This window comes from Narcine bancroftii, chromosome 3, assembly GCF_036971445.1.
Source record: "Narcine bancroftii isolate sNarBan1 chromosome 3, sNarBan1.hap1, whole genome shotgun sequence".
Lineage (NCBI taxonomy): Eukaryota > Metazoa > Chordata > Chondrichthyes > Torpediniformes > Narcinidae > Narcine > Narcine bancroftii.
The window spans coordinates 84005491-84077579 of record NC_091471.1 but is presented as its reverse complement, the minus strand read 5'-3'; the positions used below and the strand labels follow the sequence as shown (position 1 = coordinate 84077579).

Genomic DNA, 72089 nt, shown 5'->3' with positions numbered 1-72089 from the left:
ACTTATGATGAAAGATTAAATCATCTAGGATTGTATTCGCTCAAGTTCAGAAGAATGAGAGGAGATCTTATAGAAACATATAGGATTATGAAGGGTATGGATAGGATAGATGTTGGAAGGTTTTTTGAGCTGGCCGGGGAAACTAAAACGAGAGGACACAGTCTCAAGATTCGGGGGAGTAGATTTAGGACAGAGATGAGGAAAAATAGTTTTTCCCAGAGAGTAGTGAATGTTTGGAATTCTCTAACCAGGGAAGTGGTTGAGGCTGCCTCATTAACCATATTTAAAATTCGGTTAGATAAATTTTTACATGATAGAGGAATTAGGGGATATGGGGAGAAGGCAGGTAGGTGGAGTTAGGTCATAAATTAGATCAGCCATGATCGTATTGAATGGCGGAGCAGGCACGATGGGCCATTTTTGGCCTACTCCTGTTCCTACTTCCTATGTTCCTATGTGGTGCTCTGAGAGAAAATGTAAACAGAGAAGGCAAAAGAAAGAAAATTCAGAAAAGCGATTCCTATATAAAACATACACTCAATTTATTTTTGTTCCACAGCACTTCTGTCATTTTGGGAGCCGGTTCACTTGCTGGTAAGTGAGTCACCACATGATACCATTCCTGCCCCAGAACTGGCAATCCCGCTGCAGATCCCCAAAGTCTGTATGTTTTATTGTTTGGGCAGCCTTCCTCTCTGCCAAGGTGTCTGAACCATGACTGGTCTGTCCAGATCTAGATGAGCAAGTTTGACAATTGCAAAAGCTTTCTCTTTATCTCCAATGTTCAAAATGTACGTCAAACCATTGCGATTAGTACCTTGAAGGGGCCCTCATACGGATGCTGGAATGGTGCTTGGTGTGCTCCTTTCTGTATGAAAACTTCTGGGGTATATAGGACCTGACCTGACCATGTTTAGATGTTGGTATGGGTGCTAAATAACCAAGCTTCTTACAGAACTTGCCTGGAACCACTGCAGGCATCTCCTCCCATCCTTGTGAGTCTGATATAAATTCTCCTGAAACCATCAGGGAATGCCATAGACCAGCTCAGCTGATGAGGCACCCATATCATCCTTGGGTGCCATTCATATGCCCACGAGTACCCATGGCAGTTAGGTCCCTGCAGATGTGCCATAAGGGCCAATTTCAAATGCCTGTGGGACCTTTCTACTAGTCTGTTGGATTATGGATGGTACACGGTTGTGTGGTGCAACTTGGCTCGAAGCAGGGTGGCCATTGCTGACCACACACTTGATGTGCATAGGGCTCCCCTGTCAGACAAGATATGTGCTTGGAGACTGAAACATGCTATCCAGGCGGAAATGAGGGCCCTGGCATAGGTGTCAGTGGTCATATCTGCCAGTGGAATCACTCCTGGCCACTGCATGACCCGATCCACTATAATGAGAAGAAAATAGGAACCATGTGACACTGTCAGGGAACCTATAATATCCATGTGTATGTGGTCAAACCTCTGATACATCAGCTCAAAAGAATGCAATAGAGGTTTTGTGTGATGCTAGACTTTGGATGTCTGGCAATAGTGCACTTCTTCACCCAATTGCTGACCTGTATCGAAGGCAATACTGCACAAATCAATTGGCTACCATCTATACCATTCTGATTGATGGATGTGCCAACTCATGTATCACGTCGAAAATACCTGCCGCCTCCAGGCCACCGGAACAATTGGATGAGAACAACCTGTAGATATGTTACACAGGAGTTTGAGCGCCCCCAGGTCTACTGGAATTTCTTCCTGTTGCAGGTTCTAGTCTCCTGTTCCATAACATGGAATTTCTGTCTGCCTTTTGTGCTTTTGTGAGCGCAATATAGTCCACTCCTTGGGCTTAGGTCTGCATGGATTGTATGGCCGGGCGAGACAGAGCATCCATCACTACTTTGGCCTTTCCTGAGATGTGTTCTAAGGCCATTGTGAACTCAGAAATGTATGATAAATGTCTCTGTTGTTGAGCCAACCATGGATCTGATACCTTAGTGAAGGAAAATATAAGCAGCTTATTGTCTGCAAAAGCCGTGAATTGCCTGCTTTCTAGAAAGTATCTGGAATGTCTGATAGCTAGGTACAGTGCCAACAATTCTCAATCAAAAGCATTGTACTTGAGTTCTGGGGTATTAGGTGCTTGCTAAAGAAAACCAATAGTTTCCAATTCTCATCGATATACTTTTCAAGCACTCTTCCTACTGCCATACTGGATGCATCCACTGTCAGGGCATCCATTCTTGGATGAATCAGCAATTCAGCATTAGCCAGTGTTTCCTTGGCGTTCTTGAGTGCTGCCAAGTGACATTCCTTGGTTTGCCTGACACCAGGGCGAAGGGTGGGGGACATAATGAGAGCCACTGATGGTAGAAATCGGCAATAAAGGTTCACCATTCCAATGAAATCTTGGAGGCCTTTAATTGGGCAGGGCTTAGCAAATGCCAAGATTGCCTCTACCTGTGGTTTGCACCATGTTTGTAAATTCTACGGCCCAGAAAGTCAATGGTCGCTAACTCGAATTGACACTTGGCCAGGTTGATTTTCAGCTCAAACTCATTCAAATGAGTGAAAAGCTTGCGCAGGTGGGACAGATGTTCCTGACGACTGTGGCTAGCGATAAGTATGTGGTCGAGGTATATAAGTAAAGTTGAGATCAGGTCCCATTCTGTCCTTTAAATGTTGGAAAGTCTGTACGGCTTTCTTGAGCCCAAAAGGCAACCTTCTGAATTCAAAAAGGCCAAAGGGTGTAATAATAACCATTTTTGGAATGACATCCAGGTGGATCCGATGATACCCTCGGACGAGGTCCACCTTGGAAAAGATGCAGCTCCCTGCAGGTTGGACACAAAGTTCTGTAAATGCAATACCACGTGGTGATCCGGAGCGCTAAACTCATTCAACCTACGGTAATCACTGCAGGGTCAGCAGTCTTGGGTACCATGTGGAGCAGGAAGGCCTAGGACCTATCAGTCCATTGTACAATATCCATGTCCTCCATCCTTTCAAACTGCTCTTTGGCCAGATGAAGTTTATCTGGAGGGAGCCTACGAGCTCTGGCATGCAGCGGTGGCCTTTCAGTTGATATGTGTGCTGCACCCCATGTTTCAGCATCGCCACGGTGAATTGTGGGGAATTCCGCCAACCACCTGACAAATTTATTCTCCGAAAGAATAACGGAGTCTAAATGTGGGGCTGGCAGCTTGGCTTCACCTAGGGTGAAGGTCTGGAAAGTGTTGGTATGAACGAGCCTTCGACCCTCAAGTTCAACCAGCAGGCCATGTACTCTGAGAAAACTAGCTCTCAGTCGCGGTTGTGCGACTGCGGCCAATGTGAATGTCCATGTGAACTTAGTATCGCCAAACTGAAGTGGGATCTACGCTTGCCAAATGTCTGAATAGTACTACAGTTTGCAGCTTTTGATGATGCCCCGGATTTTTGGTTACATGTATCATGCCCCGAAGGGGGAAGCACACTAATCTCAGCCCCTGTATCGACCAAGAAACGCTGGCTGGAATGTTTATCCTAGACATACAAAAGGCTGTCTCGATGGCCAGCTGCTGCAGCCATTAGTGACAGCTGGCCCCAGCATTTCCCCAAAACTCATGGAGAGGTCAGCAGCAGTGAGTTCCTGTGCCCCATTGTTGATGGTAGAAACACCAATGGGTGCTATCTTTGTCCCGTTGTCTCCTGGCGACTGACAACAGATTTGATCAACCCTGCTTCCAGGCTAATGTTGGAGTTACACAGTCCTGCTGCTGTGAGCGGGATCTGGTGACTTGACTGACAGATGTCACACTTTCTTGCGTAGTCTACCACAGAATGTCAGCATAGACCACTACTCTCTGTGGGTTACTGAAATCCTCAACATCAGTAGCATGTGGATATCTTCTGGCAACTGCTTCAAGAAAGCCTGCTCGAACACGAGGCAGGGCCTATGCCCTCCCACAAGTGCTATCATTTCATTCATGAACACAGAAGAGGTCCTGTCTCCCAAGCCATCCAATTGAAGTAAGTGGGTTGCTTGCTCATGTCATGAGAGGCTAAACGTATGGATGAGCAGATTTTTGATTGCCATGTATTTGCCCTCCCTCCAGAGCCTGCTGCAGAAAATCAGAAACTCAGCATGCCATCTCTTGATTCAGGGCACTTACTACATACTGGTACCACATGGAATCAGATGTTATCTGCCTCAACTGGAATTGGGCTTCTGCTTTGTCAAACCATACATGTGGTTGTTGTCCAAAATATTGGAAGTTTCAAAGCCACAGCATGGATCAAAGAAAACTTTTCCATGTTTGGGTCACCAATGTAGCAAAGTATTCTATACTGAGCTATTATAGACATTGATGTACACATTGTCAAGTTGCTGTATATACTGTGAAGTCTAGTACAGGACTGACATTTGTAGGCTGGCATGCTGGACTTATATACATCACTGGTCCTGTCACATGAACAGGAAGTGACATCAATGGTGATGTCATCAGCCCAGATTAAAACCTATGTTGGATGAAGGTCAATTCTTGCATTTTCCACAGCATGACTGCCAATTGGGGAGCTGGTTCATTTGCTAGCAAGTGGGTCGCCACAGTATAATATATATAAATATATATATATTGATATAATATGCAGGACTACCCACACACCTTATTTAGATATCCAAAGGAAACTTTTATAAATGTCTATTTTATCACACCAAATAAATGATCACCTGAAGTTAATTTATTCTTATTTCTGAAGATTCATGAAACCACCTCTGCTTTCTATTGGATGTTTCAATTTCGAATATGACAGCGAGAGTTGCCAGCGCCAAATGTCTTCAGAGAGATGATGGTCTATTATTCACTGCTAACCCCCACCTATCACCAATTGGTCATCTATCTGTTATATTTCTTACTGCTTACCTCCTTCATCCTTTCTTCACCTCTGACCTCTGTCAGTTCTGGTGAATATTCACCAATATTTACATCTCTGGCACTGACTGGTCTGCTGAATTGGTCAAATAATTTGTGATTAATTTTAGAATGCCAACATCTATCCTTGGATAAGATGTGGGTGTCACAGACATGGCTGACATTCTTTGTACATCTGAATTGTTGTTGTGTGGGTGTTAATCAGCTGCTTTCTTGCAGATTCCTACATGGTGAAAGATCCCTCACTCTGTGGTAGGCCTGCTCCTGGATTTTAGTTCAGAATCAGAATTTGTTGTCATTAAAATGACATGAAATTTGTTATTTTGCAGCAAAGAGGGAAGGGACAGAGGGGATAGGCCCCTCTTTGATTTTTACTATCCCCTCAACCTTCTCCTCTCTGAGATGGAGCACTTGGTCCTCAGTAGAAGCCTCACCTTAGTCCCACTTCTGCCCACACCTCAATGAGTTCCACACATGTCGCAATACCAAACTCTTCTTCAGTCACCTCCGTGTCTGGGCTCACTTCCATGGTTGTGATTCTCCACCACTCCCCCCAACCCAAGACACTTTCTCCTGCTTCACGCCTGGTTCCTCTTCCTGGACACCTTATCCTGGCCAACTGCCGGCTCTGGACCTTTTTATTTTCAATTGCTGCCAAGACATCAACCTCCTCAAATTTACCACCCCCCCTCTCTCATATGCCAGCCTCACCTCCTCAGGTCGCTCTGCCCTCCACTCTCTCCAAAACAATCCCAAACTCACCATCAAACCTCAGACAAGGGTGGTGCAGTTGTGGTCTGGTGCATTGACCTCTACTTTTCTGAGGCCAGTCAACAGCTCTCAGACACCTCCTCCTATCTAGCTCTCCCACAGGACCCCACCACTACACATCAAGCCACTGTCTCAAACACTGTCTCCAACTTCATTGACTCTGGTCACCTCCCCTCCACAGCCACCAACATCATTTTCTCCCACCTCCACACTGCCCGTTTCTACCTTCTACCCAAGATTCACAAACTCATTGTCTCTGCCAGCTCCTGCCCCACTGAATTAGTTTCATCTTACCACGACACTATCTTTTCTCCCCTGGTTTAATCCCTCCCTACCTACATCCGCGACACCTCACATGCCCTCCATCTTCTCAATTACTTCACATTTCCTGAACCAGATGGTCTCATCTTCACGATGGAAGCCCAATCCCTTTATACCTCTATCCCCCACACAGAAGGTCTGAAATCTCTTTGCTTCTTCCTGAACCAGTCACCCTTTATCACCATCCTCCTCCATCTGGCAGTGGTAGTCCTCACTCTAAATAACTTCTCCTTCAACTCATACCACTCCCTCCAAATCAAAATAGTAGCCATGGGTACCCCCATGGGTCCCAGCTATGCCTGCCTGTTTGTAGGCTTTGTGGAGCAATCGATGCTGCAAGCCGACACAGGCAAGACCCCCCCAACTATTCCTCCAGTATATTGATGACTACATCGGGGCTATCTCATGCACCCATGATAAGCTTGTCAACTTCATCCACTTCGTGGCCAACTTCCACCCTGATCTCAAACTCACCTGCCTCCATCTCAGGACACAAACTTTCAACTAACATATACTACCAACCCTCCAACTCCCACAACTATCTTGACTACACTTTCTCACACCCTATCCCCTGCAAAGATTTCATCCCCTACTCTCAATTTCTCCATCTCCATTATATCTGTTACCAAGATGATGTCTTCCAGTACGGATCTTCCGAAATGTCTGCCTTCTTCCACAAAAGTGGCTTCCCTTCCACCACCTTCAACTCAGCCCTCACCCACATTTCTTCCATTTCCCACTCATCTGCACTGGTCCCCTTTTCCCCCAGACACAACAGACATACAATCCCCTCATCCTCACCTACCACCCCACCAGTCTCTGCATCCAACATATTATACACTGGAATTTCCAGCATTTACTACAGGATCCCACTACAAGATACATTTTTCCTTATCCTCCCCCCTCAGCCTTCTGCCCGGGACCGCTCCCTCCATGATTCCCTCTTGCACTCATCCCTTCCCACTCATTGCACCCCGGCACCTTCGTGTGTCCACAAGATGTGCAACATTTGCACCCACACCTCCTCCCTCAACAAGGTCCAAGGTCCAAAGCAGGGCTTTCACTTGAAGCAATACTTCACTTGTACGTCCAGAGGACTTATTTACTGTATCTGATGGTGGCTTTCTCTACATCAGAGAAACTGCTCACAGTCTGGGATATCACTTTGCTCAGCACCTCTGCTCCAGTCGCAACCACAGAGAGCTCCCAGTGGCCAACCAATTCAGTTCCGAGTCACACTACCACACTCACGTGTGTCGATGGCCTTGTGTACTATTTCACCCTGACCACCCGCAGATTGGAGGAACCACACCTTATTTTCCATCAGAGCATTGTCCAGCCAGATGACACTTTACTACTTTCCATTAAACCTGATCAACTTTTCTTTTCCGCCCGCTTTTCCTGTCTTTCTAATTCTTCCACCCACCCAGTATTCCTCTTCCCCCTCATTGCTGCTGTCCCCTTCCTCCTTTCTCCACCTATCGTCTGCTGCCTTTGCCACTCCCATTCTTTTGTTTGGGTGTTTTCTGGCATTTTCTCATACTTTGACAAAGGGGTCAAGCCCAAAACATTGGTTATATATCTTTACCTTTGCTACATAAAGGACACTGTTTGACCAGCTGAGCTTCTCCAGCATTTTGTGTTTTTTACTTCAATCACAGTGTTTACAGAATTTTGTGATTTACTTTTGGCCTCAATGGAGGCACCTACATCCTGCATATGAATAAAATCAAGTCATTCATGTTCATATTGTGCATTATTCTGAAATATCAGAAAGGGCTGCCCTGTTGGAGGAACAAAAATGATTCAGAAGCTAGGCACAAGTAAGGGCAGGCTTTTTAGATATTATATATTTTGGTCATGTAGTCATAGACAGTGGGAATGGCAGCCAAGGCAGGGGATTCTCCTCTTCCAAAATGAGGGGCATTAAGGAAGCCAGCAGTATCTCTGATGACTTCATCTATGAGAAGTGCATCCAGTTACAGCTCCTGATAAGTCGAGTTAAGGAATTAGAGCTGAAATTTTATGAACTCTGGATCATTCAGGAGTTAGAGAGGATGCTAAACAGGAGTTACAGGGACACATTCTCAACTAGGAGGCACAAGGAGGGTAGATGGGTGACAGTCAGGAGAGGGAAAGGGAACATGCAGGGCAGAGCAGCCCTGTGACCATCCCCCCAATAACAAATATACCTTTTTGGATACTGTTGGGGGATGACCGACTAGGGACAAGCCACAGAGAATCAAATCTCTGGCATGGAATCTGGTCCTTTGGCTAAGAAGGGAAGGGAGGAGAAGAGGTGATCTGTAGTGAAGGGGACTCCATAGTTAAGAGGACAGATCAGATAAGACATTCTGTGGAAGAAATCAAGTATCCTGGATGGTATTCTGCCTCCCTGGTGCCAGGGTCTGAGATATCTCACATTGAGTTCATGGTATTCTCAGGAGTAGGTTTAGCAGCCAGATATCGTGGTCCATGTAAGGTCCAATGACATGGGTAGGAAGGGTGAGGAGGTCCTGCAAGGAGAGTTTAGGTTGTTAGATGCTATGTTGAAGGACAGGACCTCCAGGATAGTGATGTCAGGATTGCTGCCTAGGAGGATAATACAGCTTAACACATGGCTAAAGACATGATGCATGGGTGGGGGGGGGGGGGGTGCCTTCAGGTTTCTGGATCATTTGGAAGGTGAAACCTGTTCCTTTTCTTTTAATTTTTTTTATCAAGTTTAACATGTAAGCATAATGTTATTGATCTATGTTAATAGTAATATTTAGGTTAAGGTTAAGTTATATTTCTTTAAAAAAGTCTTAAGAAAGTAAATTATAGAGTTTAAATATTGTGTGTATTGCACACAATATTGTTCTTAGTAAGTTAGTTGAGGGCTAGTACAGGGTCACACACAGGTCATAGCACATTTACAGAGAATCATTGTACTCAGAGAGTTCATTCTCAGAGTCTCAGCATCTTGGAAAGACAGAATTAATGGATCTGAAGTGATTCTTAATTATTTAAGAAGAATGGAGTATATTTTATTAAAAGCTGGAGTATCTAAGTACTCAATAACTACTGAGGAAAGCCATCTGTTTTTAAACAAACTCCTTAAGGCCTCTTGAACAGAGATGAGGTCAGAAGATATTATGGATGTGGAGTGATTTTGAAAAAGAAACAGAATTTTGGTAGAAATAAAACTGATAGTCATGTGGTTTCCAAGAACTGGGACTGACCTCACTGATGACGTGTCACATGATTTAGAATTTGGAGAAATATATTATCAAATTCAAACATTTTTGGATCAGTTCAATTTGGAGAGTACAGACGTCAAAAACTTATGTCACAGGGGTTGGAACTTTGTGAAAGACAGGATTGAGGTACAGTAACCAGAATTGGTGCTGTTGTGTGTTACTTTTGGGAAAAGATGAACACAGAATAAGTGGCTTTTGAAATAAGGAAGACCAATTCACTGTCTCTTTTGAAAAGAAGACAGATTCTTTACGTGGAAAACACATTCCAAAATCTTCAGTAAAAGTAAGATTTGATCCTGGAAGACAAAAATTCTCATTTTCACAGGAAGTACATTAATGGCTCAAAAGATGGTCAGTTCTATTTAAAGAATATCTCTTAAGATATCTCATCAAAAGAATTGTGAGTAAGGGTGATTAAAGATATGATGTTTAAAAGTGCTTTATAATTATTTCTGAACTGAGAATTTAAGATATTCAAACAAAACTAAAATGATGCTGAAGTTTTAAAGATAGATTTTTCAGAGTGGGACTTTACACACATGCACACATTTACATTTGGGCATAGTGGGGTTATAATTAGAGTTAAGTTTAGATATAAGTGAGAAATGTTATGTTATTGATTGTTTAATAAAAACTATTATTTTGAATTTATCTTTGTCTGGTGAATTTTCCATTGCTGTTCCTTTGTTAATGCTAACAAATTCCCTTTAGTCTCAAACAAAAAAAATTAAAAGGGTTGTTAGTTCATAACAATACATACAGTTTTAGAAAAGAAAGCACATAACAAATCATTTATATACATGTAAGCACACAAAAAAGAAAAAAAAATGGATGAAACTAAGTCGAGAATGCTTTAATAAACATAAGAAACAATTATTTGAAATGATCTGTAAAATCATATTAAACCCATTTGCTAAATTATAAAAAGTGAAAGAAAAGTAAAAAAAAACTATAAATAACATCTAATCTACCCCTTCCCTCTAATCAAGGTTACCTTATTGGAAGGTGTTCTAAGTGATAGCCATGGACTAATTAGGGATAGTCAACATGGCTTTGAGCATGGTAGGTTATATTTAACAAATTTTATTGAGTTTTTCATGAAGGTTACCAGGAAAGTTGATGAAAGAAAGGCTGTGGATGTTGTTTACTTGGACTTGGACTTTTAGTAAGGCCGTTGACAAGGTTTCGCATGGGAGGTTAGTCAGGAAGGTTCAGACTCTTGAACTTTCTCCCTGATGGGAAGAGGGTGAAGAGAGTGCATCCAGGATGGGATGGATCTTACAGTATGTTGACCTTCTTATCTTGACAGGAGGAGGTATAACTTTAGTTAATAGAGGGGAGGTGATGTTTAAAGCCTCATTTACCACCTTCTGCAGCTTTTCCAAACTTGCAGTTCCCTTGCCATGTTCTGATGCACCCAGATGTATGCTTCCAAAGGTACATATGTAGATGTGCTGAGGAACAAGGGGAATGTGCTGTACTTCCTTAATCTTCGAAGAAAGCCTTTGTGATTGTCATGTCAACCTGGCTGGTCCAGTTCAGGTCATTGGAAATGATGCACCATCAATAACTCCAAAAGTCTAGAAGTTATGTAAAACTGAAAGGCTTTTATTAGCAATAGAATGGAGCCATGTCCATCTGATTGACTGCCCTGAACTGGGGAGGATGCTGTGGAACCTTTATTCAAGAGTCTGAGGGCGTGCCCAGACAATTAAATATACAAACAGTGGTGTACCCTTGCAAAAAAAGTTCAGCGGGATGAAGTGCATCTGATATTATCATAAATTAAGTATTTCGGGTGGTCTGATCTGCCGCTGTGACTGTCGTGGTGCCAGCTGTCACTGCGTTGCAGCAATGGGGTCCTGGACAGTCTGAGGCACTTGTATGCATTTTTTGGCGTTGGTTGGGTGGATGCGTGGTGACGAGTCTGGCTTGCCATCAGTTGGGGCTGGGATAAGATGCCATGGTTCTGGTGCATCATGGGCAGCGATAGGTTGGGGGGTGCAGGGTGGTCAGTAATGGTATCCAGAACCCCTGAGGGCACCAGGTTCCTAACAGAGACTGTGTCCTCATGCCTATTAGGGTATGCTGTATAGGCATATTGGGATTTGGGATGGAGGAGGTGAACCCTTTTGACCAGTGTGCCAGACTTATGGCTCCTCATGTGCTTCTGGTGTAGGACCAGCCCGGAGGACATCAGCCATGTTGGCAGCGTGGTCCCTGTTGTGCACATCCTGGGGAATGAAAATATTCTTTCATGTGGAGTGGCATTGGTGGAAGTACGTAGGAGTGATCTCAGGGAGGACATCTTACCAGCGGGAGACTGGAAGGTCTCTAGACTGCAGGGCTAAGAGGATGGCCTTCCAGATGCTGATATTTTCCCTTTCCACCTGCCCTTTCCCTTTGGGGTTGGAGATGGTGGTTCTGCTCATGGTGATGGCTCTGGCCAGCAGGTACTGGCACAGCTCATCACTTATAAAGAATGGCCCCTGGTCACTATGGATATCGCAGGGAAACCCAAACAGAGTAGAGAGGCTGTGTAGGGCCTTGATGACTGCGGCAGCTGTCATGTCCGAATAGGGGATGGTGAACAGAAAATGTAATATTCCTCGATGATGTTCAAGAAGTACATTTTCAGTCAGAGGAGGGGAGGGGTCCTTTGAAATCAATGCTCAGACATTTAATAGGGCACATGACCAGCTGTGCTTTGTCTGTTTGATAGAAGTGTGGTTTGTACTCCGTGCAGGCCTGGCAGTTTCTGGTAATAGTCCTGATCTCCTCAGTCAGGTAAGGAAGATTGTGGGCTTTGATAAAATGGAAGAACCTGGTGACTCCAGGATGGAAGTTCAATTAAATTTTCCACCTCAATATCTTGTCATTTGATTTTACCCGTTGGTGAGTCAGCAAGGTAAATTGTTTGCGGGCTAGGTCGTGTCTCCAGTGCAGTACTGCCTCGACAATGGCTTGGACCTTTCTGTACAGAGGAGTGTCGAGATTTCAGGGCCCTGGAGGGTGCAGGAAAAGAAGGAAACGGGTTAGGTGTGACACCCAGCATGAAGTCAGATGCATCACTCTCCACCTGGAATGGAATGGATTCATCTATGGCATGCATTGTAGCTTTGGCAATATCTGCCTTGATGCCTCTAGTGACAGAGGAATGGAGGTAGATTTAAAGATGGAGCGGCCTTGCCCGCATAATTGGGGACCCACTGGGAATAATAGGAGAAGAAGCCCAGGCACCTTTTCAGGGCTTTGAGGCTATGGAGAAGGGGAAGTTCCAAAAGTGGCCACATGCATTCGGGTTTGGGGCCAATGACTTTGTTCTCCATGACGCAGCCAAGGTATGTTGTGCAAAGTACACATTTAGCCTTATTGTATATGAGGTTAAGGAGTTCGCAGGTCTGGAGGAAGTTTTGGAGGATGGCATCATGGTCCTGCAAGTCATGACTGTAATGATGTTGTTCAGATACAAGAATATGACCTGCAGCTCATATCAGTCTATCATTCGGTACATCTCCTACTGGAAGACCAAGACCCTGTTGGTGACCCCGAAGGGGACCTGCAGGAAATGGTAGAGGCGGGCCCCCATCTCAAAGCTAGTATATTGGCAGTCATCCAGGCGAATGGGGAACTGGTGGTCTGCTGACTTAAGGTCGATGGTGGTGAATACCTAATATTGCCCAGTTTAGTTTACCATATTGGATATGTGGTGAAGGGGATACATGTCCAGCTGCGTGTATCTGTTAATGTCTGACTGTACTCAATGACCATCCTGTTTTTCTTCCCATTACTCACAACCACTACTTAGACTGTCCAAGGCTGGTACTGGCTTCAATGATCCCCTCATTGAGTAGCCGTTGTACCTCCAACTTGATGAAGTCCCTGTTCCCAGCCCTGTACCACCTATTTTTGGTGGCAATGAATTTACATTCAGGGGTGAAGTTAGCGAACAGCGGTGGAGGGGTAATCTTGTGTGCTGAGAGTCCACAAGTTATCTGCTGTGGGCCACCTTGGTTGGGAACGGTGGGGGAAGAAGTCGGGGAGGGGGGCTGTCAAGTTCAAGTTCAAGTTCTTTACTTATATAGGACAATTTTTTCAACTTGCATTGATCAAAGTGCTGAACATGTCCAGCCAAACGATCAAAACTAGTACAACTATTTACAGAACAACGGATTAAGACATTATAAATAGACCACAATTGCAGTGAATAGTGCAATACAGTCAGAGGTTAGGAATGTATAAAGGGTTTCAGATGTAACTTAACCACAAAAAGTATTTTTTTAACCTGGATTTAAAGCAGTTGAGGAAGGGGGCTAGTTTAATAGTCAGGGGAAAGCTGTTCCACAGTTTGGGGCTGCAACGGCAAAGGCCCAGTCTCCCTTTTGTGTGCACTTAGTGCATGGAACAGCCAGGCGTCCTGCAGTAGCTGACCTGAGCTGCTTGGGAGTGGAGTAGGGTGTAAGCAGATCAGAGATGGGGGGGATGGGCATGGAGGCAAGGTCATTGAGAGCCTTATCTGTAAATAGCAGCAGCTTGAAGTCAATTCTGACCCAAACTGGCAGCCATTGGAGGGAGGCCAAAATGGGGTGATTATGGTCCCTCTTCTTGGCACCTGTCAGGACCCTAGACACAGCATTCTGAAACAATAGGGAGGACTGGCTAATCCCAGTGTGTATAGACAGTTAGAGTAGTCCATACATGAGACAATAGGGCATGAATAACCCTTTTGAGGTCCTTGAATGAGAATTATGGTTTTATTTTAATAATGGTGTTGAGCTTGACAAGTTTGTCAAATTTGAAGGCAGGGTTGAACAGCATCCCATGGGATTTAACATGGGGTTTAGTAAGAGTGGATAGATTACCTAGGGAGCCATGTAAATATTTGGTGAAATTAGGAGGGGGGGGGTGCGGATAGTATGATCTCAGATTTTGTCTCATTAATTTGGAGGAAGTTGCGGGCCAACCAACATTTTGTCTTTCAGATGGTTAGTGAGGTTGGTGATTTTTGTCTGGTCATCTGGGGGAGGTAGAGCTGGGTGTTGTTGACGTAACAGTGGAAGGAAATGCCATGTTTCTGTGTGATATGGCCAAGGAGATGCATGTAGAGCCAGAAAAGAATGGAGCCAAGGATGGATCCTTGCAGAACCCTGCAGGAGAGGGAGGCTGAGGCAGATGTGTAGCTGCCCATGTTGTCCATGAAAGCCCTGTCAGTGTTGCTGGTGGAACGTAGTGGGTGATTTAAGAACTGCTGCTTACAGACAATAGTGGGGTGGGGGGGGGGGTGAAGGTGAGGCCCATTGTACTCTATCATATGCTTTTAAGGTGTTATTGGAAGTCCAGTCCCATAGTACAGCAGCACAAAGCTGTGACATCACCAGGAGCTTAAAAGCCTTGTGGATAGTGACACGCACAGTCAGGGTCACATGCAGTAGCCGCAAACATCAGCTGTGTGGGACATCACAGCCAGGGAGACTTTGTGACTCACTGGCTTATCCACAAATGAGTAGCGTTGCACCGATTCTGGGTGAAAAAGCTCTCTGTGCTCCCACTATTGAATGTGACCATTGACCTGGATGTCCATCATCGATCTGGCGAGCTGGTGAATACTACCTTGATCCAGTGAGATGGAGGCCAGTGTCAGGTCACTGCATATAGCTGATGTAGAGAGTTCATGCACTCGGTTGCAAGATGGTAGCATCCAAGATGGTGGCCCCCACAGCTCACACATGGTACTGCTGGGTCTCAAAGATGGTGGCATCCATGATGGCTGCCCTGACACTTTACACATGGCATTACTGAGTCTCAAAGATGGCGGCATCAAAGATGACGGCCCCCACGATCCACACGCGATACTGCAGGGTTGAGATGGATGGATTTGCATACTTTCGTCCACTGCCATTTTTTCCCCCACATTGTCTCTCGCCAGGCAACATTTCCTCAGATGCTTGCTCAGGCCGCAAAAATAGCATTTTGGGTGCTTGCGGAGTATAGCGGTCATGATCGACTGGCGGTGCATGGCAGTGGCTATACATCTCAGGGTAACCAAAAGGATGCGTTGGTGGCTGAGTAGGCTTTCACATTCTGGAGGGACTGCCAATTCAAACGCCCTCTTGAAATTGAGCTCATCTTCCTCCAAAGGTCTCTGACGGATCTAGTTGGACCTGATGTCTTCGACATGTCTATCTCTAATCAGGTACTCTGTTTTCTATGTGGTTGTCGTGTCCTTACAATTGCAGGCTTGTCTGATTTGTAGGGCCTGGAGGTACTTGGGGCTCAATTCCCCGGGTTGCTGTTTTTGGGTGGCCAGGAGGGGTTTCGCTTCGACCTCATTTATCTTCTTCAGGTACTAGCCCTTCAGAATGTCCATCGCTACTGAGTACAATACTGAGTACTAGTCATTGTGTATACCAGGGGCCCGACCCGGGAGTATAGGACCTGCAGCTTGTCATTCTCTGATCGGGCATTGGCAGATGATGCCTGCAGGAACAATGCAGTCAGACTTCAAAGTTGGTGGAGGCTTCAGGTGATTGAGGGTCAATTTCCAACTTATCTGGCTTCAGGATCTGCTCCATTATCAAAATATATTGCCAATAAAAATGATGCATCATCAATAACTCAATTGGAAGTTATATAAAGCTGGCAAGCTTTTATTAGCTACAGAATGGAGCCACGTCCATGCTGGTCGACTGCCCTGAACTAAGGAGGGGGCCGTGGAACAGTCACCTTTATTCAGGAGTCTGTGGGAGGAGCCACGGGTACAGTCAGCCAATGGGTGTGCACAGGCAGCTAAATATACAAACAGTGGTCTGCAAAAAATGTTTACTCCAAGGAAATTGAGGCGATCTATTGTCTCCATTTCAGTGTCATTGATATGGATGGGGTGTGGGCACTACTCCCTCCTCTCCTGCAGTCATTGATCAGCTCCTTTGTCTTACTACTGTTGAGAAAGAGGCTGCTATCTTGGCACCAGACCACTTCATTCTCAGTCCCATCTTTCAGCACTTGGCCTGCAGCCTTCTAAAATTAGGCTACTGAAGTGCTTGTCTAGGCACTTCTTATGTGGCATCCCTGACTCAGCTTCCAGCACTGTCTCCAGCACTGCATTCCTGGTATTCCCCTCTCTCTGAGTAAAAACACCCCTCCTTAGACCCCCTCTAAACCTCATGCTATTATTACTTTAAATCTATGTCCCGTGAGTACTGTCGTGGACTACCATTTCTTTTGTTTCTGTAAACAACTGAATTCCTTTGTTTTCTCATTTGTATTTCTCAGGAAAGTAGCAAATAAATAAAATAAGTACTTTTACTTTCACATGGCCTAACTTGAGCATGAAGAAGCAATGAAGCTGTTGTGATTTTTACCTGGTACACTGCCAACTTTAACAGAGGTATAGGAAAACATTTACTGAGATAAAGAAAAATTTATTCTGTGCAAAATTAAGCATGAGCGGATGATTGATTGTCCCTGCATATTGCATAGAGTTACTTATAATAGAAGCACTTCCGCTTGCTTTGACCTCTGGTTTTCTGGAGCCACTCCAATTTACCTTGCAGAGGGTTGCAAAGCAGAGACAGAAAAGCCAAACATTAAATGCCCCCAGCATGAAAACCTCTTCACTATCCCGTGCAAGCAACCGAATGCCCAAAGAAATAATAACCAATTGTTCTTCCTGCTGCCGCAGTCTGCTTTCATCTCCATTTTGGTTCTAGTGATGCGTATGTGAATGAAAAAAATACCCAGAGAAGTAGAACACTAAGTGGTTTACACAAATGTCTTATTTAAACAGTAGGTTTTATTGCCTGCTGTTAAGCACAGATCCTAAATGGAGTTTGAACAGCTGCATAAACAGTTCCAATTAATCACAGCTCTTTGTTTGCAGAAAAAGTACAATATTCATTCAGTCCCTGCCTTCAGGATGGATGCTATTCATTTCTACATTGATTTTAGATTTGATATGCAGCCCGGTCGGTGCACCTGCATTTGCTGCAAAGTGGATGGAGTTTGAACTTGTCTTATTCACATCTTCTAAAGTGAACTTGCTGGATGATATCAATGAGTTCTCAGCAGTGAGTTTTCTGTGTTATATCTAAAGCTCCGCTTCTGAATTCCACCACCAAAACTGGATGTCAAATCTGTCAAAAGCATTGAATGCTTCTAATTCAGAAACACTCACAACAGTTCCAAATCTTTAAAAAATATTTCAAAATTTGAAAAAAGGCAAAATTTACAATAGATAGCTAAAACTATAAAACATATTTGAAGCAAACAAACAAAAACACTAAAATATTGATATACTGTAATCCCTTACAGTAGTTTTCCTCTGTCAAAATCAATCCCCTCATCAAATCTAATGTGATCCGGAGAGTTTCACAAGCAGTGAGGAATTGCTTTAGTGCCCGAATCCATAAGGACTGCGAGCTGACTCAGCTGGCCAGCATTCTTCCTTCTCTGTCTTACTTAGTGGACATCCTAATATCATCCAAAGCATGCATTTCCCTCAACCAACAGCACCCTGTGGTTGGAATGTGCACCATGCAAAATCTGCAGTTTTGCAGCAACTCAGCAATTTTCTATAGCCACATCTCCCAAACCCACAATCTGCCTGGAAGGAAATGAGCAACAAGTTTGCTTTCTACCATTGCAACTAGCTTGACTTGGAAATATATTACAAATCTCTCATGTTTTGAAGAGATCTCACCAGAAGCAAGCAATGGTTTAAGAAGGAATTTCTGTAGCTTAATTGATATTTTGAGAGGTTATAGAGCATGTTCAGCAAAAGACTTCCCTTTCAGAGCCCTTGTCATGGAAAATTTGCTGACACAGATGCACAGAATTGCAAGCAAATTATGCCTATGTAAACTCGCCTACAAACAAGCTTCCAGGTGTTTTTTGAGTACTTGGTGAACTTTCCATGTCCTTAACTTGATTCAACTTTTATATTAAAGAAACATATAGGTTCTTAAAATCATTCTCAAAATTATGACAATTTAAGATATCAACTAACCTTTCTCAATGTTCTCAATTTGACTATTATTATTTGTGACAATTTGAACCTGTCACAATTTTGTTAATCCAGGTGAAGTTCACAAGTTCAATAATATGGCAATTTTCTTAGCATCATATGTGCTCAGTTGTTTACATTTGTTTATTTGTTTACATGTGTACAGTTTCTATGCACAACCAGTAAATGGTCATTCTGCCTGGCCCACAGGAAAAAAAGAATCTCAGTGTTGTATGTGATGTCATCATAAGATAAAGGAAAAGAAGTAGGCCATCTGGCCCATTGAGTCTGCACCACCACTCCAACATGAGCTAAATTATTCTCAAATCTAGTCCCAATTTCCAGCCTTTTCCCCATATCCCTTGATACCCTGACTAATTAGATGCCTATCAATCTCCTCCTTAAACTCCCCCAATGATTGGACCTCCACAACTATATGTGGCAACAAAATCCACAAATCCACGAAGAAATTTCTAATCTCTGTTTTAAATGGGTAACTTCTAATTATAAGACTATTCCCTCTTCTCCTGGATTCACCCACCAAGGGAAACATCTTATTCACATCTATTCTGTCCAAACCTTTCAGCATTTGAAATGTTTCTATGAGATCCCCTCTCATTCTTCTATACTCCAATGAATACAATTCAAGGTCCGATAAACATTCCTCATATGTTAGCCCCTGCATTCCAGAAATCATCCTGATAAATCTTCTCTGTTTTCTCTCCAACATCATTACATCCTTTCTAAGATAAGGGTACCAAAATTGAACACGGTACTCCAAATGATGTCTCACTAGTGCCCCATAGAGCCTCATCAACACTTTTATACACTATTCCCTTGAAATCAAATTCAAAATGTAAATAGCAAAATGTCAGGAAGCTCCACAGATTGACCACATTAGCTACTGCTATCTATGGTTATACAGTGACATGTTTGATAATATGGCTCAATCTCAATATCACCCAAAACAATGATTCATAAGAGTAGTTTATTGTCTACAAATGGGCAGCATAACCCTCCTACACAAAGGAAATAAATCTGCCCATCATTCATTTTAACATGAGGGTAAGTTTAATCTGAACAGATAGTCACTTTAATGCTTTGGTGGATATGATGCATTTTGGCTTACCTTATTTCAAAGGAATGTTATACATTTGTAGCATTTTCTGTATTTACTCACTGCCATTGTTACCAGATCAATAAACTTGATGGATCTTTTAATTTCATTAGGTCAATATGGTTTTTGTCATCTATCTGCAGAGTTCATTTCATTACTTTCCTCCAGCTTTTTAACCCTTCATTTATTGCTTACACATTGACCTCACAGCTATCTTCCCACTTTGATGTTCAGTGAGGTCACCAAATATATGTATCACATATCCTTATATAAGTAAAGCCTTTGGAGTTGATAGTTAGCCTCAACCCAAAGTAGGCAAAATCTAGTAGAATAGATGTGTTATTTGAAAAATTGGCATGACAGGCCAAACATTTTAAATTTACTGTTTCATTTAAATAATAAGTCCATATTAGGTATCCTACTCTTCTTCTTTGGCTCGGCTTCGCGGACGAAGATTTATGGAGGGGTAATGTCCACGTCAGCTGCAGGCTCGTTTGTGGCTGACAAGTCCGATGCGGGACAGGCAAACACGGTTGCGGCGGTTGCAAGGGAAAATTGGTTGGTTGGGGTTGGGTGTTGGGTTTTTCCTCCTTTGTCTTTTGACAGTGAGGTGGGCTCTGAGGTCTTCTTCAAAGGAGGTTGCTGCCCGCCGAACTGTGAGGTGTCAAGATGCACGGTTTGAGGTGATATCAGCCCACTGGCGATGGTCAATGTGGCAGGCACCAAGAGCTTTCTTTAGGCAGTCCTTGTACCTCTTCTTTGGTGCACCTCTGTCACGGTGGCGAGTGGAGAGCTCGCCATATAACACGATCTTGGGAAGGCGATGGTCCTCCATTTTGGAGACGTGACCTACCCAGCTCAGTTGGATCTTCAGCTGCGTGGATTCGATGCTGTCGGCCTCTGCCATCTCGAGTACTTTGATGTTGGAGATGAAGTCGCTCCAATGAATGTTGAGGATGGAGCAGAGACAACGCTGGTGGAAGCGTTCTATGAGCCGTAGGTGATGCCGGTAAAGGACCCATGATTCGGAGCCGAACAGGAGTGTGGGTATGACAACGGCTCTGTATACGCTAATCTTTGTGAGGTTTTTCAGTTGGTTGTTTTTCCAGACACTTGTGTAGTCTTCCAAAGGCGTGGGAGACACAAGAAAATACAGATGCAGAAATCTTTCTGCAAAAAAAAACAAACCACTGAAGGAACTCAGTGGGCCAGGTAGCATCTGTGGAAGGAAATGAAAGTCGATGTTCCAAGCCAAGACTGCATCAGAACCTTGACACAAAACATCAACTATTCTCAGGGGTGGACAAACCTTGCCTTGTGAGCCACATGCGGCTCTTGGTAATTTTAGTGAGCCTGGTACACACACACACACACACACACACACACACACACACACACACACACACACACACACACACACACACACACACACACACACACACACACACACACACACACACACACACCATATAAAAGTCTTTATTTCCTTTTAAAAATATTTTTATTTGGTTTTACATATCAGCGTGCATAATAAATAATAATTACATAATGATTCAATTGTATATAAGTAAATACATACAGAAGGTAGAAACGAAAGACAATGAGTAAATAAGAAAATATGCAAAACTACATTAATAGTTACTTATAATAACTCAATTGAGAAATAAACCTAATGCAACTATGTCAGAATATATATTGAAATAATAAAGATTTTTTTAAAAAGCCTAAGAAGAGAAATAAACTAAAAGCTAATGGACTAAACTAATCTAATCTATCCCCTCCTTCTAATCAAGGTTACTTTTTTTAATAATGAAGAAAAACAAATCAATAATGATGTGGAATTACTGGTGACCACCGGACAACAGACAAAGGATTCCTGGAAGGTATAATAATTATTGATTTGTCCAGTCATAAAATATCTAAGAATGAGTCCCATAATTTCATAAATTGAAACTTTCTATTTTTAATATTATATCTGATTTTCTCTCAACTTAAATAGGATATTACATCATATTACCACTGTGTAAGAGTAGGGGATGAATCTTCTTTCCATTTCAATAAAATAGCTTGGCTGGCTATTAATGTAGTAAAAACTAAGACTTTTTCTTGAGATGCTGATAGAGGCTCATCTGAGTCACGAGAAAAAAACAAACAGAACAATTAATGGACAGAATTCCAAGTTAATTTTGAAAATTGTTTATAGAGTTCGAAAAATCTCTTTCCAAACTCTCTCTAAATTTGGGCATTTCCACAACATGTGAATCAGAAAGGTTTCAAAAATTTTACATTTCTCACAAAAAGGATCAATATCTGCACAGAAACTGGATAATTTAAGTTTAGACATACAATTCTGTGTACCACCTTAAATTGTACTAAGCAGTGTCTTGCACAAAATGAGGAATCATTAATCAAGCTGAGAATAGAGTACCAATCTTCATCCAAAAATTTTATATTCAAGTCTCTCAATCTCTTATCATTCCAGCCATTTGGACTAAATTTAAATCCAATAAATTATTATAAATACATGCTATTAATTCACCATGAAAATAAAATCATGTATTAAAAACAAATCAAGAGTTTTAGTATTAGAAATTTGTGGAAAATCTGAAAGCTTGGACTGAACAAAATGCCTAATTTGTAAATATCTAAAAAAGTGCCTATTGGAAAGATTAAATTTGGCTGATAATTGTTCTAAAGAAGCAAATTATTTTGAATAAAAAGATCCTTGAAACTTTGAATACCTTTTCTATGCCATTCCTTGAAACCTGCATCCAACAAAGACAGTTGAAAATATGATAAACCCAATAATATAATCTAAATTCTGGAAGTGATAATGCTCTATTTAATGTCATCTTTGAAGAACAGTTTTGTTTATACATGTTTGTTTATTCCCTTGCCATATGTACATAGAAATACTGATTTCAGTGAGCTGAGAAAAGATTTGTGGATAAAAATCGGTAATACTTGAAAAAGATACAACAGTTTAGGTAAAATATTGATTTTAATCGAATGAATGCATTCCATTATTGTAATAGATAAGGGAGGCCAACCCAATAATGATTGTTTAATCCTATCAAATAAAATCCAGAAATTCTCTTTCAGTAAGTTTTTTATATATTTTTTTAATTGTAATTCCCAAATATTGAAGATGTTTTTTCAATATTTTAAATGGAAATTGCCTTCAAAATCACCTTTATAGGATAAAAATGGACTCTTATGTAAATTTAACTTATAACATGAGAACTCACTGAATTTATCAAAAATGATTAATGCTTAGTATAGATATTTCAGGGTTTGAAATAAAAAGCAATAAATCACCCACATAAAGTGATACTTTATGTTCAATTCCTCCTCTAATTATACCATTAAATTCTCTACACTGTCAAAGAGGAACAGCTAATGGTTGCTATACTGTATCAAAGCAAAAGACTTAAAGGAGAACCCTGCCGTGTTCCCCTATTGATTTAAATATAGCTGATTGCTGTAAATTGGAATGGACTAATGCTTTTGGACATGAATGTAATAATTTAATCTATAAATTCTAACCACTGATAGGGCGTGGGAATATTTTGATAGGCCATGGGTCTTAAGAATATTTCAGTATATCAATATTTTAGTGGGGAATATTTTAGTTTGGGAAATAATTAAAAAGTTGGTTTGAAAAATAAACTTGTGATGTTGGTGTGAAAGATGTGTCTTCGCAACACTGTCAATACAACACAATTGTGGTAACTTCCAAGTAAAATCATTTTGGTTTTTTTAAATTTTCATAACATGTGTTTTTGCTCTTCCAATGTTTCTCTGTTGTTTCTCTTATATTAACTGTTTTTATCCTTTGTTAACATTTTAATTATATTTTTTAATGACTGGTCTTGTTATCATCCATTCCAAATTTTCTCAACAACCATGTTCATAGCCTTTACTTTTTCAGTTCAGTAGTGAGAGAGACTTGTATTTGTATGCATCTTGCACTAGCATAATGGTGGGGGGGTGGGGGGGGGGGGGGTCAGGTTCCATCCGGTGCCAGCCTGGGGTCCCCAAAAAGTAAAGCACCAGGCTAGCACAGTTTTGATGTACTCTCTGCAAGAAAAAAAATGTCAGAAACCGTGCTTGTGTTTTATTGTTTTTTTTAGGGTCAGTATTCTTCCTTTGATTCAATCATTACTTTTATTACATTTTTCAATTCTTTGTAAAATATTAATTAATCTGTTTCAGGGAGCTCACGCTGTTGTATATTCAAAATGAGCAGACCAAGCAAGCAAAAGGTTTGTCACTATTCAATGGAGTTCTTGAAGTTTGGGTTTATACCTGCTGTACACAATAAACATGCACCTTTTTGCCAATTATCCCAACAGACTTTGAAAAATGAAACAATGAATGAAGGCTGTCTTGAAATTCAGTTGAGGGTGAAACATTCTAACCATGTCAATTCAAAATTAGAATATATTAAATCATTAAAAGAAAAGTTTGAAAATAGATCAAAAATCATTTCATTATTCACTGTAGACCTGAATCATACCCTTGAAGCTAGCTATGAGATTTCTCTGCTGGTAGAAAAACATGGGAACAATCGTACAATTGGGGAGGAATTGATTAAACCATAAAATCATTGTTTTTCAATACTATTCTGCAAAAGGATGACAAAGATGTCTGAGTAATTATTTTGAGTAATAATACTCTCTGCAACAGAATAGATGACATGGGAAGTTTGAGAAGCTTAAATCACAAAAGTTCTCAATACAACTGGATGAATCTACCGTATGGGACAGTGAGGCTCTGTTATTGGCATACGTGAGATACATTAATCAGGAAGAGTTTCAAGAAGAGATGTTGTTTTGTGAATCATTGGAAACAACTACTACTGCAGTTGATAACTACAGCAAACTCAAAAATTATTTGGATTAAAATGAAATACCAAAATTAAACATTTTATCTTGTGCTGCAGATGGTGAACCTGCTATGGTGGGTGTTTAAAAAACCCAGGATGTTTAAAATGAATTAAGGATGAAAACTGTGCATTAGTTCCCGAGAAAGTTTCCCCTATTCTACACGAGATACTGCATTCTGTAATCAAGTGTATCAATGCCATCAAAGCTAATGCTAAATTTGAACATCTGTTTAAGGCAGCAGTTTTGTGTAAATAAAAATGCAGACATGTGAGATTATTCCTTCATATTGAAGTAAGGTGGTTGTCAAAGGGAAACTGCTTCAAAAGGTTTATGGAACCGTTTGGTCTTCTCAGCACGTTTTTGAAGGACAAACCAGAAATGAAGCTCTTGCTAACTACAGATGGCAAAGCTTATGAGTTACTTGATGGGCGTTTTTGAGAAACTAGTACATTGAACAAGCAAATCCAAGTAGAAAATATGATGCTCATTGATGCAAAAACAAAGATATTTGGATTCATGACACTTCTAGAATTATGCCAAAGGAATATTTCTGCAAGAAATTTCAGTCAATTCTATTGGTTCAACATGTGTGAGGTAACTAATGCTGCTACAAATGTCATTGTTGACCATTTAAAAATGTTGGTTACCGACTTCAATTATAAATTTGTGATCTAACTCGGCCATTGCTGGTGGACTTATCTGAAGTTCCATTGCAATACCAAGAAGAGTTATCTGAGTTGCAACATGATGAATCTGTGAAAACTCTGTTCAAAGTGAAAGGATGTGGATGTCTGAGATTGAAAAAGAATACCCAAACTTGACTACTTTAGCAAGGGAATTATTGATACATTTTCCTTCATCTAATGGTTATATGGTTATATGGTTATTTAGTAGAATGTGGCTTCAGTGCTGTTAGTGATTTGCTACAAGCTAAGAGACCCCAACTGGAAATTACAAAACATATTTTAAGGATGAATCTAACAAAAATAGTCCCTAAAATCAAAAAAGAATAATGCAGCCAATATCAGGGGTGAGGTTCCCACTGAAATGATGACATTTTTGAATGTGTGTTTGAGATGGTTGACTTATTGAAGTAGTATTTGAATATGAAATATGTGTGGCAGTGTATTCCTGACCTTAATTGCATTGAATACACTTGCAGTAAATGATTTAATTAAAACTTATTTTGAATATATAACATATTTCCGCTAATGGCGTTCATTAAAATGGGGCCTAGGGAAAAAAGGTTGAGAATCACTGATTTAATCAATTTAATAACTTTCAGACAAAAATTAAATTTACCCAATGCAGCAAATAAATACTCCCATTCAACTTGATCAAACACTTTTTCAGCATTTAATGAAAGAACACATTCAATCAATGGAGTAGAAGGCATATATAGAATATTCAGCAATCCGTGTATATTATAATAATACTGCTTTTTAATAAAACCAGTTTGGTCTGAGTATATAATAATTGGTAATTTTTTTCTAATATAGGTGCTAAAACCTTTGATAAAATATTCATATCAACATTAAGTGACAATGTAGGTCAAAATAAGTACATTCTGTTGGCTCTTAACTTAAAAAAAATGGAAATGTAAGACTTGTTAAGTAATAAAGGAAATTTCTCTTCTTTAAACGAATTGGCCAATACCATCAGAAAGTGAGGTACTAGCTGTCACATTTGTGGCCCAAAATGTGAAGTTAATAACACTAATAATGCAGGTTTTACCAGTTAAACATCTCCGTGTCTTTATTCTCCAGTTTTCATTGTTCCTCCATTTCGCGCTCTTCTCTCTCTCTCATACCATGTGACTTCCAGTCAGGTGAATACATCTCATGCATATTCATTATCATGACATCCCTCCTTTTACCAGAAATAAACTTTACCCCTTAATGTTGAAATGTAAACACCGTCACCTTATCAATATCCCTCGGAACCAACAAACAATGTCTAACAAACAAACAAACAAGTTCAAACTCCTTCTACACACACTGTAACATGAACATGTCATAACTAACTGTAATACAATAACTCAACTAAACAAAATGTACTTCATACAGCACTCATACACGCACTTTATGATATATGATCAAATCACGATCCCAATGTTCTTTTATCATTCCAACCGTCACAAACTTTCCCTTTTGTGATAATGCGGGCACAATTAGAAATACGGCACAAAGTCTTCGTATCATTTAGGCGGTTTCCTGTCCCGTTTCGGCCATCCTGCGATACTATCGTCGCTACTCAGTTGTTCACTCTCAGCGTCGGAAACACTGCTCGCTATGGCCTCGGGTGTTTCTGGCACTCTGGTCACTTCATCAGGAATGCTGGTAATTGCCTCGGGAACAGCATCTGGTCCCTCAGGTTGAGCATCTCGTATTGGACTTTCAACCACCTCGCTCGATGTCTCTCTGGACTGGTACCTTTTTACACCTGACACATTTCTTTTGTACAGGACTCCAGCCAGAGACTTCACTGTTACCATACTGCCACTTCTGGATACGACAGTGTAGGGTTGATGGTAATAAGGTGTGTCTAGCTTACCACCACTCTCTTGCCTCACCAGAACATTATCTCCAGGCATGATGTCTGAGTACCTGGCTCCACGTCTCGAATCTGTGTACAGCTTTGCTGCTCCTTTCTTTTCAGCATCGTGGTACCTCATCTCCTGGTCGTCCCTGATTTCCTTTATTTCGGGCATTTTTGTGCGGATTTTTCTCCCAAAAAATGCTTCTGCAGGACTTTTTCCTGTGGTTGCATGAGGCGTTGCCCGATAGACAGCTACGTAAGATAGCAATGCTTCTCGCCAATTTTGTCCTTCTGCGTGAGCAATCCATAATCGTTTTTCAATGGACTGATTTTGTCTCTCTACTTCCCCATTGGCTTGCGGCCATTTCGAAGTTACTTTATGATGGTGGATACCTGTTTTCCTCATGTATTCAGCAAATGTCTCTGAAATGAATTGTGGACCATTGTCAGAGTATAATGTAACAGGCAATCCATATCTTGCGAAGATCTCTGCTAATGCTTGTATTGTTTTTTCAGTGGTCGTTGACCTCATCACAGCGTACTCATAGTATCTGCTGTAGTAATCTATCACTGCCATGATTGATTTACCAGTCGGTAAAGGTCCAAGAAAATCAACGGCTACGTCGATCCACGGTCCTGTCGGGAGTTGCGTACTCCGGATCGGCTTTGGAGGATTACTCCTACATGTGATTTGACATCCATGGCAAGTTTTGACGAATTTCTCTGCGTCTTTATCACAACCTGGCCACCATACTTTACTCCTGAGGTTTTGCTTGGTACCAACAATACCTAGGTGTCCTTCATGAGCTAAGGATACGATCTTTGGTCTCAATCTCTGCGGTATCACCAATCTACATCCTCTCAACACACACTATCCGATGCAACAAAGTTCATCTCTAATGGGAATGTAAGCCTTGTGTGTACACTTGTCCCATTGTCCACACTGGATACATTCTCTCACTTCCATGAGTTCTGGGTCATGTTCGGACTCTCTCTCGACTTCCTTCATGGTCACAGCTTTCGGTGTCGACTGAATAGATATGAAGCGTACAAAGCTCTCTGTTTCTGTCCCCAATTCTGACTTGGATTGTGGGCATCCATCCTTCACCAATCTGGACAGCAATGTTTGCTTTCCCGGCAATGTGAACTACTTTATATATGTAGGGTTGGAGTTGGAGCACCCATCGCTTTATTCTAGCACACGGTTTGGATCTAGCGGCATAGATCACCTCTAATGGCTTATGATCTGTGATGAGTTCAAATTCAATGCCATACAAATATGCATGGAACCTCTCACAGGCCCATACAAGTCCGAGTGCTTCTTTCTCTGTCTGAGAATATCTTCTTTCCACATCTGACAACGATCTGCTGGCGTAGGCAATGATTCTTGGTCCTACATCATGCATCTGGACCAACACAGCTCCTAAACCAACAGGACTAGCATCCGCTATGACTTTGGTTGGTGCAGCCGGATCATAATATCCAAGAGTATCGGCATCCGTCAGACTTTGCTTCAGCACTGTGAACCCTTTCTTCTGCTCCGATCCAAAATGAAATGGTACACCTTTCCTGGTTAGTTTACTTAGTGATTCTGCCACTGTAGAGAAATTAGGGATGAACTTTGCGCAATAATTGACCAATCCCAGGAAACTCCTCACCTCCGTTGCGTTCTGGGGTGCACGTGCATCTGCAATAGCCTTCACCTTGGCCTCTGCTGGGTTTAGTCCTTCCCGTGTAAGTCTATGTCCCATGAAGTCCATTTCTGACACACCGAACTGGCACTTGTTTCCATTCACGGTAAGGCCTGCCTCCTGTAGTCTAGATAGTACACGCCTCAACCGTCTACATGCTCTTCCTTTGTAGGTGCATGGACTATGATGTCATCAGAAATGTTGGCAACTCCAGGAATGCCTTGAATCACTCGATGGATTTCATACTGGTAGATCTCAGAAGCTGCATTAATGCCGAACGATAGTCTCTTGTATCGGTACAATCCACAGTGAGTCACAAATGTTGTTACGTCTCGGGATTCTGGGTCCAGCTCTAATTGATGATAGCCCCATTTTAAATCAATTTTTGAGAATATCTTACTGGTAGTTAACTCCTGAAGTATTTCCTCCACTGTTGGTATAGGGTGTCGTTCTCGAATTATAGCTTCATTGGCCATTCTCATATTAACACACAGTCTTATGTCGCCATTTGGTTTGGGCACAATCACTACTGGGCTGACCCATTGTGTCGAATGTTCCACAGGTTCAATAATGTCTTGCGCGATCAACTCTTTAATTTTGGCTTTGACTCTCCCACGAAGTCCAAACGGAGTTCTGTGCACCGGTTGTGCCTTGGGTTTGACCGTTTTGTCTACTGCTAGCTTTAGTTGACGACCTTTCAGCTTTCCTACTCCTTGGAAAACTGCGGGGAATTCTTGCTTCATATCCTCGTATGACTGAACTGAATTGACATGAGCTCCAATATGTAGTATTGCCAGGTCTTGCGCTGCACGTCTACTCAGCAATGGTTCTCCCCTCTCGTCTATGACAACAAACTCTGCTTCGGTGTACTTATCACCAGCTTCAACAGTTGCAGTAAAACATCCAGTGGTCTGCAATGGCTTGGTTGCTGTGTATGGATACAGTTTCTTGGAGCACTTCTTTGAGGTACAGATGATCTTTTTCCTTTTCAATTTCTCCCATAAATGTCGGTCAATTACATTACTGTCACTGCCTGAGTCTACAATGACCTGAACTGTCACACCACCAATTATCACTGGGACTTTCTCATGATGTACATCATTCAATGTAAATTGATAATATCTCTGTCCATCCTGGTTATCATCATCATCGTCACTTTCTGGGTCACCGTCTATATGGCGAATAGTGTCTTTCTTTCCAGGATATTTTCCTTTCCCCCAAGCTTTGCCTTTGGAAGCCGTGCTCTTCCCCTTCTGGTCTGCACTGGACTTGCTTTTGCACTTCTTTGCAAAATGGTCCTTACCTCCGCACTTTCTGCAGACTTTGCCTTTTGCTGGGCAGCATGGGTCTTTTCCAAAATGACCTCTGTTTCCACATCAATAACACTCCACATCATGTGTCAACGTATATCTTGGCTGGTTATGGTGATGCGAGAGCCTCTTAACTTGCTGGCTTGAGTTGTCCTTCAGGGTCATGGTATGAAATTGCCCCCAACAGCCTCTAATGGAGCAGCAATGGTTAAAGCATCGGTGAGCTTCAACTCACTCCCTTTTTCCAGCAGACGTCTCCTGAGCTTATTTGATCTGCAGTGCTGCACGACTTGATCCAATAATTGGTTGTCCAAATAAGCTGCCATGTAATTGCATCCAACAGCCAGCTGGCGCAATCTCGTCACGTACTGAGCAATTGTTTGTCCATCTTCTTGTTTCGTTCTCTGAAACAAATGGTGTTGAAATGTAGCATTCGGTGTCACTACATAGTGTGCATTCAATGCATCAACGGGTTTCTGGTATTCATCCTTCCTTCCTGTATTCAAAAGTGTCTTAAAAGTTTCCCGAACTGCGGGTCCTGCAGTGAAAAGAAGTAACGCCCTCCTCTGGGAGGGCCGCTATCGAGAAATAGGCCACGACTGTCGGTGTAGGCTTCAAATTCTTCCAGCCATGCCTTCCACTTCACACTCACAGTGCTTGCATCACCCGTCGGGTCAAAATGAGGAGCACCTCGAAGTGTGAGAAAGTCAGCTTCTGCGCCTGCCATGAGGAAACTTTTTGCAGCCCAAAGCCCCCGAATGAAAATCAAAATTCTTATCACATTGAAGTTCCAAAATTTTGTTGTTTTAATCCTTGTCGCCAATGTCACATTTGTGGCCCGAAATGTGAAGTTAATAACACTAATAACGCAGATTTTACCAGTTAAACATCTCCGTGTCTTTATTCTCCAGTTTTCATTGTTCCTCCATTTCGCGCTCTTCTCTCTCTCTCATACCATGTGACTTCCGGTCAGGTGAATACATCTCATGCATATTCATTATCATGACACTAGCTAGTTAGAGAAGGATTTATAAAATTCTGCAGGAAGTCTGTCTGGTCCAGGAGATTTACCTAACTGTAATGAGGAAATAGCACAGCTATATATCCTCCTGAAAAATAGGTTTATCTAAACTAGCCCATATCTCTTGAGAATGTACAGATAATTTTAATCGATCCAAAAAAATCCAACATTGAAATAATCATTCTTAAGTTCAGAAGTGGAATGGTCATCATAAAATTCTCTAAAAGTCTTGTTAATTTTGGAATGGTCTGATGTCATATTAATATCACTCATACAAATCTCATTTGATTTATTTTTTTAGCAATAATTCCTTTCAATTGACCAGCTAGTAACTTTTTACATTTTCCCCATGACTGTAAAACAAAGACTTCTATTTCTTAACAATTGCTGTTCAATTGGATAAGTAGGAAGTTGATCAAATTTGGTTTTAAGTTCAATGCTTATAAAAATCAGGATTTCTGTTTTGAGGAAATTGTAGACCAATTTGATTAATTAAATTAAGCCTTTCCTTATTGGTCTTTTTCTTAATATATATAGGAAATGATCTGCCCTCTTAAATATGCTTTCCATAAGAGACAGATAAAAAAAGAACCAAATTTGTTGCTCCATAAAATCTAAAAATTCTCTGTCAGCAAGAAGAATAGTATTAAATCACCATTGTTTTTTTAATAGGGAATTATCATACTTTTCAAAGATATAATAAATGGGGAAAGATCAAAAATAACTATGATTTAGTCAGAGAGATTAATTGATTATCAATTTAAAAAGTAGTCAATCCTTGAATACAAACGATAAACATTGGATATTTTTAAAAAGTACTCTCTACAGGTAGGAATTTTTTTAAAAACTCGAAACATCTGTAATACCAAAATTAGATAAAAAGGAATGTATTATACCAGCAGATTTGAAAGGGAAAGTATTCTACGAGGAGCAATCTACAGTTCCATTCTATCAACACTAAAGATTTACTCCCAAAATCAAATAATCCAAAAAAAGTTAGATCATCTACATTAGGGTCATAAAAATTAGCCAGAACTGCTAGTTTATTATATAATTTGCCTGTTAAAATATCAAAATGACCTTTTTTATCTAAAATACTGTTATGATAAACAAATGGAAATTTTGATTTATTAATATTGAAACTCTTCTTAATTTAGCTTCAGAGCATGAAGTAAAATGATGTTCTCTCCATCTAAGTATTTACATATTCTTGTCAGAATTCCTTATATGAGTTTCTCTTTTTAAAAAATCTGCATTTAATTGTCTAAGATATGCCATAATTCTGTGCCTCTCAATTTTCCCATTCAGATTCTTAACATTCCATTAAACTATGTTAATTGGAGCCATAAATTATAAAATGGTTTGTACAAAAAAGGATCCATTCCCATCATTCCCGTCCAGCTCCAGGGGACATCACCTTGAATCCACACCATTAAAAAAACATGAAGGAAAGGTAACCTTGCCAAACTAAATAATTCCCTAATGGACCCCACCCCCGCCCCCCCACTTCCAGTCCTCCAAAATCTTTTTTTTTGAAACTTTATTTATTAATTTTAACATATAAAGAAAGTCAGTAATTCACATACAAAAAAAATACAAAACAAAGTAATACAAATACAAAGTAACATAATTAATACAATACCAATCTCAAAATCTCGTATTGGCCAATTCGTTTAAAGAAGAGAAATTTCCTTTATTACTTAACAAGTCTTACATTTCCATTTTTTTAAGTTAAGAGCCAACAGAATGTACTTGAAGACTGGAACAGAAGAAACAATATCCCCATATTTTGGGACTTAAAAAAGGTGTTAAGAAAGGGAAATCTCTTGTACAAGTTTTCACCGAGTTACTTACAGAATTATTTGATGTCAAAGTTTTCACTGGAGATCTTCTGCTGGATTGTGCTCATCAAATTCCCTTTCCTATACAATGGATTGGAGATTGGCCAAGAGTGGTATTTGTATCTTGTCATTATTTCCAGCATAGAGAACAGATTATTTAAGCAGCTTGTAAAAGGAAGGACACAGGTGACACTAATAGCGACTTAATGGCATGCAGAAGCAAATTTGTGTAATATTATATGTTCTGCACTAATACATGACAATAAAGGAATCTTGAAACTTGTTTAGCTAGCAAGCCAGACAAACCCTATTGAGCAGAGGACTGGGATAGTGTGGTGCACTGTTAGACAGAATCAGACACACACAAGATAAAGACTGTACAACAGGCTTTAATCCACAAAGACTTCCACAGAGCCAGGCTGACTGTGGCTGCAGCATCTCTGAGTGAGGCCTCAGAAGGCTGGCACAGGCTTATATCCCGGAGGGTGATTGACACCCGACTGGGTGGGGCTTGATCCATTCAGGTGGACTGATTGACAGCTGGCCAGGTGTTGTCCTGTCCTTTTACACTCCTGCAGGTACAGAGGTTGCCCCCTGCAGTGGGCCAGTGGTGTACCACCACAGATAGGACATACAATGGGCATATAACATTTGGATGATAATTGCACAGGGAGATTGCATCCATTTATACCTGAAAATTGCAACCAATGTCTTATCATGGGCATGGTACTAGAATTTGAATATGAAGAAACGTCTCATCAACTCACTCTTTCACTGCTTGAGAATGTCATCAAGTAGTCAGGCATCAATTAGTTAAATGATCACACTTTTATTTTCATTTTAAGGATCTGCATAACTCTCAGAAGACCAGTATGTTTTTTTCTCAATCCTAATTGCCAATAAGAAGGTAGGAATGAGCCTTGTGAAATAAACAAAACATAAGTAAGCCTGAACAGTAAGCCAGCCAACATCTGTGGAGGGGAAACACAGTTAATGCTATAGATCAGGCATTCTCAACAGGGCCATATAGCCACCCTGGGGGCACATCACATTTAAGTGTGGCCACAGACTGAAATCCTAAATATTTTTGATGTTTTTATGTAATCGATATGAGAGAAGAATGGAAGAAACCAACTAAATGTCACTACTTCAGAGGGAAGGAGGCCCATCAATTTTGAGCAGAGTCCAAAGGGAGCTGTAGACAAATAAGGTTGAGAATGGTTGCTATAAACTGATGACCTTCCAGCCGAACAGGCCAGTCCTTATGCTGCCCATCTGTTAAGTATTTCCAGAATATGCAGAATTTTTAAAACTTTTTGATTCAAGTTGAATTCATACAACTTCCTTTCCATTAATTTAAGAGATTTTAATTTGAATTGAATTGTTCATTGCACTTATGAATATGATAAAGGGCAAATCTTAGTTCTGTGTGCCTTGCAGGTAGCTCGCAAAGAGGTAAATCCATGATAAATGTTCACAGAAAACAGTAACAAGATTAATCATAGAAGTGGTAGAATTTAACATTAATATTAACTTAACAGGAAATCAAATTTAAAAATACAGAAAAAATAGCAGTGGCTTCCCAGTGGGCATTCGACGTACCTATTGCTCCAGTCATAGTCCAGTAATAGTCCTGGTTCAAATCTGGTCCTCTCTCTCCTTGTTGTCGACTCTCCCTGCTCTCTGCCACCAAAGCCTTCCCACTCGCTGTCTTTGGCCTATGTCACCTCCCCCGCAGCACACATGGTGTGCTCCCTGGTATAACCAGAGGAGCTGCGGACCTGTTCCCAACACCGATCCATGCCGCCGCTGCTGACTCCAGACTGACTTTCACATAAATCTGAATGGTGCTGCTGAGGAGCGTGTGAGAGATAGAAAAATGGTGGCACTGGAAGAACATCTACAATGGCAGTGCTACCACTAGTGCAGACCCAGGAGAGTGGAGAGCAGAGACAGCAAGTGCTCCAAAGGGTTCAACCATGTCCTCCTAATACTAGCAACTCCATACAGGCTTCAAATAGCCTGTTAAAGGAGCCAACAGTGTTTGGAAGTAAAATCCTGCAAACTTGGAGGTCTGCACCCAAGATGGCATCACCTGTGTTTGGCAGTGCCCTCGAGGCATTGCAGACTCTTAGAGAGTGGCATCAGAAATGGGAAGAGCATCCACCCCATTGAGAATGAGAAGCAGAAGAAATGATCCTACAGGGAAGGTGATCATAGCAGTGAACCAGTGGCTGAGGGACCCACACAGGCTCTAAGTGACTTGCATTCAGGAGACCTGCATACTTTGCAAGCTGCTGGAGACTGGCTCATGTGAACCAGATATTCAAACTGGGATTTGCAATGGTGCTGAGGGCAAGAAGGGCTCCCAAAGGGTCTTAGGCACTGTAGGCTTCATGATCATGTCGGAAGTTTGGATTTGGTGCTCAAGCTGCTGATTAATCCAAAAGGATTCTGTTTGCATGCATGGGCTGTGGGAGTGCAGAAGACAAATCCATGAGTAATCAGTTACTCTTTTGCTTCTCTTTCTGTCTTACTCTAAGGGGACCAGTCAACATTAATTATGGCTCTTTGTCTGCCTTAAGGCAGGCGGAAGAAAATTTCATGTAATAGTACATGTTCTGAACTATTATATGACAATAAATGTATCTTGAAGCTTGAATCTTGATTTATATTTAGTTGGGGTATTAAGGGTGATGGGGAATGGGAGCTGAGTCTGTTATGAGCCCAGAGGACCCCAAAATCTAACAGCAACAAAATTGACAAGAACAAATGGTTACTTAAGCAAAGGTTGCTTTTAATTATCTTTAAACATGAAAACAGGATCAAACTTTAACTTATTACTATTAACTTAACTAATCTAACTTAACCTCCTTCTAATTCTAAATGCATATGTAGGTAATGCGTTCTTTGATTTGCAGTCCAATCTCACTTCTCACTCCTCCAATTTCACCAGTATCTGGCAATTCTTATACTATGCACAGAATTTAACATTTATGAATTTTACCAAGCTTTGGTGCTTGAAGGGTAAATTGTTACCACTAAAGAAGGTTCTAGTCAGTTTTAGAGAGAGATTTGTTTCTCTTTGGACAAAACTGATTCCTTCCAATCAGCCACTTTAGTGTCTTGCCAAAGAAACTTGCCCCATCAGGGTTTTCCAGATGATAACCTCTTTCTTTCAGGTTACCACAGAGGTCCTTTTTGTTTCACTTATTTCAAGTGAAACATTATGCAGCCAGCCATGACCTCTTGTATGGACCACAAAGGCTTTGGCCAGGCTGAACTAAGCACTCACAATCCATCTTCAAAATGGGGTTTTTCCACAAGCTTGCCAGCTTGTCCTGTTCCAGTCCCAGTTGCTGCTGCTGAACTGTGGAACTATAGAACTGAATTCTCTCTCTCTCTTTCTCTCTCTCTCTCTCTTCCTCTGAGAAAAGCCTGTTTGACTCTCTCTGAGAAAAGCCTGTTTGACTCTCCGTGCTTGCAGAACCACATGACCCTCTTAGAACAGCAAACTGCACTCAGACAGACTGCAGCTCCGAACATAATCCTCTGAGTTTTTTCATCTGTTGCTTTCCAAAACAATAATCCATTTGTGAAGTCGCTAAAGGCACTCTTCAAAGTTTTTGCAAAGGCACTCAGAGCCGGTCTGTCTGACTTGAGCAGAGCTCCAGTATTTTAAATGAGACTTGTTTTGAAGTGTTTGCATGTGACCTACACTAAAAAAAAACCTGCCATGATTTATCTCCTTTGAAACATATCTATTTACAATATAAAATACAAAATAATCGGTCACAAGTCTATGGCCAGATTAACCTTGATCTTGTGGAATGGCAGAGCAGGCTTGACAGACTGGATGACATATCCTGCTCTTAGTCCTTATGTTCTCATAAGCCTGTACCATAGTCCACCACTGTCACCATTGAGAGAAAGGGATCTTATCCAAGACAACTGTAAAAACTAAACATTGTAGCTCTTTCTAAAAAATCAGAAGATGCACACCATCTCACAAATTATGCCCCCCCCACCCCCCTTTCATGCTCTGTTAGGTACCTACTGTCCCACCATGGGAAACCTCATAAGATGCAGAGTTGGAAGTATTTGGCAACCAATAAGCGGTGTGGTGATAGAAGACTGAAGCGTAGAAATGTTTGATGAAATTTCAATTTCAAATGAAATTTCAGAAACCAACAATTGGATAATTAACTTGTTACAGTGAATCTGCTCTATTTCTCCCTATAGCTTGTGGTTTGAAAGGGTTGCATGATTGTTTGAAAATCTCACAAATGAAATGGCACATATTTTGACTATCAGGACCTTCCAAAATACTGGTAGCAGCGCAGAAATGACCAGCGAAGTTACTGTTTGGATTTGTCCTCTATTCTTCTGGGTCTGGACTGCATTTCCACAAGGTTTACAACTGATGATGTCTAGCATCAAAATATTACTGGACAAACAACCATTTTTATATTAAAAACAATTCAATTTTTGGAGATGTGCATATGCTTGTGAAAAATGATTTGGTCAGCATTGACCTGATGTCAACAATGAATTCTTGTCAACTTCTTTATCCTCATTTGAAAAAGGAAGAAAGATTTGGTAACCCACAACCTGCTTTGTGTTCCTAAGTTGAACTGAGTTGAACAGATATAAAGTCTCTGAAGAGGAATCAGTCAGTTTTATCTGAATCTTTGAAATAAAACAAATATAATGTTTCTTCGAGATTATCCTCATGTAGAATATTTCGCCAGTAAGTTATTGCCTTATTTTTCCTTTGAAGTCGTAAGGAGGAATTTCAGTACCATGTTTGATTATATTGGGCACTGCATGGAGAATGGCTATTTACTCAGATTGTTCATGAATTATGCCGTCTTTATTAACAAGCATGACTTTGGCATCCTTTAACTATTGTTCAATATTTTTAAAAAATCAAATTATCTTTATCTTCCATTGAATAATAGTCTGAAACTTACAACTTTCAACTTTCTATTCATTTGGTACAATGTAAGTATCATCTTCATAATGGTCTGTATAATTACAGTACACCGCTAAGTCTCTTGATAAAGGAGTATTTTCATAGATGTTTTCGTCAAAATCCATGGACTGAAATGCCCCAAACTGCTTGGGACTTGCAGTTGATTCAAATTCTAATTTCATTGTATGTTCTGCAGTTTGGCTAGTGGGATCTATCATAACGTTTTCATAGTTCCGTTGAGCATATAGTTGATTATTGATTTGGCAGTTTGGTAGAGTATCTGAACTGGAAAAATTCTCAGAAGAACAATTAACCCTGTAAGTATTAGACTTGTCTTGAGCATCTGGCGAATCTGTATTTGACCATTTGGTACTTGATCTGAAAAACTTTATACTTTTTGATTGAGAGCACTTACAAAACCAGATCAATAGTCCAACTACACCAAGCACCACCAACAAAGGGATGACACTTGATGCAACAATAATGTTTGTTGTGCTGTTCATAATGGATTGTGTGGTTGGTTCAGTGGAAGGATTTCTCTTCAAAGAAAATGAACCAACTGAATCCTCTTGAGATAAAATCCTGAAATACAAGAAAAGAAATGTTTTATAATGTAGACAGCATTTTACATACTTGACAAAATCTAAAATAATTTGAAAATCAGAAGTATTAGTGTAGTGTGGATTGTGGAGGGTGATGTGGCCTCTCCATCTGGAACTTGATGGGAAGGTGATTGTGGAGGGTTACGTGACCTCCCTGTGGTTACAATAAAAATTATTGTACTATGGTGTTACCTTGTGTCTGCACTCACTTCTCTGTGAACCCACTGAACCAGTGTTAAATCTCACCTAATAACTGGAAGCACTCAGCAGGTGAAAGCATTGGTGGGAAGGGAAGTGTAGTCATTATTTCAGGACAAAGAGCCTTCACCTCAGTTTCACTTTTCACAATTGGTGTCTGACATGTCAAGTGTTCCCAGCATTGTCCTTTTTACATTCTGCCTGCAGAATCCAGTGCAGCATCCTTTAATGGGAACACCTTTACCTCTGGACTTCCTCCATCTCAAACTATATATTCAATATTTCTAGGAAAATTCCTGGAGCTTCCTATCTTATGGGACTATGGAGCAACTTCACCACGTGGACTGCAATCATTCAATAATCATGGATCAGATGTGATGGATGCAATTTTATTTCAAAATTTAAGAGATGGTTAGTTAGGTACTTTGATGAGAGGCTATGGTCGGGGTGCATGTGGAATAAATAGTTTGGCACAGCTAGATGGGGCAAAGGGCTTGTTTCTGTGCTGTAGTGTTATATAGTTCTATGGTTTTAAAAACAAATTGTGACAGAATATTTGGAAATATTTTTGGGAGATAAATGGGAAATTATAGAGTAGGTTACATACACACATTTTAACACAGATCTTATTTGAAAATACTAGAGAATTCATATTATGAGTGACTTTACAGGAACTGTGGAAATAAATGAACTATTTTCTTTAAAGCAACAAGCAGGAGACATGATGTCTATTGATAGCTCTTTGCAGAGTTTTGGAGTAATCACAGAAAGGTCACTAATGGGTTTTTGTTTACCTAAAAACAACAGATGAACCAGAAGACAGACTTCTATGTTTGCTGGAGAAGGTCAGGTGTTTTTTACAAGATAGAGAAAGTAACTCAGGCTTTCTGGCAGTTTGAGAGTCTGAGTGTCTCAAAGAGACAGCCAGGCGAAACTTGTTAGAACTGAAGCAGAAGCTCCATAGTGGAGGATGGCCTACTCTCGTGTGTCATGCAAGAGGAGAAAATGAGCTGTCTAGTGTTTCTCTTTGAATAAGAGGAACAGAAAGGAACTCTGTGGTGACCTGAAAGAAAGAGGTTATTATCTGGAGAACCCTCATGGGGCAAGTTTAATCAGCAAGATGACTAATGGTGGTACCTCAGTTGTGGAAATCCTGGAACCACACATCCCTCTCTACAAAACCTACAAGAACCTTCCTGAGTGGTAACCATTTAGCTTTCAAGCACCAAAGCCTGATGAACTTTATACATGTTAAATTCTGTGCACTGTATAAGAATTTCCTGCAACTAGAGAACTTGGGAAGTGAGATTGGACTGTGAATCAAAGAACTTTTCTTAAATTTACATACACATTACATACACATGCATTTAGAATTAGAAGGGGGTTAAATTAGATTAAGTTAAGTAAGTTAATATAAATAGAGTTAAGTTAAAATTTGATACTGTTTTCATGTTTAAAGATAATTAAAAGCAACTTTTGTTTAAGTAACCATTTGTCATGGTGAGTGTCTAATGCTTTTGGGGTTTGGGGTCCTTTGGGCTCATGAAACATTCAAATATTTTAAAGGGTAAAAGGTTCTCCTTGACATTTAATCTTCAGGCATTTGTGTTGGACAATGTCTCCAATGTGACTCAAGACCTGAAAACAGAACAAAACTGCAGCAACTGGAGGCTGAGACCAAAGAAAGAGCAACTAAAGGATTGCTGAAGGAACTCAATATGTCATACAGAATGGTTGAAATGGTCAGACAACATTTTGGGTCAAAACTATTTCTCAAGACTAAATGGCATTGTTAAAGTTACAAATATAAAAAGGGATTGAAGCCGGGGGAAGAGTTCAGGGATGATAAAGTTTAGGACAGTAAGTGTGGGAGATGGAGAGAGTGGAGAGGCAGGTAGAGGGATAAACCTTTATTGTTGCAGGAAAAGTGGATGAGAGAGAAAGCAAAAGCAGATGTGAGAGGGGGAGAAATTGAGTGAAAAGAAACATAAACACAGGAGCAAGTAAAGAAGAGGAGAAAACAGTGGAATCAGCTGGGGGTTGGGGTTACCTAAAATTAGAAAAATCAATACTCATGCCATTAGGTTTAAGGCTTTTCTGGAGTCATATGATGCTTTGTTCCTCAAATTTAAGTTTGGCTTCACCCTGATAATGGATGAGGCCAAGAATGGTCACTGCAGGAATGGTTGGGGGAGTTGAAATGGTTGGCTGCAGGAAGCTCAAGTGTAGACTGACAAGTGTAGAGTGGAGGTGTTCGGTGAAGCGATCACCTAATCCGTGCTTGGTCTCACCAATGCAGAGGAAGCCACGTCGATTATACTGCATGTAATAGATTAATTTGAACAATGTGCAAGTGAAACTCTGTCTCACCTGGAAGGTCTATTGTGGCCCTGGATAGAAGTGAGGGGGGAGATGTAGGGACAAGTTTTGCACTTTCTGCAATGACAGTGGGAAGTGTCTAAGGGGGTGGAAGGTTGGAAGGTAAGAGCGGATGAGAGAGCTTGGAGCACCTTACCCCTGTGTATAGTGGATAGGGGATGAGAGGGGAATATGTGGCTGGTAGTGGGACTCTGCCTGAGGAAGGTGAGATAAGGGCAGAAGTATGAGAAATAGAGGAGATACGATGCAGAGTTTATTCAAGTCAGAAAGGGGGAATCCACATTTCTTAAAGAAAGAGGACATTCTGGATGTCCTGAAGTGGAAGCCTTCATCCTGGGAACAGGTGTTGTGAGTTGTGAGATGGAGGAAAAACAGTAAGGGACAATGTCCTTCCAATGAAAGATGGGAAGAGGTGTAATCCTGGTAGATGTGAGGGTCAATTTGGTTTGTAGCAGATAAGGTGGATACTTTGTCCACTGAGATGGAAGGGAAGAGATGTGTCAGAAATGGTCCAGGTAAATTTAAGGGTCGGATGGATATTGGTTTTAAAATGGTTAAGTTCTGCAAGGGTACATGAGGCACCACCAATGCAGTCATCAGCATAGCAGTGGAAAAGTTGGGGAGTGGTGTCGCATATAATCGGAACAGTGACTGTTCCAAAGAGACCAAAGAGAGAGCACAGGTGTCCCACCCAGCTTCCACTTTCAGCAGATTACAGTGGTTCCAAAACCAAGGAACTGATTGTTTACTTCAGGAAGGGAAAACCAGAGATGCACCATCCAGTGATCATTGGGGGATCAGAGGTGGAAAGGGTGAGCAAATAAAAGTTCTTGTGAGTCACTATCTTGGAGGATCTTTCCTTGACCCAACTCACAAATGGTACCGTGAAGAAAGCATATCAGCACCTCTACTTCCTCAGGAGTTTGTGGAGATTTAGCATGACATCAGAAATCCTGGGAAATTTCCTCAGAGGTGTGGTGGAAAGTGTGCTGACCAGCTACATCATGGTCTGGTGTGCTGTCCCTGAGTGAAAAGCCCTGCAAAAGGTAGTGGGCACAGCCCAAGCTATCATGGGCATCAACAGGGAATGCTGCCATCAGAGGGTATCAGCAATCATCAAGGATCCACACCACCCAGCATATACTCTGTTCTCACTCCCACCATCAGGAAAGAGGTACAGGAACCACAAGACTCGCACCACCAGGTTCAGGAACAGTGGCTACCCCTCCACCATTAGACTCCTCAATGACAAACTCAATCAGGGACTCATTTAAGGAGTCCTACTTTTTACATTTTATTGAAATTTTTTCTCTGTATTGTGCAATCAGTTTGTTTACATCCTTTTATTTGTTAGCATGTGTACATTGGTTGATTCTTTTTTCACTGCCAATTAGTGCTAATTCTGCCTCAACTGCAGGAAAAAGAAACTCAGGGTTGTACTTGATGGCATTTAAGCACTTCGACATTAAATGTGGATCTTAAAATCTGAATCTGAAGGTCAAGACTCACTGAAGTTTCAACGGCTGAAAATGAGCATTCCATTTTGGATGCGTCAATGATGATTGGAATCATCGCCATCAGCTCAAGATAATTACGTGACTGTTGGACGGTGTTAATGTTCATGTTCCAGGAGAAGCAGAACAGTTCAAGTTGGAGAGATAAAGATTTTCCATATGTTTAGCAGAGGTATTCTGATGGTATATGTCTTGGAACTGATAGAAAAATCAACAAATCAAAATGTTATCAGCAGTCTGGAAATGGTGAACATGACTAAAAGAATGAAAAATAAATTGGTACAGTAAACTAGACTGAGGAGGTTAAGGACAAACATCCAGAGAAACAGAAATATTTTAGGATTTACTTGACACACTGGACAGTAAAAACCTCTGCTAATCCAATTCGTTTAGGTTGTGATGCTGCTGGACAGGTGAATTTCCCCAAACCCTTTTAATTTATTATTATTATTACTGCCACTACTACCACAACTACTACTACAAATGTAGTCAACCCAGAAAGTTGAAGGAATCAACCTTATAAGTAACAAATCAAAATGGTTTCTACAGTGAACATGATTAAAGGAATCAAAAATAAATGACGTGAGTAGGAAGGGTAAGGAGGCCCTGTGAGGAGAGTTCAGGGGGTTAGGCACTTTAGTGAAGGACTGGACCTCAGAATTGCACCCGTGCCACATGCTAGTGAGGTTAGAAATAGGAGGATAATGCAGCTTAACACTTGCTAAAAACTTGTGCAGGAGGGAGGGCTTCAGGTTTCTGGATCATTGGGCTCTCTGGGACCTTTTCCAATGGGACAGTTTGCATTTGAACTAGAGGGGGATTAATATCCTTGCAGGAAGGTTCACTAGTGCTGCTCTGGTGGATTTAAACTAGGTTTGCAGGGAGATGGGAACCAGAGTGCCAAAACAGAGAGAGAGGAGTGGAGGAGGGAAAAGATGATGTGAAAATTTCATGCAGTGTTAGAAGTCAACAAGTGGTACATGGTGGAAGAGTTCTCAGGTGCATCTATTTCAATACAAGGAGAATTGTAGGAAAGGCAAACTAGCTTAGAGGGTGGATTGGCATGTGGAATAATGACTTTGTGGGCATTAGTGAAACGGTTGCAGGAGGGGCAGGACTGGCAGCTCAATGTTTTGGGTTTCCGTTGCTTCAGACGCAATAGAATGGGGGTGGGCGAAATGAATGAGGGAGGAATGGCATTTCTCATCAGGGAAAATATCACAGCTGTGCTCAGGCAGGACAGACCAGAGGGCTCGACTACTGAGGCTAAAGAATGGAGCTGAAGAATGGGAAAGGTATGATCACATTCATGGGGTTGTATTATAAACCGGCCAATAGTCAATGAGAATTGGAGGAGCAAAGGAACAGAATTGGAGGAGCAAAGGAACAGCTGCAAGGAACATAAGATTATGACAGTAGGAGATTTTAACATTCCATATATTGTCTGGGACTCCCATACTGTAAAGGGCAGGATGACTTGAAGTTTGTCAAATGTGTTCAGGAATGTTTTCTAAATCAATATATAAAGGTACCAACTAGAGAGAATGCAATACTGGATCTCCTATCAGGGAATGAGACAGGACAGGTGACAAAAGTATTTGTAGGAGAACATTTTGGGTCCACTGATCATAATGCCATTAGTTTTGAGGATCAGCCTGGGCCTCAGGTTTTGACTCTAAATTGGAGAAAAGGCAATTTTGAGAATATGACCTAAAATATGTGGATTGGGCTAAGCTGTTTTCGAGCAAGGATGTGCGATGTAAGTGGAAGACCTTCAAAGGTAACATTTTGAGAGTACAGAGTTTACATGTTCCTGTTAGGATTAAAGGCATAAGGAACCTTTGTTTATGAGGGATATTGGGGATCTGGTTCAGAAGAAGAGAGGGATGTATAACAAGTATAGACAACATGAAGAAAATGAGGAAGGCTAAAAGGAGACATGAGGTTGCTTTGCCTGACAATACGAAGGAAATTCCTAAGGGTTTCTATAGGTCTATTAAGAGCAAAAGGATTCTAAGGGACAAAATTGATCCCCTTGAAGATCAGAGGGGTCAGCCTTGTATGGAGCAAAATGAGATGTGGGAGATCTTAAATGATTTTTCACCACAATTCACTCAGGAAATGGGAACAAAGGTGTGAAAAGTAAGTAAAATAAGCAGTGAGGTCATGGAACCTATACAGATTAAAGAGGAAGAAGTGCTTGCTGTCTTAAAGTAAATAAGGGGGGGATTTTTCCCCAGGGCCTGACAAGATATTCTCTGGGACCTTGAAGGAGGCTAGTATAGAAATTGCAAGGGTTCTGACAGAAATATTTAAAATGTCCCAAGCCATGGGTATGGTGCCATAGGATTAGAGGGTAGCTTACATTATTCAATTGCTTAAAAAAGGCTCTAAAAGTAACCAAATAAATTATAGGCTGGTGAGCCTGTTGTTGGTAGTGGGTAAATTATAGAAAGGTATTCTATGAGATTGGATATATAAGTATTTGGATAGTCAGGGACTGATTACGGATAGTTAATGTGGCTTTGTGCATGGCATGTCATTTTTAACCAATCTAATAGAATTTTCAAGTAAGTTACCGCAAAAGTTTATGAAGGAAAAGCTGTGGATGTTGTCCACATGGACTTTAGTTAGACCTTTGACAAGGTTCCACATAGGAGATTAGACAGGAAGTTTCAGATGCTCGATATTCATGGTGAGGTAGTAAACTGGATTCGACATTGGCTATATGTGAGTAGTGGTGGATGATTGCTTCTCAGACTGGAGGCCTTTGACAAGGGTTGTGCCTCAGGGATCAGTGCTGGGGCCATTGTCATTTGTCATCTATATCAATAAATAGATGATAATTTGCTAAACTGGAGTAGCAAGTTTGTAAATGACACTAAGATTGGAGGAGTTGTGGACAGTGAAAATTTTCAAAGCTTGATGAGGGATCTGGAACAGCTAGAAAAATGGAAGATAGAATTTAGTGCAGACAAGTGTGAGGTTTTGCAGTTTGAAAGGACAAAGCAAGAAAGGTCGTATATGGTAAATGGTAGGGCACTGAGGTGTGGAGAAGAACAGAGGGATTTGGGAATACAGATACATAATTCCCTGAATGTGGCATCATAGGTGGGTAAGGCAAAGGCGGTCCCAGACATCGGACAGGAAACCCTCAGAGCATCCTGCCTATGTATTCAAATTGTGATAATAGTCCTTAAGTGGGCCCCATATCTTGTCAAATTCAATCTTAAACTCTTTAATGTTATATCTAATTTTCTCCAAACCTAAACAAGACACAATATCCTGAATCCATTGGTTATGAGTTGGTGCTAAGCTATATTTCCATTTCATCAAAATTGCTCATCTGGCTATCAATGAATTAAAAGCTACTATTATTAGTTGAATTAAGTTCAAGGAAATATTTTCCTCTAGAGAATAGCCAAACAAAGCAATAAAAGGGCACGGTTCCAATGTAATCCTAAGAATCTCTGATAAAGTTTGAAAGAATTGTTCTAATAACTTTAGACATATGTATTCTATGAACCACTTTAAATTGTATTGTAGATTATCGTGCACAGAATAATGTTATTATTAATCAGATGAAGCATGATATGCCAGTCTTCATCTGGAATTGATATATTCAAATCTCATTACCATTCATATTCTTAGATCCATCAAATTATCATAAATAATTGCTATCAATCCACCATGAGAAAATTTTAAATCAAAAAGTAAATCAAGGATATTGGCTATGAGAATCCAAGGAAAATTAACAAGTTTAGACTGATCAAAATGCCTAATTTGTAGATATCTAAAAAAATGCCTGTTAGGAAGGTTGAATTTGATTGTTAGTTGTTCAAATGAACCAAAATTACCTCGAATGTACAGGTCCCTTAAACCTTTCATACCCAATCTAATCCACTCCTTGAAACCTGAACCTAAGATAGATGGTTGAAAAAGATGATTCTTTATAATAGAGTTAGCATGAGAAACATTGAGATAGCCAAAGAATTTTCTAAATTGTGCCCAAATTCTTAGCCTATGTCAGGTAATCTCTCAGTTTTGAAAAGGAAAAGAGTAAAGAAAATCTTAAAACTGCCAACGTAGCTAAATTTTTAGAAAATCTCAATTCCATTTCTTCCCAAGAAGGTTGATCATCTGAAGTAACAAAATGTAATAGCAATAATAAATTTTGTATATTGACTGCCAATAGTAATATCAAAAAATTGGAAGAGATAAGTCTCAGATCCTTTTGGTCCTTTGAAGATAAGCCTTATTTATACGGGGCTGATTAATTTGCAATATATTTGAGGAAATAATCAAATCCAGTGAGTTAAAATAAGTATTAGGAATGAAAATTGATAAAGATTAAAACATACAAACATTTAGGAAAGATGTCCATCCTAATTGCATTAATACATCCAATCATTCTCCTACAAATGGGTGATCATAGAAACATAGAAGATAGGAGCAGGAGTAGGTCATTCGAACCTTCGAGCCTGCTCCGCCATTCAACGAGATCATGGCTGATCTTAAAGTTCAGTACCCCATCCCCGCCTTCTCTCCGTAACCTTTAATACCATGAAACTGAAGAAATATATCTAATTCCCTCTTAAATATATTTAATAAACCTGCCTCTACTGCCCTCTGTGGCAATGAATTCCACAGATTCACCACCCTCTGGGTAAAGAAATTCCTCCTCATCTCGGTCCTAAATGGTTTGCCTATTATCCTCAAACCATGGCCCCGTGTTCTGGATTTTCCCATCATTGGAAACATCCCATCTGCATCCATTCTGTCCAGTCCTGCCTGAATTTTATATGTCTCTATGAGATCCCCTCTCAATCTTCTAAACTCCAGTGAGTACAATCCCAATTTGCGCAATCTTTCCTCATAAGTCATTCCTGCCATTCCAGGTATCAACCTGGTGAATCGCCTCTGCACTCACTCCATTGCAAGAACATCCTTCCTTAGATAAGGTGACCAAAACTGCACGCAATACTCCAGGTGTGGTCTCACCAAGGCCCTGTACAGCTGCAGTAAGGTATCCTTGTTCCTATACTCAAACCCTCTTGATATGAAGGCCAAATACCATTTGCCTTTTTAACCACCTGCTGTACCTGCATGATCGCCTTCAGAGACTGGTGTACAAGTACCCCTAGGTCTCTCCGCACTTCCCCATCTCTTAATCTATTGCCATTCAAATAGTAATCTGCCCTCCGGTTTGTATTACCAAAGTGGATAACCTCACATTTATCCACATTGTAATGCATTTGCCATGTATCTGCCCAGACCCTCAATTTATCCAAATCACACTGGAGCTTCCTGACCCCCTCTTCCATGCACACAACCCCTCCTAGCTTAGTGTCATCTACAAATTTGGAGATATTACATTCAATCCCTTCATCCAGATCATTAATGTAAATTGTGAACAGCTGGGGTCCCAGTACAGATCCCTGTGGCACCCCACTGGTCACCGCCTGCCACTCAGAAAATTAGCCATTTATCCCAACTCTCTGTCTTCTACCTGCCAGCCAGTTCTCAATCCACATCAATACTTTGCCCCCAGTCCCATGAGCCTTGATTTTGGAAGCCAGTCGTTTATGCGGGATCTTATCGAAGGCCTTTTGGAAGTCCAGGTACACCACATCCATTGGCTCTCCCTCATCTATTTTACCTGTCACCATCTCAAAGAATTCCAATAGATTTGTCAATAGATTTACCTTTTGTAAATCCATGTTGACTCCGTCCGATCCCTTCTCTGCTAGTCATATGCTGTGCTATTACATCCTTAATAATGGATTCCATCATTTTGCCCACTGCTGATGTAAGGCTCACTAGCCTATAATTCCCCGCTTTTTCTCTACCCTCCCTTTTAAATAGTGGGGTAACATTAGCTACCCTCCAATCCATGGGTACTGATCCTGAGTCTATCGAGTTCTGGAAAATAATTCTTAAAGCATCTGCTATATGAATGGCCACTTCCTTAAGTACCCTAGGATGTAGATTATCAGGCTCTTGGGATTTATCTGCCTTCAATCCCATCAATTTCCCCAAGACCATGTCCGTAGAGATACTGATTTCTTTCAGTTCCTCCCTTGCATTAGTCTCTATGTTTCCCAACATCCTTGGGAGGTTATTTGTATCCTCTCTTGTAAAAACAGAACTAAAGTAAGAATTTAATTGGTCTGCCATTTCCTTATTCCCCATTATATATTCCCCTGATTCCGACTGCAAGGGACCTACTCTGGATTTCACCAATCTTTTCCTCTTGACATATTTATAAAAGCTTTTGCAGTCGGTTTTTATATTTGCCGCAAGCTTACTTTTGTAATTTATTTTTGCTCTCTTGATTAATCCCTTTGTCCTCCTTTGGTGCATCTTGAACTGCTCCCATTTTTCGGTTGTGGTACTTTTTTTGGCCAATTGATATGCTCTCTCTTTGGACCTAATGCTGTCTCTAATTTCCCTTGTTATCCACGGTTGAGTCACCTTTTTTGGTTTATTTTTATGCCAAACCGGTATAAACGATTTTTGCAATTTCTCCATTAGATCTGTGAATGCTTTCCATTGTCTATCCACAGTCAACTCCCCCATAAACACCACCCAATCAATCTTACTCAACCTGCCTCATACCATCATAATTCCCTTTATTTAAATTCAGGACCTTAATCTCGGTTTTAATTTCATCACTCTCCATGTCGAGTGAGAATTCGATCATATTGTGATCACTCCTACCCAAAGGGCCTCGTACAACAAGATTATTGATTAGCCCCTTATCATTGCATAATATCCATTCTAAAATGGCCTGCTCCCGAGTTGGTTCCTCGACATATTGGTCTAGATAACTGTCCCGTAAACATTCAAGGAATTCCTCCTCCTCAGTATTTTTACTAATTTGACTAGTCCAATCTATATGCAAATTAAAGTCACCCATGATGACAGCTGTTCCCTTATTGCACGCTTTTCTAATTTCTCTTTTAATGCCTTCTCTCACCTCTACACTACTATTTGGAGGCCTATATACCACCCCCATTAACGTTTTCCCCCCTTGCTATTCCTCAGTTCTACCCATATAGATTCCACATCTTCCGAGTTGATATCCTTTCTGTCAATCGTGTCGGTCCCTTCTCTCACCATCAATACTACCCCACCCTCTTTTCTTTCTTGCCGATCCCTCCTAAATATCGTATACCCCGGGATGTTAAGTTGCCAGGCTTGCCCACGCTGCAGCCATGTTTCTGTAATCCCAATCAAATCGTATTTGTTTATCTCAATTTCCACAGCTAATTCATCTACCTTGTTCCGAATGCTTCTTGCATTAAGATATAAAGCCTTCAGATTTGATTGTTTCACCCTCCTTGCTCTTTCTGATTTTTTACTTTAGCTGCCTAACCTAACTCTTACTGTTTTATCTTTTCTGTCCTTTGCCCTATCATACAGGTTCCCACCCCCCTGCCAAATTAGTTTAAACCGCACCCGACGGCTGTACCAAACCTAGCTGCCAATATATTGATCCCTTTTGGGTTTAGATGTAACCCATCCTTCTTGTAGAGGTCATGCCTTCCCCAAAAGAGATCCCAATGATCCAAGAAGCCAAAACCCTGTCCTTTACACCAGCCCCTCAGCCACACATTCATTTTTCTAAACCTTCCATTTTTGTCCTCAGTTGCACTTGGCACAGGTAGCAAACCAGAGATCACCACCCTGGCTGTCCTATTTCTTAGTTTCTGTCCTAGCTCTCTGTAATCCTTTTTCAGTATTTCCTCCTTTTTATCTTTTTATCCTTTTTACCCACATGTACCAAGACATCAGGCTGTTCGCCTTCCCCTTTTAGAATACCCTGGATCCGATTTGAGATATCCCGCACCCTTGCACCAGGGAGGCAGCACACCATGCGGGCATACCTATCTGGCTCACAGAATCTCCTGTCTGTATTTCTGACAATGGAGTCCCCAATGACCACTGCATTCCTCTTTACCTTTTGGTCCACCATGCCAGGCTCAGTGCCAGCGACCTGGTCATTGCTGCCAGCTTCTGTCAGGTCATTTCCCTCAACAGCCACCAACAACTTTTTAGACTGATTAATTAACCCTGAAAATTTTTCTTTCAATATGTTTTTACAACTTCTTGTAATTCGGATTCCCAAATATTTGAATTAAATAATTTAATTTCTCTATTTTCTATGAAAATTTATTTTATACTATGATAACTGACTAAAGTGAGCAAACAAAGTGAATTTATTTGGTAAAGAAATCTTAGGATTGGAAATAAAAATCAAGGGATCATCTGCATATAAGGAGGCTTTATGTTTAATTTCCTTTCTAATTATACCACAAAATCTCTACTATCACACAGAACAGCTACTAAAAGTTCCAAACTCAGGTCAAGGAGCAAAAGGCTTAAGGGGGAATCTTGTCGAGTTACTCTATAAATCCTAAAGATAAGTTGTGAATTTGAACATATTGAAGCACTAGGGCATAAATCCATTATAAAAATTGGACCAAAATTAAACTTCTTGAGAGTGGCAACCATAGTTTCCCATTCCACTTGATCAAACATTTTTTTTTTTAGCATCCAATGAGTACACATTCATTTGTTGGAATGGAAGGTAAATATAAGATATTCAATAATCTATGTATAAGTGTAAGGGATTGCTTAAGACGATATGTGGGTGGAAAGAAGAAGTTTGAAATCCAATGTTTTAATCATACCTAATTGACTCATTATGTGTAGTTTCATAATTCCAAGAGAAATGGGCCAATGACAATTTTCTCAAGCAAAATATTTCAGTATCAATTGGTCTAGAGCAGTGATTCTCCACCTTCCCTTCCCACCCACATGCCACCTTAAGCCATCCCTTACTAATCACAGAGCGCCAATGGCATAGAGATTACTAAAAATGGTATGTATTTGAAAAGAAAATGGTTGAGAACCACTGGTTAATAGGAAGCACAACAGTTGGTTCCTTCCCTTTTTTAAAAAAATAAAAGATATACTTGCTTCATTAAAAGAGGAAGGAAGTTTTGCTTCTCCTAGTTAATCATCCAACACATCTTAAGTGAGGTAATATATATCTTTTTAAAATTTGGTTATATGTCTGGGTGGACAGAAGTCATAAATTGGCGAGTAATTGCATTCTTTTTAATGTGGGCAAGATGGAACAGTTTCTGCACCATTTTGCATTGTGGGTAAAAATTGTGACTTCTCTTTTGCTGTGCCCCATGTTAATAATTCTACTCCGGCAGCATTGTACCCTTGTGATGGGTGGACCTATGACTAATGTGAGCCCATATTGGCAAGTGGTTACATTGGTGTACCAGTGGTTGTGAAAGGCCCCCTTACCTTCCAGACCCCAAGGTATCAGCCTACTCAGCCTAATGGTTAATCTGCCACTGGTGAGTTAGTGAAAATTTGGCTGAAAGATTTTAAGAGGGAAAGCACAGATCAATACATTGACATAAAGAATCAAAAGTCAGATTGTTATATAAGTGGAAGAATTGCAAGAGGGATCCATGTGTTCTAGTGCATAAGTCATAAAGCAATTAGTTACAGTAAATAGTTATGAGACAAATAGTGAATATGTTGTAGTTTAAAACTAAGGTTGCTTTGCTACAATTGTACAGGATGGGGCCACGTGTGGAGCACACAGCTTTGGTCAACTTAGAAAGGATTACAATCCGGTAAATTGAATTTTATAAATACTTTTCAAAATGGATTGTGCCTCATGGAAGTTCTGTGTTTAATGATTCATTTAAAAATGGAAACTTTCCATTATCTTTTAATGAAGCTTCTATCTCTCTTCTTTTGAAAAAAAGGGGACCCTTCTGATGCACTTCTTGTAGATAAGAAGATATTGTCCAAAGTATTGGCCCATAGATTGGAGAATATTTTACCATTAATTATTTATGAAGATCAACTGGTTTTATTAAGAATTGTTATTCTTATTTTAATATACACTACATTGAATAATTTATATTTACCTTCTACTCCTGACCCTGAATGTGCTCTTTCTTTAGATGGAGAGAAGGCATTTGATCAGGTGGAATGGGATTATTTATTTGCCACTGGGAAAATTTAATTTTGAACCATGTTTTATTAAATGAATTATGTCCTACTGCCTAAATTCTTAGTAATTCACATCAATCAAAACCTTTTAATCTAAAGGAAACCTTTAAATCCTTTACTTATTGACCTGGTATTAGAACCTCTAGCAATTGCTGTTCTTGAAACTAGAGGTTTAATAAGGGTACATAGGAATGGCATTGACATAAGGTTTCCTGATATGCAGATGACCTTTTGCTTTTTATATCCAATCCAGACATTTCTTTATCAAGAATATTAGCTTTATTCTCTCATATTAGTCAGTTCTCTGGGTATAAATTGAATCTGCATAAATGGTTCTATATCAAAATATTCTAATTTCCCTTTTAAGATTGTGAAGGATTAATTTACCTATCTTGGTATTACAATTACTATGAGTTATACACAACTTTTTTAAGGAAATTTTTTCTGTATTATTTAATCAGGTTAAATTATTGTTATTGAGATGGTCGCATTTATATATTTCCATGATTGTTCATTTTAATAGAATTAATACATCCATTTAACATAAATGTTTCTATCTCTTTCAATCAATACCCATTTTATCCCCAAATCCTTTTTATTTATTTATTTGATTTGCTTATATCTTCCTTTGTATGGCAAGGAAAATACCCTTGCCTAAATAAAGCTCATCTTCAAAAAACTGAAAGGAATGGTGGATTGGCATTTCCTAATTTTAGATTTTATTATTGGGTGGTCAATATACTTAATTTGCTTCTTTAATTATATTTTGATATATTTGTTGACCATCCTTAATGGGTAGAAGTAGAACTGAATTTTACTAAAAGAACAAGGGCTAAGAAGGAGCTCCTTGTGTATCTTTGAAATAACATATTTATAGTAAGAAAGGAGGAAATGGAGTCAGTTGGGGTAGTTAAGTGCTCCAGTTGTGGGATGTGGAAAATCAGAGACAGCACAGCTGTTCCTGACGACTACACCTGCAAAAGGTGCATCCAATTGCATATAATGAGTGACCGTGTTAGGGAGCTTTAGCTGCAATTGAATGAACTGAGGATCGTAAGGGAAGCAGAGGCAGTGATAGAGAAGAGTTACAGGGAGACAGTCACCCCAAGAAGGCAGGAGTCAGGGAATTGGGTGACTGTAAGGAAAGGAGGGAGAGCGCCAGTGCAGAGTACCCATGTGGAAGTGCCACTCAGCAACATGTATTCGGCATTGGATACTGCTGTGGGGAACAGCCTAACGGGGATGAGTCGTGGGGGTCAGATCTCTGGCACAGGGGCTGCCCCTGAGGTTCAGAAGGGAAGAAGGGATAAGAACAGGATACCTGTAGTTGGGGACTCATTAGTCAGAGGGACAGATAGAAGGTTTGTGGGACGAGATTGGGGATCCAGGTTGGTCTGTTGCCTCCCTGGTGCCAGGGTCAAGGATATCTCTGATCGAGTTCATAGCATTCTGCAAGGGGAAGGAGAACAGCCAGAAGTCGTGGTCCATGTGGGGACCAATGACTTAGTTAGAAGTGGGGATGAGGTCCTGAAACAGGATTATGTGGAATTAGGTAGGAAGTTAAAAAACAGGACCTCCAAGGTAGTAATCTCTGGATTGCTGCCGGTGCCATGCGCTAGTGAGAGTAGAAATAGGAGGATGTGGAGGATGAATGCATGGCTAAAGAGATGGTGCAGGGGGCAAGGGATAAGATTTCTGGATCATTGGGATCTCTTCTGGGGAAGGTCGGACCTGTACAAGGGACGGACTCCACTTGAACTGGAGGGGGACCAATGTGCTGGCAAGCAGATTTGCTAGAGCTGTGGGGGAAGGTTTAAACTAGTTTGGCAGGGGGGTGGGGAACAGAGTGTGAGTGCAGTGTCAAGGGAGCATGGCCACCTAGATAGGAATAATAACGATAACAAAGGTAGGATGAAGATTAAGGTAAAAGGTAGAAAAGAGAATATAGGTGAGGGTCATTCTCTGAAATGCATATATTTTAATGCAAGAAGCATAGTGAACAAGGTAAATGAGCTTAGAGCATTGACAGATAATTGGGGTCATGATATTGTGGCAATTAGTGAGACCTGGCTACAGGAGGGGCAGGACTGGCAACTTAATATTCCAGGATACATTTGTTTTAGATGTGATAGAGCAGGGGGTAAAAAAGGGGGTGGAGTTGCTCTGGTTGTTAAGGAGGACATTACTGCCGAGAGGTGGCAGGATGGTCTGGAGGGATCGTCCAGTGAGGCTGTTTGGGTGGAATTGAGGGGTGAAGGAGGCATGAGGGTGCTAATAGGGGTCTATTTCAGACCATCAAATGGGCCAAGAAAATTAGAGGAACAAATTTGTAGGGAGATAACGTATATGTGTGAAAATCATAAGGTAGTGATCATGGGAGATTTTAACTTCCCTCACATTGATTGGGATACCCATACAGTTAGAGGGCTGGAGGGGCTAGAGTTCGTTACATGTGTTCAAGATTGTTTTCTAATCAATTAGTAGAAGAACCGACTCTAGAAGGTGTAATATTAGATCTCCTGTTAGGGAATGAGCTAGGTCAGGTATCGGACATTAATGTTGGTGAACAAATTGGGTCTAGTGATCATAACTGTTAGTTTTCGGGTAGTTTTAGGGAAGAGCAAGAGCTGGCATAGATTAGGTATTAAATGTTTTTATTCAAAACAATTTTGCTTCCTTTGAACAATTAGCTTTAAAATTTAACTTACCAAACTTTCATTTTTTTAAAGAATTTACAAGTTAGATATTCTGTTCAATCAAAGATCCCTGACTATCTGCAAATCCCCAAGGCAAATATTTTTAATTTACTCTTTGATTTACAGCTTTCTCATACAGGTTCAATATCAAATATTTATAAAAAATTTGCTGGACTTAAGAATAGCCTCACTAGGAACAGGATTTGAATTTATCATTTTCGGATAAGGTTTGGGATTATATTTGTAATCTGATTAATATTACCTCCTTTTGTGCACAACATTGTTAGTTGAAATTTAAAGTGGCCCATATGTCTAAAGTTAAATTATCTAATTTTTGTTTAGATATAAATCCTATTTTTTGAATTTTTTGATGCTTCATCAATTCACATGGTCTGGATTTGCCCTAGTCTAGAAAAATTTTGGAAAGATATTAGAACGTTTCCCTTTAATTGTTTTATTTGGAACATTTCAAGAAGATGATGTTTTACTGACTCTAACTCAAAACCAAATTTTATCTTTTATTTCATTGATAGCATGACATGCAATTTTGATTAAATGGAAAGAAAACACTCCACCTGCACACAAACAATAGTTAAGTGATATTATGTCTTAGCTAAGTCTAAAAAAAATTAGATATGCTATTAGAGATTCAAATATTAACTTACAAAATTCATGGGGCTCATTTATGAACTCTTATCCTAACCTAAAGATTTAGGGTATTTAGATGCTTTGGAGCTGTGCTGCCTGGTTCCAAGTTCATGTCACTTGATTCCCATGTTTCTTTTTTTTTTAACCTTGCTTAATGGTCAGAGTTTTGATTTATAAGGTTCTCTTTCCTTTTTTGTTTGGGATTTTCTTTTTTTCTTTTGATTTTTGATAATAAAATAATGTAAACAATGACAGAGTTATTATAGAAAGAGAAGAAGAGGAAAGAGAATTGTAAACCTTTTTTATGAAAAGACATATAATTTTCTTGAAGATAATTTATAATTTCATTTTTTCTTTCCTTTTTTACTCTTTTGGGTTGTTTTTTAAATGTTATGCTCTGGATTTTTGAATTGTGTTCATATTTGGAAATTTTTTTTAATTTTAATTATGTTGCACATTGTATAATTGTATATTTCAATTGTTTATACTTTAAATATTAATAAAAATATTATAGAAAGAAAGGATATAGAATCATTGCAGGTACTCCATGACAGATTGATCAAGCTAATTCCTGATTTTATGGATTTTTTGACAAAGAGAGGCGAAACAGATTGGGTCTGTATTCTGTGGAGTTAAGATGATCTTCCTGAAACATAAGGAAGCACAACATGGTAGATTTTGATGAGTTTCCACCAATGGGAGAATCTTGAATGTGGTGATAGAGCTTGAAGGCAAAGCATTGGCCATTTAAGTTCAAGTTCTATTTTTATATAGCACTTTTTTTTCAACTTGCATTGACCAAAGTGAGGCAATTGATGGAAACTAGTACAACTATTAACAGAACAACGGATTAAGACATTATAAATAGACCACAATTGCAGTGAATACTGCAACACTGTTAGAGGTTAAAGGGTTTCAGATATTTAACCTAATGACAAAAGGTACTTGATTTAAAGCAGTTGAAAGACAGGAATGCTGTTCCACAGTTTTGGCCCCTTTCTATGCACTTAGTGTGTGGAACAACCAAGCATCCTGCAGTAGCTAACCTGATCTGCTTGGGAGCAGAATACATCTTAAGCAGATTGGAGATATTGGGGGAGTGGGCATGGGGGGCAAGGTCATTGAGGGCCTTATCTGAAAATAGCAGCAGCTTGAAGCCCCACTGTCAGCCACTGGAGGGAGGCCAGAATTGGGGTGATATGGTTCCTCTTCTTTGCACTTGTCAGAACCCTAGCTGCAGCATTCTGAACCGATAGGGAGGACTGGCTAATCCCAGTGTATTGAGAATTACTGTAGTCCATGAGTGAGGAGATAAGGGCATGACTAACCCATTCAAGGTCGTTGAGTGAGAGGTACGGTTTTATTTTAATAATGGTGCAGAGCTGGACAAAACAGGCCTTTACTACAACGTTGACCAGTTCGTCAAATTTGAAGACAGAGTTGAACATCATCCCAAGGGATTTAATATGGGGTTTAATAAGAGTGGATAATTACCTAGGGAGTCGTGTCATATTTTGGTGAAATGGTGGGGGGGGGGGAGGGCAGGGGGCGACTAGGATGACCTCAGATTTTGTATCATTATGTTGGAGAAGTTATGAGCCATCCAGCATTTTATGTCTTCCAGAGAGTTGATGATTTTTGACTGGTCGTCTGGTTTTAGGGGGAGGTAGAGTTGGGTGTCGACGGTGTAACAGTGAAAGGAGATACCATGTTACTGAATGATATGGGCAAGGGTGACCATGTACAGTATCCACAGTATTGAACACTGTGTCTAGGAGTGCTAGAACAGAGGCGCCCCCCAAGTCGATGGTGAGGAGCAGATCATTGTATACCCTCAATAAGGCCGACTCCATGCTGTGGTGGGCTTTGTATCCTGACTGAAGCTTTTCCGTTACTTTATTTTGGTCAAGGTAGGGTGATCGTTGGTTAAGTATAACTTTTTGAAGGACTTCGGAGAGGAAAGGAAGTTTTGAAAGGAAGTTTTGGGGAGAGTGTGGTCAAGGTTAGGTTTTTTCAGGAGGGACTGAACCACTGCACGTTTTTTTTAATTTTTTTTAGTTTTTCACACTATGAAGCATATTAATCAAAATACACACAAACGTTTCCCTCTTGAATGTACACAGTGTCATTTTCTCCCCATTTCCCCCTCCCTTCCCTCCCTCCTTCCCACCCCCCTCCCCACCCACTGAACATTCAACATAGACAATATATTAAACCCATTAAACAATGTCATCACACAATGAAAATAAACAAGAAAATTGTGTCATCTACTTTTACACACTGGGCAGTTCATTTTGTCTTCTTCTAATTCTGTCATTTTAGGGGGTGGAGATCTCTGTTGTGTTCCATGTATGGTTTCCAAATTTGTTCGAATACTGTGACGTTATTTCTTAAATTATATGTTATTTTTTCCAATGGAATACATTTATTCATTTCTATGTACCATTGCTGTGCTCTCAGGTTCTCTTCTGATTTCCAGGTTGACATTATATATTTTTTTGCTCCAGCTAAGGCTATCGTAATACATTTTTTTTGTGCTTCATCCAATTGAGGCCTAGTTCTTTACTTCTTATATTACTTAGATCTCTGGATTTTTGTGATTTTATTGAATACCTGATTTAGATCTTCCCAAAACTTTTCCACTTTCTCACATGCCCAAATTGCATGTACTGTTGTTCCCGTTTCCTTCTTACAACGAAAACATCTATCTGATACTGTTGGGTCCTATTTATTTAAATTTTGGGGCATGGTGTATAGCCTGTGTAACCAATTATATTGTATCATGCGTAACCTCGTGTTTATTGTATTTCTCATAGTTCCGGAGCAAACCTTTTTCCCATTTTTTATCTTTATGTTTAGATCTTGTTCCCATTTTTGTTTAGGTTTACAGCTTGTTTCCTTGTTCTCTTTCTCTTGCAGTTTGATGTACATGTTTGTTATAAATCTTTTAATTATCCTTGTGTCTGTAATCACATATTCAAAGCTGTTTCCTTCTGGTAACCTCAGCCTGCTTCCCAATTTGTCCTTCAAGTAGGTTTTCAGTTGGTGGTATGCAAACATTGTACCGTGAGTTATACCATATTTGTCCTTCATTTGTTCAAAAGATAATAAATTATTTCACAAAAAACAATTTTCTATTCTTTTGATCCCTTTTCTCTCCCATTCTCTAAAGGAAAGGTTATCTATTGTGAAAGGGATTAGGGGATTTTGCGTCAATAATAATTTTGGTATTTTGAAGCAGGATGGGACAGCCAAGTGGCTAGGGAGTGGTTGATGATGGAGATGATGCTCGGACCTGTGATGTCGAAGACATCCTTTAGGAGGGTGATACGGATAGGGTCAAGGGGGCAGGTTGTAGGTTTAATGGAAAATATGATCTTTCTAAGGGTGAGTAGTGTGATGGGACTGAAGTCGTCCAGGTTATGTGGACAGAGCTGTGGTCCAGTTAGGTTATGGGTAGTGGGGGGAGGGATGTTTTTCCTAATGTTCTCATCTTTGTCGGGGGATGTGTCCAGGTTTGTAGTTGGTGGAGGGCCTGCAACCGAGTTTATGGTGCTAAAGAGGACTCAGGGTTAAGGGAATTATTGACAATGAGGTTGGTGAGTTCTTTTGTTCTCTCGGCCATCACCACATCCTGATATGTGTTCAGTTTCCATTTTAGGTTATTGGGGGTGACAGGGAGTTTGTCTCGCTTCCATCTCCATTCGGCCTTCCTGCGTTCTCTTCTTAGGGCCCTGGTCATATTTTTAACCCAAGGCACCATCTGGGGCCTGTTTTTTATTTCAATTTGAGTGGAGCCACGGTGTCCAGGATTGAAGAGCAGGTCGCATTGAACAGGGAAGTGAGCTCCTCAATGTTGATGTGGGGAGGGGGTGGGACACCTTGATGCTGGGAGAACCTGGAGAACCGATGAGGCCTCTTATGAACTCCCCTGCTGTCCGAGAGTTGATACATCAGGAGTAGTGAATGGGGGTCAGCGGGATTTGTTAGGGAAAGGTCAAAGGTGATGGTAGTGTGGTCCAATGCATCAGTGTCAATTAATGTTGAGTTGCTGATGATGAGGTCAGCTGACAAGACTAGATCGAGTAGTCTAGGTAATGCCTAGGTTGTGGGTGGGTCCAGTAGGCAGCAGATCTAAGTTGAAGGATTCTAGTAGGTGCATAAACTCACCTACTAGGGTTTTAGATGGACAACACACATGAATATTGAAGTCTCCGAGAATCAGAACTCAATAAAAGTTGGTAGGTAATGAAGTCTTTGTGTATTTTTAGTGGGTGGTGTAGGAGTACAATTAAAAAGGGATTGACTGGCCCACTTTGATTAGTTGAACCTCAAAGTTAGAGAATTCCCCAGGGTTTACTATGCAGCAGTTGAATCAGTTTTTAAATACAATGGCTAGACCCCACCCCATCCAGAGGACCTTGTAGTGCTGAGAAAGTTAAATTTCTCCAGCCAGAGCTCTTGTAGAGGGGCAGTCTTGTGATTTGGACAATAGTAGAAAGCCAAAACCTTGGCAGGGAAGAAATCGTTAAGGATGAATGTCTTGTTTCCCAAGGACCTGATGTTGAATTGAACTATTTTCATTGGGACTGTGTTTTTATCCAACATTGATGCGAATTTCAGTGTGCAGAGATTATGGGAGACTTCTCCACTACGCTTCATGGATGGCCTGGAGGGGAATCTATGGGCATGTGAGTTTGCGTTGGTGTTCGTGGCTGGGCTTACCAGTCAGAGATTGGTGTACCTGTGCTCAAGGGATTGCTGGTGAAGGAAGTGACGAGATTGACTGAATCTTCCTCCAACTGAGTCTTTGTTGAACTGCATAGACTCATGTAGAGTTGGAGCGGGCGAGATCCCTCAGCCAGGTTATGATGCCCTCCCGCTTACTCCATCTACTGATGTTTGAAGTTGAGAAATTAGCTGAAGTGGTTGTGGCTGATTGAGCTGGCACTTGCAGGTGGTTGCATAGAGCAGATTGGGTGTTGTTGGGAGGAAAACCATCAGATGGATCAGTTCAAGATTTGTTGAGTGGTGGATGGTCAGATGGACCAAGTCCATTTCTGTGGGGGGAGGGAAGAGTAAGTTGAGTGACTTTGTACTTGTTTCATTGGGCTGCCAGGCCAATCAAATCAGACTCCCTCAGCCCCTTGATGCTCAGGCTGGGCAGATCCGACTGTACCAGCCCTTTGATGGCCAGGCCGATTGTGTCTACGTTCATCAGTCTGTGTGTGGTGAGCTCTGACTTCTTCAGGCCAGTGAAGGTGGTCAGTTTCATTTCTAGTAGCCTGTGGGAGGTTGGGCCACCAAGGTTTGACTCCAACTGTCCATGGGTTGTCAGACTGGGTCTTTGGGATTTTATTGGTCTGTGTGTGGTGAGCCCTTGAGAGGTTGGGCCAGCAAGATTAGACTCCAGCTGTCCGTGGGTGGTTGGGCTGGGTCTTTGGGTTTCACCGGGACAGCACCTACCTCATGGCCCAGGAATATTCCGAAGGTAAGCCCCTGGCCCTGACTTCTTCATGGAGAGATGGCAGGAGGGGGTGGGGTCGTCCACACGGCCAGAGGGAATTTCAGATATCAGGCTTGTAAATCCTCGATGAGTTGATGGGGGAGTCCTCCACTTTGGTAAGGGGGATGCTACTCTTTGAGGTCCATGCCGGCAGAGGTGGGAAGGTACTCGGCAGAGAACCCGGCTGGTCGCATGGGGGAGGCAGGCGGAGGTCTCAATCTTCATTAAAGTTGAACACTACAATGGGCATTTTTTTGTACTATTGCTAATACTGTTAGTAGGGGAGAAAGTTAAAAGTAATTGTTTACCTTGGGATTTAAAACTGAGGTCATCAGAATTTCTTTTTGCAGGGAGTAATGAATATCTGGAATTTTCTGCCTCAAAAAGTAATGGAGAATAGCTCATTAGAAGCATTTAAAGTTGAGTTAGATAATTTTTTTGTAACTTCAGGAATATGAAGGCTATGAGAAACTGGCACAGTGGACAAGTTGAGGCAGGATCATCTGAAATGATGGGGCAGATTTTAAGAACACAGTGGCCTGTTTACTTTATGGTCTTAAGGCCATCACCACCTCTGTATAGAGTGCATGGTTGTCAAGAAGATCTGCAAAGGTCTTTATCAAGATTTGCTCAAGCAGCTGTTTTACACAGGGCACTATGCTCCATGTGCTGTTCCTCGGCATATATCCTGTAACAAACATCAACATAATGGCAGAATTTTCTGCCATTAAATCCATTGAACATCATTAACCATTGATTCGTTCTCAGGTGCTCCTTGATGTGCCCTGCTGGTCTTGCAGTCCAAGGTCAATTGCAAATGAATGCTGCTGTCTGCCACATCCAAAGATGCAGGAATGGTAGAGCCATAGTGTAGCTGCCACAAGGTCTCTGAGAGAACCGCATTATAGTATCCTCCTGACACTGGGAATGGGTAGTGATAGTAGGGGGGGAGGGGGGGTGTTAGCTTTGTTTAAAGAAACCTTTCACACGGTTTGCTGATGGAAAGTTTGAGAATAAAAATTGATGTTCTGTTGACAGAACATAAATATTGTAAGTAAATGGGATGGCGTGCTTGATAGAGTGAATGAAGATGGTGCGATGTTTCACATTATATAGTTGTATATCACATAAATAAGGAATATTTTGGGGAAAAGACTAGTAGCCTGAGGTGATACGAATATGTAACTGCTGATGGATAGCTGGCCTGACCCACTGGTAACTCGCTCCTGGTAACTGCTCCCCTTGTGACTTGGAATAATCGTCGACCTCCTCTCCCTGTCCTCAGTCAAGCATTTGGAATTTGGCCAGCTACAAATCTAAAGTATAATAAATTGATAAGCTCTATTAATAACTCCAAAGCCTATTGTTCCTCACTCTACGGCTTTGGAGTTATTGATAGACCCCATCATAGCCAAAAAATGAATTCTGTGTGAAATAAATGGTGTTTGACTAATCCGTTGAAATTTTGAAGATTTGAATCAAATTAAACATCTTTAATTTTACATTTTTTTCTTTAGCATCACAGGGAGTATTAACTTGAATTATGTGGCAAAACTACCCAAATAAAATGCCAAGCAATTTACAAAGGTTTAAGCACCAAGTAAATACTTGAGAGGTGTTTTATGTAGGGTAGCCAAAGGATTTGCTGAAAAGTGAGGTTTCTGGGGCCTCACAAAAGTATAAAACTTTCAGGAAGAGATATTCAATGGATTTAATGGCTGAAAGATTGGCACACACAGAAAGATGGAAAAAGGATAAATGAGAGACCAGAACCAGAAATTGATTGGGAGGGGGGTGTGGGGGGGAGGTGAAAGCAGAATGTATGCCTGTAAGAGGGTTTAAGTAGATTCACTGAGATCAGGCACATAGACATACTAACAGATAGGCAAAAGCCTGCATGTGCTGGAAATGAAATTTTAAAGAAAGATCATTAACATGAAACATTAACTCTCTGCAGCAGCTCCAGCATTTTTTTTTGATTACACAGAAATTCAACCCAAATACAAAGAGTTTTTGAATATACTAATCATCAGAAAATCAAGAAAGGTTTGCTCTCCTTGAAACCTGACTGATCTATTCTCTGACAAAGATGAGAGTGTGTAGCTACAGCTTCCTGCTGCAAAACATATCCTTTCTCTATATTAAACTCCATTAGTCATTCATAGTAAAGCAAACGCAACCTTTAAACTAGCCCTCTTGCATTCCAGTGTATCATCGTACAGTGCTACAGGTTTTTACATTTACCCAAAGTTAAGTTGTAGATTATTTTCCACCAATAATAATGCTCATTATTTGCTTGACCATTGACTTTATCCAATTATTTCATAATAATTTGACTTACAGTTGTGTTTAAAATAAAACACATTCCTAGTTAAATCAACTTAGAATCATTAATATTTAGGAGACTTAAGATTAATATCATGCAGCTTTTTTTCAATGTTAACATAAAATCGAAACCAGAGAGGAAAATGCATTTACTGATTCTTTCTAACTCCATTGAAAGAAAAGTCCAGGAACAGAAAAGACATGTAAATGAAAAAATCTCTAAGACACGTACCTTTGGGTGGAATATAGGGGACTAAATTTCCTCCAAATTTGCTTGGACTGATTCTGCCACGTAAAAAAATGTTATCTTGTGGGCTCATTCTAGCTGTGGGGTAACTATTGGCTAGTGCAGATGACTAAACAGACTTAACAACCACAAAGGAATTCAATTTTTTTTCCTTTACCAAACGTTATGAGCTGCATTTCCTCATTTCCATATTTGAAAACCTTGTGTTAACACATTTTAGGCTAATTAATTAATTCAACAAAAATTAACTAACAAAATTTTTTTTCAAAGTTAGTGCTTTTGGGAAATTTACTCTTGAGTTTTATGCTTTTAATTATTGCCAAATTTCAAGGATTAATAAACCATTTGTTGTGAGTAATTTCTGAACAGTAAAATTGCAGGTTAACCCCTTTTATTGGTGAATGTAAGATTACCTGAATGTCGCACTGGAGAGATTACAACTGACTCATAGGGGCAGACTGGGGCTTCTTCCAAGTCCAATTAATATTTGAAATTGATTTCACGTTTTTTGGTGGATAAATCATTTGCTACCAAAACTACCAAAATACATTTGGATCACCCAAAAATATCTGCTAAATTGGAGACAAATTTGCTAAAAGCAGCCTTCTTAAACTTCCAAAAAGCAGTTGACAAGGCACACATCAAAAGGCTAAAGAACAAGTTAAGAACTCTTAGTATTAGAAGAAATATGAATTGAAAATTGATAACAGAAAATGAACAAATTGAAAAAATCGGTTTGCCTTCATATTGGAAGGATGTAACTACTGGAATATTCCAAGGATCAATTCTTGGAGCTCCACTAGTACGCCACTAGTTATTACTTAGAATCCTGACATCACAATTGAATATAAACCTCAAAAAATATACAAAGTGTTGTAGAAACTCTGCAGATCAGGTGGAATTCTTGGAAAGAAATAAACAGTCAATGTTTCAGGCCAGAACCCTTCATCAGAAATACCAAGATTTAGGAAGTAACCCAAGTAAAAGTAAGGGTGGGGTGTTGGGGATAGGAGGAGCACAGGCTGGCAGGTGATAGATGAACACAGGTGGTGGGGGTGGGGGGGAACTCATAGCTGTCATGATAATGAATATGTATGAGATGTACCGGAAGTCACGTGGTATGAGAGAGAGATAAGAGCACAAGCAGGAGAACAAAGGAAACTGGAAAATAAAGACACTGAGAAGTTTACCTGATAAAACTTGTGTTTGATGTTTTATTAACTTCACATTTCAGGCCACAAATGTGACATTGGCGACGAGGATGAAAGAAGCTTGAAGAAAATTAAAGACTAAAGAAGATTACAGAGGATTACAGACAACTTCAAGGTGATAAGAATTTTCTCTTTGACTCAGTACTTTTGGGGCTGGAATATTTCCTCATGGCTGGGGCAGACGGTGACTTTCTAACGCATAGTGGAATTGCTCATTTTGACCCAACGGGTGATGCAAGCACTGTAAGTGTGAAGTGGAAGGCATGGCTACGCCGACAGTCGTGGCCTATTTCTAGATACCGGTACGGTTGAACAAAAAGCTCAGAGGAGGGCGTTACTTCTTTTCACTGCTGGACCCGCAGTTCGGGAAACATTTAAGACACTTTTGAATACTGGAAGAAAGGATGAGTACCAGAAAGCGGTAGATGCATTAAATGCACACTATGTAGTGACACTGAATGCTACATTTCAACGCCATTTGTTTCGGAGAACGAGACAAGAAGATGGCCAGACAATTGCTCAGTACGTGACGAGACTACGCCAGCTAGCTGTTGGATGCAATTACATGCCAGCTGATTTGGACAACCAATTATTGGATCAAGTCGTACAGCACTGCAGATCAGATAAACTCAGAAGACGTCTACTGGAAAGAGGGAGTGAGTTGGAACTCACCGATGCTTTAGCCATTGTTGCTGCATTAGAGGCTGTCGAAGGGCAATTTCATACCATGACCCTGAAAGACAACTCAAGCCAGCAAATTAAGAGGCTCTCACATCGCCATAATCAGCCAAGATGTATGCCGACACAGGACGTGGAGTGTTATCGATGTGGAAACCGAGGTCACTTTGGAAAAGACCCATATTGCCCGGCCAAAGGCAAAGTTTGCAGAAAGTGTGGAGGTAAGGACCACTATGCAAAGAAGTGCAAAAGCAAGTCCAATGCAGACCAGAAGAGGAAGAGTACAACTTCCAAAGGCAAAGCCTGGGGGAAAGGAAAATATCCTGGAAAGAAAGATACCATTCGCCAGATAGACGGTGATGATGATGATACCCAGGAGGAACAGAGTTGTTACCAATTTATGTTGAATGAAGTACATTATAAGAAGGTCCCAGTGATCATTGGTGGAGTGACAGTGCAGGTCATTGTAGACTCAGGCAGTGACAGTAATGTGATTGATCGACATTTATGGGAGAAGTTGAAAAGGAAAAAGATCATCTGTACCTCAAAGAAGTGTTCCAAGAAACTGTATCCATACACAGCAACCAAGCCATTGCAGACCATTGGATTTTTTACTGCAACTGTTGAAGCTGGAGATAAGTACACCGAAGCAGAGTTTATGGTCATAGAAGAGAGGGGAGAACCATTGCTGAGTAGAAGCACAGCGCAAGACCTGGCAATACTTCATATTGGAGCTTGTGTCAATTCAATTCAGTCATACGAGGATATGAAGCAAGAATTCCCCGCAGTCTTCCAAGGAGTAGGAAAGCTGAAAGGTCGACAATTGAAGCTAGCGGTAGATGAAACGGTCAAACCCAAGGCACAACCAATGCGCCGAACACCGTATGGACTTCGTGGGAAAGTCGAAGCCAAAATTAAAGAATTGATCGAACAAGACATTATAGAACCGGTGGAACATTCGACACAATGGGTCAGTCCCGTAGTGATTGTGCCCAAACCAAAGGGTGACATAAGACTATGTGTTGACATGAGAATGGCCAATGAAGCTATAATTTGAGAACGACACCCTATACCAACAGTGGAGGAAATACTTCAAGAACTAACTACCAGCAAGGTATTCTCAAAAATTGATCTGAAATGGGGCTATCATCAATTAGAACTGGATCCAGGTTCCCGAGATGTAACAACATTTGTGACTCACTGTGGATTGTATCGTTTGGAATTAATGCAGCTTCAGAGATCTACCAGTATAAATCCATCGAGTGATTCAAGGCATTCCTGGAGTTGCCAACATTTCTGACGACATCATAGTCCATGCACCAACGAAGGAAGAGCATGACAAATGGTTGAGGCGTGTACTATCTCGACTACAGGAGGCAGGGCTTACCGTGAATGGAAACAAGTGCCAGTTCAGTGTGTCAGAAATGGACTTCATGGGACACAGACTTACACGGGAAGGACTAAACCTTGCAGAGGCCAAGGTGAAAGCTATTGCAGAAGCACGTGCACCTCAGAACGCAACAGAGGTGAGGAGTTTCCTGGGATTGGTCAATTTTTGTGCAAAGTTCATTCCTAATTTCTCTACAGTGGCAGAACCACTAAGGAAACTAACCAGGAAAGGTGTACCATTTCATTTTGGATCTGAGCAGAAGAAAGCGTTCACAGCGCTGAAGCAAAGCCTGACAGATGCAAAAACTCTTGGATATTACGATCCGGCGGCATCAACCAAAGTCATAGCGGATGCCAGCCCGGTTGGTTTAGGAGCTGTGTTGGTCCAGATGCATGATGGAGGACCGAGAATCATTGCCTATGCCAGCAGATCGTTATCAGATGTGGAAAGAAGATACTCTCAGACAGAGAAAGAAGCACTCGGACTTGTATGGGCCTGTGAGAGGTTCCATGCATATTTATACGGCATTGAATTTGAACTCATCACAGATCATAAGCCATTAGAGGTGATCTATGCACCTAGATCCAAACCATGTGCCAGAATAGAGAGATGGGTACTCAGACTACAACCCTACAAATATAAAGTAATCCACATTGCAGGGAAAGCAAACATTGCTGATCCGCTGTCCAGATTGGTGAAGTATGGTGGTCCACAATCCAAGTCAGAATTGGGAACAGAAACAGAGAGCTTTGTATGCTTCGTAGCTATTCAGTCGACACCGAAAGCTGTGACTACAAAGGAGGTCGAGAGAGAATCCGAACGTGATCCAGAACTCATGGAAGTAAGAGAATGCATACAGAGTGGACAATGGGACAAGTGTACTCACAAGGCTTCATTCCCATTAGAGACAAACTTTGTTGCATCGGACAGTGTGTATTAAGAGGTTGCAGATTGGTGATACCGCAAAGATTGAGACCGAAGATCGTATCCTTAGCGCATGAAGGACACCTAGGTATTGTTGGTACCAAGCAAAACCTCAGGACCAAGGTATGGTGGCCAGGTTGTGATAAAGACGCAGAGAAATTTGTTAATACTTGTCACGGATGTCAAATCACAAGTAGGAGTAATCCGCCAGAACCGATCCGGAGTACGCAACTCCCGACAGGACCATGGATCGACGTAGCTGTTGATTTTCTTGGACCTTTACCGACGGGTGAATCAATTATGGTAGTGATAGATTACTACAGCAGATACTATGAGTACGTAGTGTTGAAGTCCACAACCACTGAAAAAACAATACAAGCGTTAGAAGAGATATTCGCAAGATATGGATTACCTGTTACATTATACTCTGACAATGATGCACAATTCATTTCAGAGACATTTGCGGAATACATGAGGACCACAGGTATCCACCATCATAAAGTAACTCCGAAATGGCCGCAAGCCAACGGAGAAGTAGAGAGACAAAATCAGTCCATTGAAAAACGATTGAGGATTGCACACGCTGAAGGACAAAATTGGCGAGAAGCATTGCTATCTTATGTGGCTGTCTATCGAGCAACGCCTCATGCAACCACTGGAAAAAGTCCTGCAGAAGCATTTTTTGAGAGAAAAATCCACACAAAAATGCCAGAAATAAAGGAACGAGACGACCAGGAGATGAAGGACCACAATGCTGAAAAGAAAGGTGCAGCAAAGCTGTACACAGATTCGAAACGTGGAGCCAAGTACTCAGACATCATGCCAGGAGATAATGTTCTAGTGAGGCATGAAACTGATGGTAAGCTAGACACACCTTATTACCCTCAACCCTATACTGTCGTATCCAGAAGTGGCAGTATGGTGACAGTCAAGTCTCCGACTGGAGTCCTGTATAAGAGAAATGTATCAGGTGTAAAAAGGTACCAGTCCAGAGGTACATCGAGCAAAGAGGTTGAAAGGCCAATACGAGATGCTGAAACTGAGAGACCTGATGATGTTCCAGAGGCAGTTACCAGCACTCCTGATGAAGTGACTAGAGCACCAGAAACATGCAAAGCCGTGGCAAACAATATTTCCGACGCTGAGAGTGAACAACCGAGAAGCGACGACAATATCGCAGGCAGGCCGAAACGAAACCGGAAAGTGCCCAAACGATACGAAGACTTTGTGCCATAGTTTTAATAAGAACTTTGGGACAGTATTTTAATCTTATATCATAAAGTGCATGTACGAGTGCTGTAGGAAGTAAATTTTATGTAGTTGAGTTATAGTATTACCTTTAATTACGATGTTTGTAGGTTTCCGAGGGATATTGGTAATTGAAGGTAAAGTTTATTTCTGATTAAAGGAGGGATGTCATGATAATGAATATGTATGAGATGTACCGGAAGTCACGTGGGATGAGAGAGAGATAAGAGCACAAGCAGGAGAACAAAGGAAACTGGAAAATAAAGACACTGAGAAGTTTACCTGATAAAACTTGTGTTTGATGTTTTATTAACTTCACATTTCGGGCCACAAATGTGGCAATAGCTTCTATTTCAATGTCATGTCGAGCAATGGGAGTGCATCAGAGTTTAAGAAAACTCCATGTGCCAGTTGTAGTCAGAAAGTCTGTCTTAGAGGTACAGAAAAGAAAGGAGAAGGGACAATGCACCGCCCTTTTGTATGTCTGAGCAAACCAACTGGCCTGATGTGCCCCTAATTCTTCAGTGAGAGATCACTAAAAATCATTAGTTGTTCCCAAGAATTCCAAAGATATGTTGAAAGGCTTGTGACATCATTAGGCATTATACCATCATCAGGCCAAGATCAACTGTAATGCTTGCTGTTACACCTCCTCCCTCACCACTATCTAGAGTCACAAACAGCCCTTCCAGATGAAGCAAAGGTTCACATGCATCCCTCTAACGTTATCCGCTGCATTTGGTGCTCCACATAGAATCATAGAACAGGCCATTTGAACCTTCTGGTCTGTGCCCACTAATAAAACTAGCTAGTCCCACTGACCTGCTTTCATTCCATAAACCTCCAGACCCCTCCTATCCATGTATTTATTCAACTTATTTTTAAAACTCAAGATTGAATCTGCATCCACACTCCTCCCACTCTCTGAGTGAAAAGCTTTCCCCTTATGTTCCCCTTATACCTCTCTGCTTTCAGCCTAAAGCTATAATCTCTCGTATTTATCTCCCCCAATCTAAGAGGAAACATCCTACTCACATCTACTTTGTCAATGCCCCTCATAATCTTATAAATCTCTATCAAGTCTTCCCTCATTCTCCTTCATTCCAATGAGTATAGTCCTAACTTTTTTAATCTTTCCCAGAAACTCAACTCCTGAAGATCCAGCAACATAGAAAATCTTCTCTGCACTTTTTCAATCTTATTGATATTGTTCCTGCTGCTGGGTGACCAGAACATCACCCAATATTCTAAATGTAGTCTCACCAATGACTTGAATAACTTCAACATAACATCCCAACTTCTATACTCAATACTTTGATTTGTAAATGCTAAGATGCCAAATACTTTCTTTACAACCCTGTCCACATGCGACACCACCTTCAGGGAACAATGTGTATGTATTCCCAGAACTCTTTGCCCCTCCGTACTGTGATGGATTATATCATGTATAGATATGTTTTTGAAGGAGATAGATTGTGGGAGTAGTGTAGGTCATAAACAAACACAAACATTTCATAAGACAGATCTCATTTAAAATTCAAGAGCTTTGCTCAAGCCTTACAGTCCAGGATCCGAGTGCCTTTCCAAAAACTTTGAAGAATGCCTACAGAGACTTCACAAGTAGGTGTTAATAAGTTTCGATCCAATGCCGCAATCAGTCTGGTTACAGTTTTCTGTTCTAAGAGGGTCATGTGAGAGAGAAAGAGAGAGAGAGAGAGAACTGGTTTCTGCAAGCTTGCAACTTGTTGAAACTCCATTTTGAAGATGGGTTGTGAGTTCTGAGTTCAGCCAGTTGAGAACCCTTGTGTTTGTGTTCTATACAAGAGGAAATGGCTGGCTAGAGTGTTTCTCCTGAAATAAGGGAAACAAAAGGAACTCTGTGGTGACCTGCAGAAGAAGAGGTTATCATTTGGAAAACCCTAATGGCGCAAGTTTCTTTGGCAAGACACTAAAGTGACTGATGGAATTAAATCAGTTTGTGTGTCCAACAAGCAACAAATCTCTCTGAAACCAACAAGAACTTTCTTGAGTGGTAACCATTTAAGCAGAGCTTGGTGAAAATTCATAAATGTTAAATTCTGTGCACAATATAAGAATTGCCTGATACCAGTGAACTTGGAGGAGTGAGAAGTGAGATTAGAATGTGAATCAAATAACTTTTCTAAACTTATACACATTACATACATGTGCACTTAGAATTAGAAGGGGATTAAGTTAGGTTAAGTTAAGTTAATAGTAATAAGTTACCCACCTCACTGGCAAAAGGCAAAGGAGGAAAAACCCAACACCCAACCCCAACCAACCAATTTTCCCTTGCAACCGCTGCAATCGTGTCTGCCTGTCCCGCATCGGACTTGTCAGCCACAAACGAGCCTGCAGCTGATGTGGACTTTTTACCCCCTCCATAAATCTTCGTCCGCGAAGCCAAGCCAAAGAAAGAACCATTTATCTTGGTGAATTTCTATTGCTGTTAGATTTTGGGGTCCTCTGGGCCCGAAACATTACTCCTCAATGGTCTATCATTTATTGTTTATGTCCTACCTTGACTCATTCTTCCAAAGTCCATTTACTGCTCCAATTTCCCAGCTGGTCCAGATCCCTCTGCAAGCTTTGAAAAATTTCCTCATTGTCCATAACGCCTCTTATCTTTGTGTCATCAGTAAATTTGCTGATCCAATTCACCATGTTATCATCTAGGTTATTTATATATATAACAAACCAACACCACTTGACACAGACCTCCAGTCTGAGAAACAACTATCCACCACCACTCTGTTTTCTTCCACCAAACCAATTTCGAATCCAGTTTGCAGCCTATGTATACCTAGTTCTTTGGCTTGGC

At 40.7% G+C, this 72089-nt stretch overlaps 1 long non-coding RNA gene across 1 annotated transcript; it reads right to left on the bottom strand.

Moving 5' to 3' along the window:
- Positions 1–35432: 35432 nt before the first annotated feature.
- Positions 35433–63882, bottom strand: LOC138756153 (uncharacterized). The gene is made up of 2 exons (XR_011352806.1): positions 63782–63882; positions 35433–38213 (listed from the first exon to the last, which is right to left on the bottom strand). It is a non-coding gene; the product is annotated as an uncharacterized lncRNA (long non-coding RNA).
- Between the last annotated feature and the right edge of the window lie 8207 nt (positions 63883–72089).